The sequence below is a fragment of the Hippopotamus amphibius genome, chromosome 14 (assembly GCF_030028045.1).
Source record: "Hippopotamus amphibius kiboko isolate mHipAmp2 chromosome 14, mHipAmp2.hap2, whole genome shotgun sequence".
Taxonomy (NCBI): domain Eukaryota; kingdom Metazoa; phylum Chordata; class Mammalia; order Artiodactyla; family Hippopotamidae; genus Hippopotamus; species Hippopotamus amphibius.
The window spans coordinates 7,965,321-8,037,409 of NC_080199.1; positions in this window are offsets into that span (position 1 = coordinate 7,965,321).

A 72,089-nucleotide genomic window follows, 5' to 3' on the forward strand; every position below is an offset into this window, starting at 1 on the left:
AATTTTCTTAAAACTTTAAAATATTCTCAAAATTTTAATTTGTAAATAAAATAATGCAAAATCATGTCTAAATTTAAATGCTTTTTTTTTTTTTTATTTATGTCTACAGATCTGGAGGGAGGACAACAATTATAACAGTTCTCCTTTAACTCAGCATTATTGTGGACATCCAAGAGCTAAGTTTCAGAAGAAAAGGGTGATGTGTTTTACCCTGGGGATTTTGGTGCTCCACAATATAGTGAAAGAATATGCCTCTGTGTTAATTATGACTTTGACATTGTTCCAGATGTACATAATACATGATGTGTAAGCCAGATGCCCTGTGTGCTCGGGCCTCCACCTGGACATCGCTGCTCGAGGAAATCAGAACTCCTACGGCTGCAGGTGGGACATGGCAGCCATCCAAGATCTATCTCAGGATACTTTTGCTGCCCTCTGGGGAGGTGTGCAAGATCGCTCTACAGAAACATTTATGATTTCATTAAAGACTGAATCACCGAGAGTCAATAGGGGCCTGCTAATTGGCATTTAGAGATGTAAATTTATTTTAACTGTAGATGAAGTTTTCTCTATATCCTTCTTCCCTAACCATTTCCGAAGTTATATATCCTAACATAATTTCCTTATTATGCTTGCCACTTTTAAAGCTTCCCAATAGCTTTTCAACTTCAGAAGGATATATATTTCTACTACGGAATTTTTGAAAACATTTTAAGAAGTGTACATATCCCTCTCAATCTTTAATTTTATACAACTTTAACTCAAACTTCACCCAATGGCTCAGTAAATTTTCCATGGTTATCCCATCCTTCAAGAACTCCAGAATCCTGACATTTTGCAGTTTGCTCTATACTATGTTGATTACAGCAATGCACATGCCTTTAATCCAAATGTATTTTCCTAGCTTTTATATAAAGGAAAAATAAGCTTTTGCCTTAAAGTTTATTATTTATGGTAATTATTTCTATAGCTATTTCTGAAATAGCTATAACCACTTTATAAATAATTATCTGTAAAATGTTTGAAATTATCTTCCTAAATATGGTTTTAGTTTGGGCAGGATGGATATTTGTCTGCCATCCTCTAGAAATTAATTCTCTGTTTAGAGAAAACTGAGGAAAGTATATTGCTTCAACTAATCTTCACCATGTCGCTTTATAAAACTCTATAGCTTAAAACATATAACCTTTTTTTGGCTAGTTAAGATTCTATAATTCTGGTGATTTTTTTCATTCCAACAGAAAATATGATGAGTAAGCCAGTCTGCAAGTCCTGCCGTGATATGTCTTCTTGAAAAACAAACCTATGCTGGAAAAGACTATTTTTTCATAAGAGAGAAATACTAGGAAATTTTCCATTTTCTCTTTATTAACACATCTCTTTGTATTGGAATTAATAAAATCAAAAAATCTTACTAATACATATTTGATATAGTATTATTGTTGTACTTATTTAATTGTATTTAGCAAACACTAAGAAACCCAAAATTTTATACTATCAACGACTCCAATTATTCTCTGCCTTATTGGGGCAAAATGAGCTTTTCTGTTCTATAAAATTGATGCATCACCTTTCTTATTTTTAGCTTGTGAAGAACTTTTAATTTCCTGTTATTAAAATTACAATCTCTGTTTGCACACCACCATAAATGTATATGCTTGGAAAATTAACCAAAAAAAATTTTAAGCAAAAATAAGTGTAGATACAATTTTCAAAGAAAAGAGCTATTTTATATCAGATATACTTTGGGAAATAAGCTTCTCTTTTTCTATCACTGCAAAAATATAAACACTAGCACAGTTATGAAGTTATAGAATGAACTTCAGCTAGACTCTTATTAGTAACTTAGTTTCTTTATAAAATTTGCTTTTAAAATGTAGATTCTCAACTGTTAGGTTACAATTCATTATTCTTAGTATCTTTCTGAAAGGTCTGACTCCACTTTACTGTGAGCAATGAATTTTTTTTATCATTTCTCTCTCATGATTCTTCTGAAAGAAACTTTAAATCACAGGCATATAAAGTCCAATATTTAGAATTATTTTTTCCCCACCATGCTATACATTATACTCCAAAGATCTATTTATCGTATAAGTTAAAGTTTTTTTTTAAGATTTTATTTTTTTAATTAATTTATTTATTTATTTTATTGGTTGTATTGTCTTCTTTGCTGTGTGCGGGCTTTCTTTTTAGTTGCGGTGAGTGGAGGCTACTCTTCACTGTGGTGCGCAGGCTCCTCATTGCTGTGGCTTCTCTTGTTGCAGAACACAGGCTTTAGGTGCGTGGGCTTCAGTAGTTGCAGCACATGGGCTCAATAGTTGTGGCTCACGGGCTCTAAAGCACAGCTTCAATAATTGTGGCACATGGACTTAGTTGCTCTGCAGCATATGGGATCTTCCTGGAGCAGGGATCAAACCCATGTCCCCTGAATTGGCAGGCAGATTCTCAACCACTGCACCACCTAGGAAGCCCTAAGTTAAAGTTTGTATGTTTTGACTACCTTCACCCATTTTGCCCACTTCATTATTTTTATTTATTCTGGGAATCGAATATACAGTTTATATGAAAATTAACAGATAAGACAAGCATAGAATATCGGAGAATTAGAAAACTATTAAATCATAGGATTACAATACAATTAACACAAAAACTCACATAATTCAAAATGGATTTTGGGATTCTAAAGTTTTACAAAGACACCAGCAAGAACACCACTTACAGTTCTTTAATTATAGATGTTATAATGCTTTGGACTAAATTTATACTGGCTGTGTGTGTGTCTTATTTTGAACAATTTTTAAGACTTTTTTATATCTATACATTGGGGTTTTTAATTTTTCAAAAATTACAGTTCAGAAAAAAGTCAATATTTTTGTGTTTCAATTAGTATGCATGAGTTCACCAAAAAATCTTCCTTTTACTTGTCTCTTTTCATAAATTGGTTATACCTTTTTGAGAAGAGGAGATTGTTTTTTGCTTCTTTTGTTTTTAAAACAGCAGATGGGACAAAGCAGCATGCCCCTTCTACTCCCCAAGACTGGGAACAAGAAAGTACAGTACTTATTTGGAGGCTGAGGTAACTTAACAGGACAGGTCCTTCCCCAGACCTACTCCCTTACCTTTTCCACTAGGATTAAAAGAAGCAACTGAGAAAAGGAGATTGTTAACATATTCTCTAATGAAGAGTTTATATAACAAAAGTGCCTTTATTTAAGAGAGCCCAATGTCCATTCACTGTGCCTATTATAGGGGCAATAAATAAATTATAGCGACCTTTATCACATCATATAATAATTCATGCTGACATTCCTTAATTTGATAATTTTCTTAGTCTCTGGAAAAAAACTATCCTTAAATAGCAAATTCAATTTATACATTTCAAAAGCACGATTGTTACAACTTGCTTAACAGTACTCCCATATATTTAAAGGGTCCCCTTTGGAAATCTGTGATCAAAGTGAAATGATATTGCTTCATTCAAATCTCATTTCCACAAACTATTTTAGAGAACTGAGTTTTGTAAAAATAGGGCGATTTTCTATAGGCCTGAAAATAACCAAGGTACGTTGTATGGCTATTTCTATGTTTATGCTTCTGAATTCCTTTCCTAACATTTCCACAGGAAGCCTAAAATCATCTTTTTCTCTTTGAATCTGTTACTGACCTTTTCAAATCGGGCCCCAACAAGGGTCCTCCTTTGAGCCAACAGAATGGGCCCGAGCAGGGCTCAGAAGCAAGGGAAAGTTTTGTTGTTTGATCAGAGAATGGAGAGGCCCGGGCTCTCGCGCTCACTCTAGAGCGCACGCCCCCTGCAGGCCGTGGGTGGAGCTGCTTTACGGGGGTCACGAATGCTGGGGGCGGGGGAGAGGTGGAGTTCTAGGGGGCAGGCGCAAGTGTTGCTCACGGATTGGGATCCAGGGCCCCGGCAGCATCTCGGCAAACGGGCCGCTACCGCTATCTTGGATGGAGTGTCGTGCGCAGCTTCTGTACACGGCCCACCAAGCTGCGGTCCAGCACAGCCATTTTGCACCAGGAACTCTGGCCGAAGTGCCCAGCAAGGCCTCTGCATGCGGCCCCCTGTGAGCGATGAAACTAGACTAAGCGCAAGGAAAAGAAAAAGGTTAGACTTTTATTTTATTACCCAGATTCTATTTTTATTTCCCAAGAACTGTTAATGGGCTTTGCCAGGGACAAATCTTTAATTATTAGAGTTTCAAAGTGTTATAAATTTTACAAATACTTCATCTCCAAAGGAAGTTTTATTGTGTGTTTCAAAGTGTTTGAAATTCTTTCAGCACTCACATCAGCTCTAAACAGTTCTAATAAGGACATTTTAAATTATCAATGATACTGAATATATCAGGACTTAAATAATGTACAAAATTAGCTTTTGCTAGAAGAATTCCATGTGTATAAACTTTTTTCTTTGTAAGTGTAGCTGGTTTTTAAACCCTGTACTTCGTTGACTTATGTGTGTACGTGATGTTTCTTGACCATCTGTTATGTGCTTTACATGATGCTATACTCTGGTATAAATGACAATATGTGTAAGAACCTGACCTTGAGAATTTCCCCCAATCTGCTAAGGAATTCAGAAATGAATATATAAATGCAATGAAATGAGCAAAAAAAGAGAGTATTTGACTCATCACAGTGGACCTGTAGATGGCTTCAATGAAAAAGCATCCTTTGATGTCAGTTTTCAAGACTGAGTTGGAGTTTGGCTTGTAAAGAAGATGCTGGATAAAGTCCTAGCAGATAAAAAACAATTGTAAACAGACAGAAATATGAAGACCTTGGCCCATTATATGAACAGCAAGAGATGTGACTTGCAAGAAGATAGTTGGTCAAACGTTGTGGTAGGAAGAATCATGTAGTTTTATGTCAGATGTCACCTTAAGGAGTTTGCATTGGATTATATAGGAAACGTGGTAAAACTGAACAGATTGGATGTCAAGACGAGAAATTACCAGATTTTTGTTCTGAGAAAATCAGTCTGGATAGGAGAGTCAGATGGCTTAGAAGGAGTGAAAGAAACTAAAAGTGAGTTACACAGATAATTACAGGAATCTAGGTGGAAGAGAGAATGGTTTGGAATAAGAGGTACTAATAGTAGAAGGCCTTAGTAGAGGCTTCTAATAGATCTGGGGAGATATTTTAGAAATAGTAGCTGTTCATAAGAAGGTTTGTTGTTCTTATGTTATTAAATAAACTGGAAGTTAAATTTAATTCTTGATCCAACTAACGCAGACACATGTGTTGGCAAATATTTTATGAGTGTTAAAATACCTTCCCAAGTTTCTTCTATAAACATCAGTTATATTATACAAGGGTAAATAAAGGATATAGAGAAAGGTAGAGAATCTCATCTAGTGAGACAATTTTCTACTGTAACTTTGTTTCATATTTTTATATTAGTATTAGCTCTTGCAGATTTAAGATCTTCAATATCCATCCATATTGGACATCTTTTCATGTCGTGCCAAACTGCAAACAGCTGAACTTACGTTTGCTCTAAAGTTTTTTTCACAAAGGGCACCAAATCAAATATTGGCCCAACAGGTACGTTAAATCATGTAGCCTGGAAGTTTAGAAACAGTAGTTAGCCATTCAAGGTGACCTATGATAAGTCACCTGGGATTCAGTCACCTGTCCTAAGTGTCCTCAAATCAAAGAAGGTAAAATTTTCCCCAGTCTTCTACCTTCTGATAGTACTATCATGAAACAAGAGAAGCACCAAAATAGTTTGTCCGTCAGCTATAGACTGTCTCAAGGTGGTGGGGAGATGCTAGAAGCTGAAATTTTGTTTGTTGAGCAGCTTATAGTTGAGCACCGTTGACAGTAAGTAGAAGATAATTGTTCTGGGGGCAAGTCAGCCCACTGTAGAGGTATATTTTGAGATTTTGAAAAGCATAAAAGACGTATTTAAGTTCTTTTGTAGGTAATTGTGTAGATAGTTGGATAGATCTTATACCACACATATAGATGTGTATTTTAAGATAGCATTATATTTGTGTCTATGACTAGTCTACAAGGGTGTAATTGACACTATTGTGTAAGTGGCCAAGAGGGATATATAGACTCAAGGAGCAAGAGTGTTGAGGGTGAAACCACATACGAAAAAGACACATTTTTTAGGTAAAGTCAGTTAAAGGAACCAAGAAGAAACTAGTCAGAGATGTAGGAGTAGAAGAAAAAAAAATGCCTTAAAACAAAGAAAAGAAATACTTATAGTAAATGACTGTTGACCTGAGTAATATGGAAAATCAAAGATTCAACATTACTCTTCTAAGGCAATTGTTGACGCTTCTGTGGATAAAAAGTAGGCTTCTATATTCTTTGATCTCATAATGAGCATGCATCCATTTAATGAGATTTATGTGCAAAATTCTTGAATGGTGATAAATTGAAGGCTATATGCATCTATAATACTCTTAATTAATGAAATAATATTTTAACCAACCGATAGCTAACAGCCTGTTTAGGATGAAAAGGTGTGTGACTAAAAATGAGTTTGTTAACTTCACCAGCAATCAGATCTGAAAGATTGTTATGATAATAATTTTTTGTAAATCAAAAAATGAACAGAATAAGCAGGATAACTGGAACCAAGATGAGGATCTCTGTGGCATTTGATTAACTGCCAGGAAATGACTGATTTTCCAGTAATCAAAGTGAAAAAGGCAATCAGGTGGGTTTATAATATATACCACCGCAGGTTCTGTGATATGTGTTATTCATAATTTAACCTTCTTGCGGATAATTAGCATTGTGAATACTCAGCATATATTAATGGTTTACAAGTAAGAATTTACACACATGCTACAGGTTCAAAGCATCTCAAAACAGCTCAAGGGACTCGCATAAAAAGTGGCGATCTTTTAAAATAGCACACCTGTTATAATTAGATGCTGTCAAAAGCAGTGATTAAAACAGAAAGTCTTCAAATCTGTTATGTTTGGGTTTGGAGGACATCGCCATTAGAGGAAGTAAGGAAAAGAACTCTAAGTTTTTCTTCCGGACAGAAAGAAAAATAAATAAATGCATGCTTGGAACAAATAAAAATAGTGAACCAGGCACTCCCCAACCGTACAGAAAGTAGGAGTCCCTTACATGAGCAGACATGGAGGGGCACTGCAGGCAGTTGTCTTTTTATAAGGGTCTGATATCCCAAAATTCGTGATTCGCAACCTAATCAGGATCCATTTACAACATTTGCTACTGCAGACTTTAACTCTTTTAATGAGAAAAGTCTCTTGTTCACATTAAAAGTCTGAGTACCAGTAATTTGAGATATCTTCCACAAGTGTACCTTGAGTATGAACACATCATTTAGTTATTTCTTAAGAGGTAGTTTTCCCCTTGTTTTTCAATTAACTAGACAAAATAGAATTTTTTTAGTATTTTAATGCCACTAGAATTATTTCTATCTAAAAAAATCAATAGAACTATGACTTGATTTTAAAATCTACATTTTTGTTATACTTTTAATGGAAAACCTCTACATTACTGGTTAGAATGGAAAAGATAGGGGAGACACAGCTTCAACTTGGTTCAGCTTGTTGTCCTTAGAGACAGAATAATAACCACCCAGCTTGCTGCCTGAAACAATGATTTCCAGAGTTACTGGCAAGTCGTTCCTTTGCAACCCATCATATAATTTTTTGAACTTTCTTGTCAGTATACTGTAGTTCCTTATCCCCCTCATCAAGGGTAATATTATACTTAAAACAACTAATTCTGAAAAAGCTCCCCTACGCATCGTTTTTTTTCCTCTCTCCATCTCACTGGCTGGATTGCCAGGAGGCCACCATGGGTTCGGCTCAGTCACTGGGACACTCATATGGAGGTTTTCTCATGTTGGCTCATGAATAAGCAGAGTGTGCCCTCTGACCCACAGCTCAGGAGTCTGCTTTGGCACCATCACAACTGGCACTTGGAGTTTTTAGGGTGACAGAAGCTGTACCAGCAGGACCACCTGCATAAGAGCTTGATAAGCTGCCCCTTCGGGTCTGGAGCCAGCTAGCCGGCCCCTTTCTGTCTGAGCGAGAGCTTACGCAAGAAGAGGCTGTCGCCACATGAGGGCTTCACAAGTTAGAATGGAACCCAGGCATCATTTGGTGCAAAAGCAGTGCCTAGATCAATAGCTTTGTTTGCTTTTACATGTTGCTTAGAAGATGAACACGATGACTAGGGTTTGTCGCTTTCTAATATGTGTGTATATACATGTGTGTGTGTGTGTGTCTGCGTTTATGTGTATGTGTGTATGTGTATATGTGTGTGCATGTGTTGGTACCTGTATATATGAGTATACACTCACTCATAGACACACACACACATTCCAGACAGACCCTAAGCTGCAGTTGTTTTATTATCCCATATTTTGTGATTGATTTATGGCAAATAGTTTATCCATCTGGCCATCAGAACAACATTTGACCGTACTGTTACACGTCTTACCTTTATGTTCAAAAACTGCCCCCCCAAACCCTCTTTCCTTAATATTTCATGTTGTCTTTTTTAAAAAGAGATTCTATAATTATCTTCTTCATGCCCCAAAGACCCACGACTAAAGTTTCCAAATGAGTATAGATTTTCGAAGCAATTTTTAAATTTTAAATAAAGAGTATATTTTAACTTCAACATAGAATTTGGGTTTAACTTTCAGTATAAAACAGCTATGTTCAACTCTTTGAAAATAGCTTATAATCCTGGGTCACCCTTCATCACTTCTGTGGCTTGATTCAGTGAGCTGTGACCAGACTCCACAGGCATGGGGAAGTGTTGGAGAGAGTTCAACAAATAGTGATGGAATCAGAGTTTTAGAGCTTGAAGGGACTTGTGGGAGCTATGCAGTCCCCTAAGTGTGCAGAGGAGAAATTGATGGAAGGTTGGAAAAAGATAATGTTTTTTTTAAAAAGAATTATTTAATGTGTTGAAAAGGAAGGCAAAAAAAGTACCTTGTAATGCCAAATATATAAATATAAAAATAGAATATAGGTATGCCTCTGCCACACACCACACCCACAATGCACGCCACACACATGCACCCACACACAACCACACAAAAGGGCAACATATACCCCTTCCTGTCCAATCAAAACAAATAGTGGAAGTATACTATGCTGTCAACTGAGATATATGCAAATAGGTAAGTAAATACCCAATGACATGGGCTGTTGGTCAATCTATCTAAAGAATTTTTTAGTGATGAAATCTTTCTATTTCAGTGGCAAAAAAATATTAGTTAATATTTGTATAGCAGTTTTTGGATTTCAAAGCACTTTTTATACCTATGTCATTAAATTGACACAGTAATCCTGTGAGATACGTATTAATATCCACATTTGCCATATGTGGAAAATAAAGATCAGAGAAAATACAGTTTAACGAAAATCCACAGTTAGTAAAAACACTTACTGATAGCAAGGCGAGTGTAATACCCTAAGAGATGCGCGTAACAATAACCCCCTTTCAGATAAGCTGGGTTTTAGGAGGATTTTCCTACAAATTAATCATTAAAACTTTAGGTTTTCAAACAGTAAGCTTCAGTGGTTTAGGGAATACACTCAGGCATACACAGATAACCCACAGTAAACTAGTGCTGTCTGATGCGGGGAGCATGGGTTTGGGCACAGTCAGGCTCATAATCAAATTCAAGCTTAACATTTTATTCCTGGGTCTCACTGTATTTATTTCCCATCATCGAACTTCAGTTATGCTGTCCATAAATAGTGGGAAATGCCTGTTTCAAAGGGTTAGCATGAGGCTCAAATGAGATTATATGCGTAAAATGCCTTCTGCCAGCCTTTCCACGAATGCCATTCTGCTGTTGTGTGTATTTATAAACAAAGCTGCCTTCCCAGATAGACAGGGCTAGGATTTGATTTAGTGTTAGAAACAGTTAGGCTTAATACATTATTATAGTTGAAGATTAGGAAACCTTTATTTTCTCTTCATGGTTAAGATATGCAAATACCGTCTTTTATGAGTGACACATAAAACACATAAAACAGTCTCAAACAGTGACACATCGAAGTTGTTCAAAAAACATTGTTTTCAATAGTGCCAAGTTTGCTACTGTACAGATATGGTCTAGTGCCAAAAACTACAGTGTCGTGGCTTTTTCCCAGAACTCACTCACTAAAAGGTCAGCTACAAAATGTTGCTTCTGGACTATTATTCTAGGAGGAACTATGTGTGTTGGATGAGGATTTCTTTTAAATTATGCATAAATGAGTGAGGAGTGATCCTCCCACATCCAAAAAAACCTACAGAAAACATTCTCGCTCTACAGTTGCTGTGCTATCATTCTATAGGAAATCATGTTCTATAAATAACGGATTAATAGGAATTTGATGAGGAAATGGATGCACCTTAAATATAGCCTAGATATAGATTATTTAAAATTTACTTCTATTATTTTAAAACTATACATTGTCAAATACCTCACAGTCATGCCATCGAGGAGGGCAGGAATTAATATTTACTGAGTGTCTACTATGAATTAAACATTATGTATGTATTAGCAGTGAGTGCTCGCTTTATCAGGTCTCGGTGCGCTACATCATAAATAGACTTAATAATTGAACAGCTACAGCATGCGGCATGCTTACTTATGCTCATATAAGAACCCTGGATAGGTGTTCACGGGAGAGTAGCTCTTCTCCTCCAGCCTGTGGTTCAGGAAGAGCTTCCACTTTGTGGCTGCTCCACCCACCACTGTCTCATCCTTATTTGAATCCAGTTAGAAGAGAGTATCTCATATTGAGAGCATCTCATATTTTATGGCCAGACCTGGAAGTGACCCATGTCACTTGCACTCACACTCTTCTGGAAAGAACTCAGTCACGTGATCATCCCTAGTGCACAGGATGCTGGGAAACGCTTTCTACCTGTGTGTTCAAAGAGGGAGTACTTTGGGGTCTTAGTCACATGACCCTACCCAGTGCAAAGGGTGCTATGTGTTCAAAAAAGGAATATCTCGGGCTCTGAGTGTTAAATAATTGCAGTAATGACCAGGTTTTAGACACAGGTGTATCTGACTCCAAAAGTTCACAGAGTTTCCGCTTCTCAGGTTTGCAAAGATTTGTGTTTTCACTACTCTTCAGCTCAAAAGTGTTTGCATTTCTTTTCTCCTTTTCTATTCTGAGTGACTGAAGAAGGCAGAATGAAAAACTCTCCTGAATTCAGTATCTGTAGCCATCAAAGTTTCTCCTGTAAGCCTCTACTTTGGATCTGGTCTTCCAAGAAAGTGTGCGTGAGTGCAACAGGGACATTTATGCCAACTTCTATGTTAAACATGAACGTGGGGATTGCCTGAGACCTGTAAGGCTTTGGAGCAACTTTCTTGACTCAGGAGAATTCCAACATGCCCTGAGAGCAGAAATGCAAATATTTTATATATATAAAAAAAGAATCCAGTAGTTAATTGGACGTACAGATTGTGGAAGCCACACAAACGCACTTCTCAGCTCTACTTCAGGCGAGATCTGTGTGGGTGGGTAGGTAACTGGCACCTGCAGCCCCCTTTCTGGATCAACCACCACGTGCTGCAGCAGCGCTCGGGCATCTCCAGTCAGGGCTGAGCACAGATAGGGCAATAGTGAAGGTTCACTGGAAACGCTGGCTCAGGAACTCCCCATAATGATAACCAAACTCTCTTAGAACTGTTCCAGCATCCGAGACTCCTCCCATCAAATCTCCCTTCCTTCCCTTTCTTGTTTCACAACTGCCAGGCCTGCGTTACAGGGTGACGCCTTTGCTACCTAGCCCTGCTCTGTGCCTTTTATTCTTCTCTGTGTTTCCCACAGTAAGTCTTGTGCTTATTTAACCCTTTTTGAGCATATACATCTCAGAGGACTCAAACTGGCACAAGTATAAATTGAACTACACATATGCTGAAAAAGCACTTACATATACATTATATATACTCATATATGCTTATGTAGGTATGCAAATACACCCCCCACATACATATATACATGAAGACATGATAGATAGATAGATAGATAAGATAGATGATAGATAGATAGATAGATAGATAGATAGATAGATAAGATAGATGATAGATAAGATAGATGATAGATAGATAGATAGATAGACTCAAAAGTCAGCAAAATACTTGAATCAGAAAACATTGAAATAATCCCACTAAAGTCTGGAGCAAAACAACTGCTATCTTTTAACACTGTAAATGAGCAGCAAGGCAAAAATAAAATGAAAGAATTACAGTTATAAAATTCCAAAGGAAAGCAGTAAAACAATCAATTTTCGCTGATATAATGTAGGCCTGAGAAATCGAAAACATAATAAAATATTACTTCAGACAAAAAGAACATTCAGAAAGATGACATAAAACAAAATTTATATGAAGAAATCAGTTGCTTGTATACATACAAATGATAACTAGTTAGAAGATATAACTGAAGGCAAGATCCTATATAAAAAACAATGGAATGATAAAACACCTATAAATTTAATAAGATCTGTGCAAGATTTATACACAAGACAACTTTGAAACAGCACTGAAAAACAAAGAACAAAAATGGAACCAAAGGGAAGACGCACCATGTTCTTGGAGAGGAAGACTCAATGTTGCAAACGTTCATTCTCTGTAAGCCTATTTGCATGTTTGACACATACCTAGTAAGGTGCCAAAATTTTGCTTTTTAGAACTAGATTACTTGGTTATAAAGCTAATATAGAGAAATAAACATAGAGATACAATAAAAATTACTGGTCCTACTGGATATTTAAATATGTCATCAATAATAAAAACAATGTGGTATTAGTACATAAATAGACCATCATCAGAATTCAGAATCTACATCTTTTTTCAATCTTAATAAAGAAAGAAATTTAGTACAATGAAAAGATTGCTCCTAACTTACAAAATCATTGATGAAAAAAAGACTGTTCAACAAGTGGTCATAATAGATAAACATTTAGAAAAAATATACAGTTGGATCCACACACCACAAGATACACTACGATAAATTTCTGATGATCGAAGATTTATATGTGAAATAAGTAAGCCGTGAACTAGCAGAGGAAAATGTTACTAAATCCCCTTACAATACTGAAGTAGGAAAAGTCTTTCTCACTGACTCGAAACCCAAAAGCCATAAATGAAGATTTTGATAAAGTTAACTATATAAAACTCAAAACTTGCTTAATGTGTAAAGTTCATCCAAAACAAAGTGAAGGGGTGGTGGAAGGGAGCAGTGCATTCACTTCATTGTACAGCAGAAACTAACACGGCATTGTAAAGCAATTGTACTCCAAAATGATGTATAAAAAAATACAAATGATTCTTAAGCACATGAAAAGATGTTCAGTCACATATATAAGGTGTGAAATGCTTACTAAAGTTTTATTGAAATAAAAACTCTCTCCAGGCATTTAAGGAAATGTTTATATTTTGATAACTCTTCCATAGTGATGAGGCTATAAGGACACAGGCACTTTCCTATTTGCTGCGGAAAGTTAGCACCATCCTTCCAGAGGGCAGTCTCACAATGTCATCACCATCAAATTGGACCTAGAACCTAGCAATTACATTCTGGGAATTTACCTACACAAATGTGAAATACAGTTATTCACTGAAGCATCCTTTGTATGAACATAAGATTGGAAATAACTCAAGTGCTCATCAATGGGAAACAACCCAAACAATTAACTTCTTATAATGCAATGTGATACATATTAAATTTCAAATGTGGAAATATTTCCAAGATACTTCAAGTAAAGAGCAAGATCAAAAGTAGTGTGTGCAGGAGGAAAAAAAGATGGCAGCGAAGTAGAGGGACGTGGAATGCATCCCTCTCCACAGATGCATTGGGAATGCACCAAAAGACGCAATAATTCCCACAGAGAACCAACTGAACACCAGCAGACGACCTCGGACACCAGAAAGGAAGGCAAGGATCCCGACGTAACCGGTAGGGAGGCACCTACAATGGCTTAAAGAGGGTGAAGCGGCGGAGCTGTGGCAGACGGGAGGGAGTGAGAAACACGGAGGGTCCGCACCGCAGCTCAGCCTTTCTGAATGGAGAGGTCGATTCACAGCTGAACAGGGGGTCCGGGAGCGGGAGCATGGGAACTGAAGAGCTGGTTCAGGGTGAGAAACATTGTTGCCAGTAAGGTGACGGACCGAGAGGACAGGAGGGAAGAGGTCCATGGCGAGGAGTGCCCGCCCCTGAGAGCTGCCCGGCCACGATGGCGGCTGGAGGCTGCAAGCTCGCGGGCTGCGGGGAGGAGCCGCGGCCATAGCCTCTCTCTCTTTCAGCACCTCTGCAACAGGCAGTGGAGACATGCCCTGTGGGCCACCTAAGGCGCTCAGGGATAACAAGGACCCTCAGGCACTTGGGCGGGGCTAGATTAAAACCCCTTGGAATGCCGGCAGCAGGGAGGCTGCCAAGAAGAAGAAAAAAAAAAAACCCAAGAGAGGCCCAACTCTGAGACTTTCTGTGTACACCTGAGCCACCGGTCCCTCTGCAACAGGCACCTCCAAGCCCGACTGAAACAACAGTGCGCCACTGCTCACTCACTCCCAGGGAAAGGAGCCGCTATTGTACCCTCTCCCTCCCCACACACCGAGCTTACAGACGAACAATAAAGGAAGCTCTGCTGGTCACGGAATAATGCAAAAAAACCCAAGGCAAGTAGAAGGACACTTACACCGGAGACTCTAAGGAAACAGAAATATTAGTATCAATCCTATTGAACTGGTCCATTCTGGGATCAGTTCTGGATTTTTTCTTTCTTTCTTTCTTTCTTTTTTTCCTTTATTAATTATGATCTTAGTCCTAAGGGATCTACAAGTTTTATAACCTAATTTTTAATGCTATTTTTTATTCTATTTTTATTTTTTTGCCTTTTTATATACTTCTATTTCTAGCTAAGTTTTTGGTAGTATGGACAATATATCTCTCATACTTTCCTTTCATCCCTATCTTTTATACATTTCTATTCCTTTCTTTTTATTTGCATATTTCCAATCACACTACGCTCTTCTGTTCCCCTTTCTTTCATCCATTTTTAGTTTATTTTATCTTAACATACTTATAAGCAGCACTATCAATCTGCTCAGACTCCTTGCTCTTTTCTCCAGATAATGCACCACCTTGGTATTTAATATTAGGTTTTTGTCTTTATCTTAGTTCTTAGTATAATAGTCTAATTTCATTCTGAGAATCTCCATTCTGTCTGGTGGTACTCTAGCTCTTTTCTATATTTGATACTAGCTTACAAAATCTCCCTGGATTAGTGTTTGTATGTGTAAGGTGTTATTTGTTGGTTAGTTTGCTTTTGCTTTTCTCTCTGGTTTATTCTGTTTCAGTTGTCCATTTCTGTTGGGTTTCTCTTTGAATATCTGATAGCATACTGGGGTTCTGTCAGATCTTTCCAGAGCCTTATGTCCTAGTGGATTCAGTAATTGTGTGTCTTATACATGTATGTGTTTCCTAGACTTAATATTCATTTAACCCAACACTTGGACATTAGTCTGAGGCTTGGACAGTCTTCTATAAACACCTCTATCACCAGGACAAGCAACCCCAAAAGTTTGGACAACCATGAGGAAACAAAGAAACACCATGCAGGCAAAGGAGCAGGAAAAAAACCCACAAGACCAAATAAAGGAAGAGGAAATAGGAAAAATGCCTGAAAAAGAATTCAGAGTAGTGGTAGTAAAAATGATACAAAATCTCGATAACAAAATAGAGAAAGTACAAGAAACAGTTCATGAGAACTCAGAAAAACAAACAGCAATGGATAACAAAATAACTGAAATTAAAAATACTCTAGATGCTATAACCAGCAGAATAACTGAGGCAGAAGAACGAATAAGTGAGTTGGAAGATAGAATGGGGGAAATAAATGCCACAGAGCAGGAAAAAGAAAAAAGAATAAAAAGAATAGAAGACAGTCTCAGAGACCTCAGTGATAACATTAAGCATACCAACATTCGAATTATAGGCATCCCAGAAGAAAAAGAAAAAAAGAAAGGGTTTGAGAAAATATTTGAAGAGGTTATAGTGGAAAACTTCCCCAACGTGGGAAAGGAAATAACTAACCAAGTCCAAGAAGCAAAGAGAGTCCCATACAGAATAAACCCAAAGAGAAATACACCAAGGCACATATTAATCAAACTAATGTCAATTAAACACAAAGAAAAAATATTAAAAGCAGCAAGAGAAAAGCAACAAAATAACATATAAGGGAAAACCCATTAGGATAACAGCTGACCTTTCTACAGAAACTCTGCAGGCCAGAAGGGAATGGCAGGATATCCTGAAAGTCCTGAAAGAGAGAAACCTACAGCCAAGAATACTCTACCCAGAAAGAATCTCATTCAGATTTGAGGGAGAAATCAAAAGCTTTCCAGACAAGCAAAAGTTAAGAGAATTCAGCACCACCAAACCAGCCTTACAACAAGTGCTAAAGGAACTTCTCTAAGTAGGAAACACAAGAAAAGGAAAACACCTACAAATACAAACGCAAAACAATTAAGAAAATGGTAATTGGAACACACATGTCAATAATCACCTTAAATATAAATGCATTAAATGCTCCAACCAAAAGACACAGACTGGCTGAATGGATACAAAAACAAGACCCTTTCATATGCTGCCTACAAGAAATCCACTTCAGACCAAGGGATACATATAGACTGAAAGTAAAGGGATGGAAAAAGATATTCCATGGAAATGGAAGTCAAAAGAAAGCTGGAGTAGCAATACTCTTATCAGACAAATTAGACCTTAAAGACTATTAAAAGAGACAAGGAAGGACACTACATAATGATCAAGGGATCCATTCAAGAAGAACATATCACAATAGTAAATATCTATGCCCCCAACATAGGAGCACCTCAGTACATAAGGCAAATGCTAACAGCTATAAAAGGGGACATCAACAGGAACATAATAATAGTAGGAGACTTGAACACTCCACTTACACCAATGGACAGATCATCCAAACAGAAAATAAATAAAGACACACAAGCTTTAAAGGACACATTAGACCATCTCGACTTGATATTTATAGGACATTCCACCCAAAAACGACTGAATACACTTTCTTCTCAAGTGCACACGGAATATTTTCCAGGATAGATCACATCTTGGGTCACAAATCAAACCTCGGCAAATTCAAGAAAATTGAATTCATATCAAGTATCTTCTCAGACCACAACGCCATGAGACTAGATATCAATTACAGGAAAAAATGCAAAAAATACAAACACATGGAGGCTAAACAATTCACTCTTAAACAACCAAGAAATCACTAAAGAAATCAAAGAGGAAATCAAAAAATATCTAGAAACAAATGACAATGAAAACACAACAACCCAAAACCTATGGGATGCAGCAAAAGCAGTTCTAAGAGGGAAGTTTATAGCAATACAGTCCTACCTTAAGAAACAAGAAAATTATCAAATAAACAACCTAAACTTACACCTCAAACAATTAGAAAAAGAAGAACAAAGAAACCCCAAAGTGAGCAGAAGGAAAGAAATCATAAAGATCAGAGCAGAAATAAATGAAAAAGAAAGGAAGGAAGCAATAGCAAAAATTAATAAAAGTAAAAGCTGGTTCTTTGAGAAGATTAACAAAATTGATAAACAATTAGCCAGACTCATCAAGAAAAAAAGGGAGAAGATGCAAATCAACAGAATTAGAAATGAAAAAAGAGAAGAAACAGCGGACACCTCAGAAATACAAAAGATCATGAGAGATTACTACAAGCAACTATATGCCAATAAATTGGATAACCTGGAAGAAATGGATACATTCTTAGAACAATACAATCTTCCAAGACTGAACCAGGAAGAAACAGAAACTATGAACAGACCAATCACAAGTACGGAAATTGAGGCAGTGATTAAAAATCTCCCAACACACAAAAGCCCAGGACCAGATGGATTCACAGGCGAATTCTATCAAACATTTAGAGAAGAGCTAACACCTATCCTTCTCAAACTCTTCCAAAATATAGCAGAAGGAGAACACTCCCAAACTCATTCTATGAGGCCACCATCACCCTGATACCAAAACCAGGCAAAGATGTCACAAAAAAAGAAAATTACAGACCAATATCACTGATGAATATAGATGCAAAAATCCTCAACAAAATACTAGCTAACAGACTCAAACAGCACATTAAAAGAATCATACACCATGATCAAGTGGGGTTTATCCCTGGGATGCAAGGATTCTTCAATATATGCAAATCAATCAATGTGATACATCATATGAACAAATTGAAAGATAAAAACCATATGATCATCTCAATAGATGCAGAAAAAGCTTTTGACAAAGTTCAACATCCATTTATGATAAAAGCTCTCCAGAAAATGGGCATAGAAGGAAATTACCTCAACATAATAAAAGCCATATATGAGAAACCAAAAGCCAACATTGTTCTCAATGGGGAAAAACTGGAAGAGTTCCCTCTAAGAACAGGAACAAGACAAGGGTGTCCACTCTCACCATTATTATTCGACATAGTTTTGGAAGTTTTAGCCACAGCAATCAGAGAAGAAAAAGAAATCAAAGGAATACAAATTGGAAAAGAAGAAGTAAAATTGTCACTCTTTGCAGATGACATGATATTAAATATAGAAAACCCGAAAGACTCTACCAGAAAACTGCTAGCACTAATTAATGAGTTTAGTAAAGTAGCAGGATACAAAATTCATGCACAGAAATCTCTTGCATTCCTATACACTAACAACGGAAGAGCAGAAAGAGAAATTAAGGAAACTCTCAAATTTACCATTGCAACAAAAAGAATAAAATACCTAGGAATAAACCTGCCTAAGTAGGCAAAAGTTCTGTATGCAGAAAACTTTAAGACATTGCTGAAAGAAATCAAAGACGACACAAACAGATGGAGGACATACCATGTTCCTGGATTGGAAGAATCAACATCGTGAAAATGACTGTACTACCCAAAGCAATTTACAGATTCAATGCAATCCCGATCAAATTACCAATGGCATTTTTCACAGAACTAGAGCAAGAAATCTTACGATTTGTATGGAAATGCAAAAGATCCTAAATAGCTAAAGCAATCTTGAGAAGGAAAAATGGAGTTGGTGGAATCAGGCTTCCTGACTTCAAACTATACTACAAGGACACAGTGATCAAGACAGTATGGTACTGGCACAAAAATAGAAAGGAAGATCAATGGAACAGAATAGAGAACTCAGGAGTAAGCCCAAACACATATGGGCACCTTATCTTTGACAAAGGTGGCAAGAATATGCAATGGAAAAAAGACAGCCTCTTCAATAAGTGGTGCTGGGAAAATTGGACAGCTACATGGAAAAGAATGAAATTAGAACCCTTCCTAACACCATACACAAAAATAAACTCCAAATGGATGAAAGACCTACATGTAAGGCCAGACACTATAAAACTCCTAGAGGAAAACAGAGGCAGAACACTCTATGACATCCATCAAAGCAAGATCCTTTTTGACCCACCTCCTAGAATCAGGGAAATAAAATCAAGAATAAACGAATGGGACCTCATGAAACTTAAAAGCTTTTGCACAGCGAAAGAAACCATAAACAAGACTAGAAGGCAACCCTCAGAATGGGAAAAAATAGTTGCCTATGAAACAATGGACAAAGGATTAACCTCCAAAATATGCAAATAGCTCATGCAGCTTAATACCAAAAAAGCAAATAACCCAATCCACAAATGGGCAGAAGACCTAAATAGACATTTCTCTAAAGAAGACATACAGATGGCCAACAAACACATGAAAAGGTGCTCAACATCACTAATCATCAGAGAAATGCAAGTCAAAGCCACAATGAGGTATCACCTCACACCAGTCAGAATGGCCATCATCACAAAATCTGGAAACAACAAATGTTGGAGAGGGTGTGGAGAAAAGGGAACTCTCTTGCACTGTTGGTGGGATTGTAGGTTGGTACAGCCACTATGGAAAACAATTTGGAGGTTCCTTAAAAAACTACAAATAGAACTACCATATGATCCAGTAATCCCACTACTGGGCATATACCCAAAGAAAACCATAATCCCCAAAGAAACATGTACCATAATGTTTATTGCAGCACTATTTACAATAGCCAGGACATGGAAGCAACCTAAATACCCATCAACAAATGAATGGATACAGAAGATGTGGCATATATATACAATGGAATATTACTCAGCTATAAAAAGGGATGAGATGGAGCTATATGTTATGAGGTGGATAGACCTAGAGTCTGTCATACAGAGTGAAGTAAGTCAGAAAGAGAAGGACAAATATTGTATGCTAACTCACATATACAGAATCTAAAAATTGTACTGATGAACTCAGTGACAAGATTAAGGACGCAGATGCAGAGAATGGACTGGAGAACTAGAGGTTTGGGAGGGGGCAGGGGGTGAAGGGGAAGCTGAGATGAAACGAGAGAGTAGCACAGACATATATATACTACCAACTGTAAAATAGATAGCCAGTGGGAAGTTGTTGTATAACAAAGGGAGTTCAACTCGAGGATGGAAGATGCCTTAGAGGACTGGGAGGGGGAGGATGGGGGGGACTCGAGGGAGGGTGGGGGGGGAGTCGAGGAAGGGAGGGAATATGGGGATATGTGTATAAAAACAGATGATTGAACTTGGTGTACTCCTCCCAAAAAAATAATAAATAAATAAATAAAATTAAAAAAAAAAAAAGAGTATTGTGTGCGGTGTGTGTAACACACACAAAAAATAATGTATACAAAAAAAAAAAGAATATGCCTGTGTACATGTTGGTATGTGCAAAGTGAAATTCTGGAAGGAACCACAAGAAACTGTGATTGTGGATGTGTGTTGGGGACAGCTGTGCAGGTGGGGGGTGAGATTGAAAGAGAGACTTTTCCTTCCATAGGTTTTATAACTTTTGATTTTGCATTCAAATTCTTTGATTATCTATTCAGTTTCTTTAATCATAAGAAGAGTATCAGTGCAAGCAAAGGTTAAAACATATATATTCATTTATTCCAAAAATGTTTATTCAACAACTACAGTGTGGCAAGCACTGCAGCAGACAATGGAGAATAAAAGGATGACAATTCCGGTACTTAGGGAGCATACAGCCAAGTGAAAGACCCTGACAAGCAATCATGACCTAGATTTAAACTTGAGTGGTTGAGGAAAGGAAGCTGCACCAGTAGAAACAAAAGTCAGAAGGGGAAGCCACTTTAAGAGATAATATAGTTGATGGGAGATGCTCTGTGATTTGATGAAGTGAAGGGTTTATGCAAATTGAAAATTCCATCAGGGAGTACATGAAAGACTGGCATTTAGAGAAGATTCCAAAACTGGATTTTGAGCATCCTTTTGAGGTGGAAAGTCTAAGAAAGTAAAAAAGAGACGGGAACCCAGAAGGAATCCTGGACAATGTCCACATTTATTGGGTTTCAGACATCTTTTCCTTTTATCAAAAGTTTCCATGTAAGATTCTGTTTTTGAAAAGTAGTATCAAAAAAGGTAAGATTGAAGCCTTTTTCAAATGTAGCTTCAAAAGGGCTTAAAACACTGTAACAGTCTCTGGCAAAAATTCTAGGTTTTTATGATAATAATAATTAAAAAGAAAGCTCCATAGTCAGATATGTCCAGACCACGACATGATATTCCTGAAGTTGTATATCTGACATCTGGTGAGATGTCTAGTGCCATTGTATGATTTATGATGCAGGAAATTTGAAGGTTCTTTGGATACAACATAACTCGGGTAACGAAGACACTTTGATTCAAATCCATCTTCTTTTATTTTTGATCATTCAGAGAAATCATTCCATGTTGCATATTAATTCTTCCTAGAGCCAGCTGGTAGAACACAAGGCTAATGAGGCCAAAGTTGCTGGTTCAATCCTTGTACTGCCGACAGGCCCCACACAGGGAAAGCTTTTTTGTATGCACCTCTAATCAAGTCCAGCTGTCTTCCCAGTTTGGCACTGGGCACAAAGGGACCCAGGTGAGAGAAGGTGAATTCCTGATGAGGAATCGTTATCCACAGAAAGTAGCAGAAGTTTCTAACCTAGTTAATCTTGCATCTCACAGCACGGCAGACTGTGGGCTCCACTCACCTACATTTGTCCTTGAGGTTTTCTTTCTTTCTTTTTTTCTTTTTTACATGTAAGACAAGATTATTCAAATAAGTATATCACAAATGATTCACTCAACCATGACAAAGAGAAAATCCAAGGTGATGTCTAAGTGCAATTGAATTCTTCCCATGTCTCCTAGGCTGTTAGTGTCAACAAGACCATTTGCATTGCTCCTGTTTTAAATCTGAACATGACTCTGCCATGCAGGAAAAGAAACCGACAAACAAAAAATGCATTTTCAGACTCCATCACAAGTTCTGCCAAGCAGAGAGTTTACAAGTGTAACAATGGCAGCTGTTCCAACTAGTTAGAACAGCTGGGAAAAACAGCACCAGAGTCGTTATCTCTCAGATTATGATCTGTTGGAACAATGCCCAAGATATCAACACTGACACTGAATGACAGCATTTAGCCTCTGATAACCCCTTTTAAGTTTGTGTTTCATTTCGCCAAAAGAAATTAACAATATCACATATTCATAAACAAACAAAACATCTCAGAAGTATTTTAATAATTGAGGCATAAACCTGCTTTCTTTCAGATATTCTGAGCTGCTTGTATTCAAGTTCAAAATAAATATTAGTCACCCTATTCTACTGAAAAATTAATATCTAGAACAGATACACTTTTTAGGTGAGAAGTAATAGAATTGATATCCTGTTCAAGTTATCCATGAAATATAGTCCAGTTGTGATAGTTAGATACTTTCACAGTGAAAAATAGGTACCGCCAATGTCCAAATGACTGAGAATGGAGAAACATCTTGTCAACCTTACATTCTGTGGACATGAATTAGGATTAGAAATTCATAAAGTGAGGTAGATTTAAGGGAAATCTTGAGGAAAACTTAGAAAAGGGAACAATAAATTGGATAAAGGAAAGATATAACTCAGAGTTGAGAAGAAAAAAAAGAGTCATAAATTCAATTAGAGTGAAAGCTGGAGCATATACTATTGTTGTTGTGATCTTGGCTGCCAAAATTAAATGAATAAAAGTTTACTTTTCTCTTGCTCTTATGAACATCATAGAACAAAAACCAACCCAAACATCAGGTAGCTACAGAGATTATTTTAATGCCTGGACAACCGGTATAAAAGACTCTAGATTCTGTAAGAATCTGATATTGAGAGAAATAAAGTCTATCTGGAAAACAGAGTCAGGAGAAAAACAGGCGCTGTCTGTAATCCTTATGTACCCCTCTATGCCCTTAGAATTGTGTGTTTAACAAAAACACTTTCAATCAAATCTCTAGATGACTGATGAGGTTATAGTAACAGAGATGACATCATGACAATAAAAAAACAAGCATGAGTTTTAGAATTAGGTAGAACCCAGATTTAGCTAATAAATCATGATTACAAAAACTTACCAATTGAGTCCTTTGTGCTCAGGAATCTTCTGCAGGCTGTACATGGATTATTTTCTCATCAACTTCTCCCAACCACCCCATAATTTTATATTATTATTTATTCCCATTTTATAGAAGAGGGAAATCAGCCACAGAGAAGTTGAGTAATTTGGTCAAGGTAATAGAGACAATAAATGTCAGGGCTAATCTGTAAAATATTTCGTTTCCTCATATCACTGTCAGGATGATGCTAAGAAAGTCACTATACTTCTTGTCATCTCACTTTGCTTTTTTATACAATGTGACTAAGACCTACTTATGTGTTGGCAGGTACTAGCATCAAAACCATGAATTTCTGCAAAGTAGTGGCTCAAGGCTGAGTGACATTATTATGACCACCATTCAAGATTTTCTGTGGAGGACTTAAGAAAGAAGAAAGGACAAACACCCTTCCCAAATATCTAAAATGTGGAAACTTCCTTGATAGCTCTGAGGGACTCTTGTAAAGTAACCTGTTTACCATAGTTTTGAAGAATAGCTACTTGCTTTGAACTTCCAGATGTAAGCCTCACGCTGTGACTCTTCCCTCCCTCCACATTAATAAAATCAACTGAGAAGTTCCACACATCAGAGGTGCTAATGAAAGGAGGCAAAAGTCAGAGATGGGGAAGAGGTTGGATGGCTGCATTTTTAATATTGCTGTCTGCATAGACCTTAGCGCCTTAATTTTCCGCACTAAATTTAGAAAGGTTTCTTTCAGACTTTGGGCCTCTGACCTCCCTTTTCTTAGAGCATTTACTTTAGAGAACTTGCCATTGCAAATTCTTTCTCTGTCCTTTGGAATGGAAATGTTCTCCTGGCCTCTTGCCAATTTTATAGCCCAAGAATGTCTTTCTCAAGGACTTGGAAGCCATCCCTTTGAAATGTAATTAAGAAAGATCACACCTCTGTCTTCAAGTCTCCATGGGATGTAGGAGTACCAGTTAGGAAACACAGATGCCTAATCACATTGACCAAACTCCTCCCTTCTGTCCTCAGCACATTCACACTCCTCATGCCAGCACATTAAAACTTTTCCATTTTGTATTTCAATGGACTTGAGTTCAATCTCTCCCTCCTATTGCAGTAGACGTGACCTCTATTGCAATAGTATTGAATAAAGTCTTCCTTTCCTGATGCAATTTTCATCAACAGCAGTGGGCTTAACAATCACTGAGAAGGGCAGACACTAGACAGGAAAAGGGAAGAAGAGTGTGTAAGTGGATTTTTCTGATGAGGAACAAGAACCAAGGACGGTGCCAACATGCCTCCCTGTGAGCTCTTTATGTAAAAGCATCAGTACCTCCATTCCGTCGTGACTGGGTCATGAAAGAAGGCATTCCTAAGAATGCAGAAATCTTGGGAAGGACTGAAAAAGAAAGGGAGAAAGTATGAAAAATAAATGACAGCTTTAAAAAAAGAACAATTATAAAATGTATACTCAAAAGGCATAATAATAGACTTTTATGCAAATTAAAATGCATTTAAATGCAAATTCAAGGCATATTTTTATGCAAATTCAAGTGTGGTCCTCCTGCCTATTTCACATATTTGGCTGTGACCTTGTAAAGACCTTAGCAACAATTCCTATCTAATGTCTTACAGCAGTTAGGTGCAGGAGAGGTCTATTGCAAGCTAATCTCCAAGTGACTGGGTGAGGTTTCAGGAGGAAGAAAGGTAACTTCCTAATGATCTGAAATACTTGGCAGAGGGCAAAGTAAGAGAACTCTCCACGGGCAGCTCCCAGGTTTGAGGGGCTAAGATGGATTTCAGAGCTCTTGGTAACCATTAAAACCGTGTCTACCCAGCAGCATTAATGAGCCCTGGGGTTCAGACCCAACCTTGCTTGGGGCTGGGGAATCTTTGGAAGCCCCTACTTTACCTTGGGAGAATGGGCAATTGTCAAGACTGTTGCTTCAGACATAAGAGCTTCAGGTTAGCACTCAGATAAATTTATGTTAAAAGTTTAGCTGTGAGATCTTGGGTGAATAAAAGATTTAATTTCTCTGAGCCTCAGGTCCTCAACGATGACAGAAATAAAAATCTTTAATATAAAGAGTGTGGTGATGCTTCACACTATATCTAGCACAGAGAAGTCACTAAATATAGACGGTCACTATTATTGTTCTCACTATAATTATTGCAATTTTCACACTTTTTATTCTCAACTACTAGTTTTAAAAGCCATCCCTCTCTTGACTATAGGTTCCTCTGTGTGTGTGTGTGTGTGTGTGTGTGTGTGTGTGTATTCTTCAGGTACCTAACATGTAATTATACATGTCACATATTAATTTCAAGTAGCTAAGGCCTGGATAAATTAATGTCCACTGTGCATCTTTTACTAAAATGAAGTGTACACAATATTTCATCAATAATTACTTTCAACTCACTTTTCAACTCTTGGGTTGTATTAGTTTGCTAGGGTTGCTTTGACAAAGTACTACAGACTGGGTGGCTTAAACCACAGAATTTCTTTTCTTATAGTTCTAGAGGCTGGAAATTCAAGATCAAGTAGTTGGCAGGATTGGTTTCTCCTGAGGCTTCTCTCCTCAACTCGTACTTGGCTGTCTTCTCCCTGTGTCTTCACAACATCTTGTGTGTCAGTGTCCATTCCTCTTCCAATAAGTCATATTAGATTGGGGCCCACCCTAATGACCTCACTTTAACTTAATTACTTCTGTAAAAGATCCTATCTCCATATACTTTCACATTCTGTTGTGACTATATATACATAGAGGAACAGGGGATTAGGACTTCAATATATGAATTTTGCAATGAATACAATCTAACCCATGACTGCCTTGCCTTCGTAGACATCAATTTTATATAATTTTCCCACCTCATCCATTATATTTTTCCATTATTTATAATTTTTTATCTGTATTTAATTATTCAGAAACCTTTTAAACACAATCTGATATAGAAAGAATATAGTCCAGGTGCTTGATTAAGAGTCCCTCAATCTCTTAGGATATAAGAGCCTGGGATCTTGTATAAGAATACATCATAGAGAAAATAAGTTTGTAAATTCCTGGAGCGTGTGGTCCAAGTATCATATTTCTTTGTAAATCCCACAGTGCTCATGGCAGTACATCAAACTCAGAGTAAATGCCTGTTGGAAGAATAAGTCAATCAATGAGTGAATAGGCCGGAGTCGGGTAGCAATACCTGATATAATCCTGCTTCTTCTCAAAGCACACAAAGTAACCCTGTTGTCTTACTGGAGGCTCTTTAGAGCTGCCTACCTGGGAAAATCTTCAATATGAGAAATGGCCTCGGGACCTCTATGCATCTACAGGGTAGCCTGAACTACATCTTGAGATTTTCCAATGTTTCCAGAATTCTTTGAGTATTCCTCCAGAGGTGGGAAGATTATTTCAGAGAAGTAATTTGCCAAGGTCTCGAGCAGACTCTGGGGAGAAGAAAGACAAGAATACCACACAGTTGATATGATTGAAAGCAAGAAATTTAATAATAAAAATTGGCAGGTCATTGCATTTCTCCTTTACAAAGACCAAATAGCAGGCTTAATCCACAGTCAGGCAATCTATTTAACCCCAAAATGATTGCATCTTCAAGCAGTGAAATAAAATAGCCTCTCTGATACAGGTAATCTACCAACACACTGACCACTGGGCTCCAGCTACAGAGAATTTTGTATAAATAGGTAATTGCCCATTTCAAAGAGAAAGCTGTCATCTTTTTTTTTTTTTAATCTGTAGCTCTCCTAACTCCGCAATTTACACGACTTATAATTTTCAAATCCCTGTTCATTCATTTTCCACATTTTTCCATTTTAAAACTGAGTGATTCAAAAAAATTCGATGAGATAATAATAGATAAATAAAATTAGATATAGATATAGACAGATAAAATCACTGAAACCCTAATCTCTCTCTAAAAGGATTATTGTTACCCACACACATCTTAGTTCACTGTTTGTTGTTTTTGTTTTGTTTTTGTTTTTAACAAAGACAAAAAAGGAAGGAAGAGGAGACAGTCATACATTTCTAAGTGTTTTATCAGAGCATGAGTTTGGAGGACATGTTACAGTCCCCAGCGGAAATTTATTTTCATCACAAGCCACCTCACAGTATGATATAATTTATCACAGTTGTCATTCTAGGCTCAAGAGAGAGCAGAAATAGAATCCTTGAGGCTCCTTGTGGAGAACCTACGTACCCAATTGCATGGTTAAACCTCAGAGAATCGTCACCATCATTGGATGCTAGCTGCTGGTTACTTATTCTCACAAATTGTCAAATGGCCCTAATTTCCCAGTCTTAACTCTTAACTGGAATGTACATTCAATCAATAAATATTTAGGAAAAAATTATTCAAGGGCATAAGTATGCGTCCCTAAACTGAACAACCACATACTATGCGCACTAATTCTTTATATAGACAAGGCATTTTACAGTTACTTTTTCTTTCTTTCCTCTCTTTTAACCTGCATTTTATTGTTCCATGAGCATTTAAACTTCTGTCAGAAATGTCGACTTGAACCAAGATTTTATCTTTAATGTGAGGAAGGGGAAGGATGTAATGTCTTGAAGAAGGAAGTGAAGGTTCTGCAATTAGCAATATTAAAGTCAGTTAGAATGACTTCTGGAAATCTCCAGTAGATTGGGGGTAAGTTAGAATGACAGCAAGCAGAAGATGAAAACAGTGCTTGACAATTTGGGAATCCTTTTCATGTGACACACTATCCAATAGGCAACAATTTTGCCTTTCTTTAAACTCAGACAACTTGCTTTTGTTTTGTCTGATTTTAATCACTAGCACAGTCACACACAATTGTCAGTTAAATTAACTTCAGACTTAATGCATGTCTGCATTCCCACCTCATTCTACTTAAGTACTTTCAGAAAGCCCCTCTCTTCTTAGAGAAACACTGAAATGAGAAGAATTAGAAAGAAAGATTCCCAAACTTCTAAACCTCTCCTCCTCTCTCATCTCTGCTATTACACACCATGCAGTTAAAGTGAAATCATTTGGCCACATCATTACTTACGTTTGGACCTCAAGTCTATCTCTCCAACCCATCTTTTCCTGTAGATCAGAGTCTGATATTCAAATATCTACTGGACAGTCCGTCTGGTAAAACATAGGTGCATATTCACATTTCTAAATAGAAAGACAAAGGTCTTTCCTAAAAATGTGTATTTTTTTCTTTTAAAAAAAAAGTCATATCATTATCTACACAGTTGTTCAGTTCACATACCTGGGCGCTAACTTTTTCTTCCTTTTCTTTTTCAACTGCAGCACTTAACCAGTCACCAAGTTTTCTGAGTTCTCCCTCCATGACATCTCTCAAATCTGGTCGTTTTCTCCTCCCCACTACCTCTCAATGCAGACCTCAATCATCTCTCACCTAGATTATTGCAACAGCTGCAAACCTCACCTCTCTAGACCACTCATGCATATTAATCCCACGATGCAGCTAGTTATATTTCCAAAGTGCAAATCTCTTTATTTCACTTCTTTGGTTAAAACCCTGTGCTGACGCCACGTCTTCCAAGAATGAAGTCCAAATGACATGAGATGGTAAACAAGGCCTTCACGACTTGTTCCTGGTGAACCTCTCCAGCCTCATTTCCTCTTAGAAAGCACTTATTGCAGTCAGGGCTTACTTTTAAATCCCATCTTCCTCTATCCTAACAGCTCCTTAAGAGCAGGTATTCTGTCTTTTCAATCATTGTTTATCACTGAATCCTGTGTGTATAACGCAACACCAGGATCATCAAAAGTTAGTGCTTTGTAAACTGCTGAGAATGAATGAAGAGATGGCAGAGGAAGATGGCTTAAGAGTCAATATCACAGACCAGCTGTATGTTCAAAGCTGCACTGCTGTTGCTGCAGGGAGGTCCTGGGGAAATCACGAGCCCTGATTGCATCACTTTAGCACCTTCACCTTTTGTAGTGAATAACTGATGAGGAAAACCCCACTGTCTAACTGAATGATGCTGAGGTGGTAACAAGAATTCTATCCAAATTTTCATTTTCCATTATTTAGATGTTAGATAAATTCAGTCATTGTCCAACCATAAATATATAGGAATGCAATTGTTACAGGAAAAAAGTTATCATAGGAAAGGACAAAATTGTAGCAGTCCTTGGAATTCTTCCTTCTCATTTCTAAGTTCTTGTGATGGAAGATGAATTAATGAGTAGATACGAGAAATTTAGAAATCATTCTACTTGGACTTTAGAAAACATTCTTTTCCAGATCTGTAAGGAAAAGAACTCCTACACATCCTAAGCTGTACCTACACTCTCGCTTAGTCAAATATATTTTTAAAAATACAGAAGCATGGCTATGAGGCATGTGCTAAATTAGATCTCTGCTAATCAATGTTTCGTTATAATTCATGATTTCATCATTGTTTTTCTTATAACTTAATTGATAAAAGCTATTTTCATGTTCAAATAGTCTTTGACTGTGAAAGTCTAAGGAGGCCAAGATCAGACTTGTTTTCCCATCCAAAAAAAAATCTCCTAGCAACAAAAATTACTTTATTAATCCATTGTTTTGGAAGCTGTCATGTTTCTTAAGCTGAAAATGTTGTGTTAAGGAACTGAAAAAATATAATTTTCTTTCTTTTTTTTAAAATTATTTATTTATTTATTTATTTATTTATTTATTTATTTATTTATTTGGCTGCATTGGGTCTTTGTTGCTGCACACAGGCTTTCTCTTGTTGCAACAAGCGGGGGCTACTCTTCGTTTCGGTGCAAAGGACTCTCATTGCGGTGGCTTCCCTTGTCGTGGAGCCCGGGCTCTAGAGCGCAGGCTCAGTAGTTGTGGCGCACGGCCTTAGTTGCTCCGTGGCATGTGGGATCTTCCGGGACCAGCGATCGAACCCATGTCTCCTGCATTGGCAGGCGGATTCTTAACCACTGCGCCACCACGGAAGTTCAAAAAATATAATTTTCTAGAGTAAGATTTCTCTAGCCCACCACTGTTGACAACTGAGACCAGATAATTCTTTGTGGTGGGCTGTCCTGTGCAGTGTAAGTTATTTAGTAGCATCTCTGCCTTCCACCCATTAAATGCAAGTAGCACCCCCTCCTCTCCCAGCTTTGGCAACTGAAAATGTTTCCAGACAGTTGCCAAACGCCCCGTGGTGGGCAGAATAGTCCCCAGTGGAGACCTCTGTTCCAATCTTCCAGCTTTCTAAGTGGAGAATAAGCCAATTCGTAATTGTTTGAGGCGCTCAATGATATTCCAGAACTTAGGAAAGAAAGTGAAAGGAATGTATATAATGTCATGCCTGATGGTCCAACAAAAGTATTTCTAGGGAGGTGAATTTTTAACCAATCAAGAGTATAGCCCCAAACTGTGCAGAGACTCAGGCTTGGGTTAATCCTAGCAGTTCCGTCTGTAAGTTCTTAGGCCAGATCTTTAACACGTTTTATCCCTCATTTCCTTCCATAAAGTATGAATAATAACAATTCTCTCTTAAAGTTGACATGCAGATCAAGGGAGCTAACACATAAAAAGGGCCAGTGAAGAAACTAGCACATAGAGAGCGTTAAAGAAATGGTGGTTGGTATTACGCATCAAACAAAACATTTTTCCAAAAATAGTTCAAAATAGTAATTCATTTTGCTATGTTGTTTACAGAGTAAATCTTCTCAGGAATTAAACGCCGCTAAATAAAGGCAGTCAAAGTCCCCCATGTCCATGCTGCAAAACAGCCCTCACAATTTCACGTATTTAGAATAAGCACAGTGATCTTCTTAGCCTCAGTTTTCAAGAGATGGTGTAAGCTAATAGTTAAGAACAGGAATTTTAGAATCAGACATCAAGAAAAGTAAACTTTTCGTCCTGTGGGATTTCCTATGTGTCACGTGTGAATTAAACTAAGCAAATTGCAGAGTTGTAATCTTACTTTTGAATTTACTTTCTCCTGATAAGGATTTGGAGGCAGCTCCATGACTAGAGAGAAAGAAACTGATGTGTAAGAAATATTTAATTAATGAGATTTCCTGGGACTTCAGAAACAGTAGAAAAGAAAAATAAGAGGGTGTGATAGTTAATTTTTATGTCAACTTGACTGGCCATCGGGGTGCCCAGATTAAATCTCATTTCTGGGTGTGTCCGTGAGGGTGTTTATGGATGAGATTAACATTAACCTTTGCATCTGTAGCTTGAGTAAAGCCGATTGCCAGCCCCACTGCAGGTGGGCTTCATCCAGTCCTGGGAGGGCTTGAATAGAACAAGAGGAAGGAGGACTTTGACCCCTTTATCTGTCTCACCCTTGCGTTAAGACATCTCATCTCATCTTCTCCTGCCCTTGGACTAGGATTTATTACCCTCAGACTCAAACTGAATTATATCACAGGCTTTGCTGGGTCTCCAGCTGGCAGGTAGTAGATTGTGGGATCTCTCAGCCTTTGTAATTGTGGGAGCCAATTCCTTATAACAAATACATATAATATTACACACACACTTACACACACGCATGTGCACGCGCACGCACACACACACACCCCCGAGAGTTCTGTTTCTCTGGAGAACCTCGACTAATACAGAGAAAAATGTATTATTTTAGGAAAGTAAAGAGGGGGTGGGGGTTAATGTCCACTTACCCAGTACCAGGTGCTATGTCAGCTACTTCTGCAAGGACTCTCTCACTTAACCCTCACCATCACATGTTGTTGGCTTCATTTTACAGAAGCGCATCAGTGGGGGGCTGTAACCTGCTTGACAGCAGGTAGTCAGTGAGTAAATAATGGACTATGGATTAACGGAGACGTCAGTCTGACTCCAGAACCTCTGTCTTTATCCACCACGTGGGGCAGCTTAGGTACATTCTGGTCCTCAGAGCTGCAGAGCTGTTCTGTATGTCCAGCTACTGCTGACTACACCAACAGGATACTGGATTTTATCAACTAAGATTATTGTAAGAAAAAGCAATAGACTCGGGTTCTGCTCACAAAGATCATCTAAGGCAAGTAGCCATATAGTGATTTGTTCCATCCCTTGACTTGGGATACTAGCCTGTATACGAAAACTGTACATATTATTCTATAAGAAACATCAAGAACAAGGATGGGTATTATGGTCAAAAATCTCTTTAAAAGAGTAAAAATTTCTAATACCTAAAACGTTTCTAGAAACCAAAGGAAGAGCTATCTCTACAGAGACTCAGAGTGTCAAAGTAACAAAGTGATGAATTTCTTGTGTATTGGGGGAGGGTTGACTTATGAATCTTAATAGGTTTTGTTAGATTGTGGAAAAACTTATGACACCATTATCTTATACAAAAGACCCACCCATTCTGTAAGATACTCTATTAAACAAAAAATTACCTGAATTTACAATCCAGGCAAAATGTGCTAATGCAGTTGAAAAATCGTTGAAAATGCCATTTGTAATCCCCAGTCTTGTCCTCTGAGCCTTATATTTCACAGGTGCTCAGCATACTTTTGAAATGAGCCATGCTTTCCAAAAAAATGACATTTGCTTTGTTATATTAAAACAATTCAAGAAGCATATAGCGGCTCCTGAGACAAATTTCTTGAGAAACAATAGAGTGAGTTTTAACATTCGTGCACACATATATTTGCACTTTATGATATTTATTACCTAGACTTAACTAATAAAAAAGTCAAAAAATTTAGAACCAACTGAGGCTTTGTAATTTGACTAAAAGCATGTCATTATGTGTGGTTTGTAGAATGAACTGCTTTCAGGCTGATACCCTTTAATGTTCACATTTGTTTGATAAATTTGCCAACAGAATCCCTTAGTGAAATCTCCCTAAAGTACATTAAATAAATAAAAGCGATTCAAGGTGCAAGTAACTAATAGAATCTTCTGCTCATTAGTTTAAGAAGATGTAACTAACTGACCCAGGAATACATCACTTCATCAGCTCTGAAATTTTTAACAGACTAATAAAATAAATCATAACTAACTGCAAGTAGTGGAGGTATGGCTTTTTAAAAGTGCATCCAATGAATTTTATTTTTATTTCTTCAAATGTGCTTTAGCACTTAATGGAAGTAAAGATTGTTTTCTGAGGTGCAGATAAATTTCAGTAACAGCATCTATGCGCCTGCCATTTTCACGGCAGTACCCTATCCTGACTCTGGCCTTATTTTTACATGCCAAAAATCATGTTTGGGGTGAAAAGTTTTATAAAACACACTCAGGGTTTGTTTCATGTGAATGCATGCGGGAACTTTATAAACAAGGATTCTGTTTCATACGGAATTTTAAAGATATGGTCCTGAGTGTACTTGATGGTCTTCCCAGCTAGAAGCGGGTAGATGTTCCCTCCTCTTGAACCTGGGTTTGGGGACGGCGTGAACCCTGGAAGGCAGCAGAAGGGATGCTGTGCTGACTTCTGTGCCCAGGTCTCAAGACATTGGAGGTTCCTGAGCACAGCATGTGGTTACTACATGTGAGAAGCAGCTCCAGGGAGGCCCTACCTGGAGGGGGCCTGAGAGCAGCCCTAACTCGCTGACCACATGAAGGAGCCTCTCGGACGCCGACCTCCCTCCCGCTGGGCTGCTGCCCAGGCTGACGAGTGTGGAACCCAGGTGAGCTGTCCCCACCTTGCCCTCGCAAAGATGCACATTTGATAGCATGCTAAATTAATGGTGCTGCTTTAAAGATGAGTTTTGGAATAATTTGTTACCCAGCAATAGATAATCAGAACACTTATAAAGACCAACAGGTGCTCCATGCAATTATTTTCAAGAGAAGGACAATAAACTCAGAATGTCCAGCCAAAGCCGAGAGAATTTCTTATTTTTGTCACAAATTCTGCCCTTATAAGTATCCATAGTCCCGGGGCGGGGGGGGGGGGGGACAAGAAACCCGTGACCCTGAACCACAGCACTTGATGGTACATTTGGGATGTGTATACTAATGGATATGCAAGTATATGACTTGGAAGGGCCAGATAGTAAGTTCCAGAAAAATTACAACATTTCCTTTTCTACTTGAAAAGTAAGTATAGACCATTTGTGACAGATTAGGTGATCTAGCCAGGTGACAGAATCTGAGTCACACCTTGAAAACAGCAACAAGTCACCTACCTACGGAGAAGAATGTGGTAGATCTACACCAACCTCCTAGAGCTATGTCCTGATAAATTGACTGTCTGAGCCATTGAGCATAAACTGGAAGAATGAAGGAAGAATGAATGGACTTCCCAAAATATAGTTCTCAACACCAGCTGCTCATGAGAAATAAGAGAAAAAAAAAATTTGTGGCTCTACCCCAGAACAATTAAATTAACATATCTGGGGTGTGGCCAGATATCAGTACTAAACCACAGCTAATCAAACCCAAAAGGCCTAGACAATTCTAACACGTATCCAAAGCTAATGATCACTAGCCCAGCGTCTCCACAAGTTCTTTCTTCTGTTTCCCAAACATGCCTTGACGTGAAGGGAAGTGGCAGTAGGGCTGGAGGATGCACTGAATTTCTTCTTTCTCCCTAACTTTTTCCTAAGCCTGAAGGACCCTCTATCTTAGAGAAGACAGTAGGACAAATGGAAGGAAAACAGGGAAAAAAGGGAAATGAAGAAAAAATGGTAAATGATAAAGAAAAGTGCACCTACTAATAGGTATACAGAAAAGAAGCCCCGTAAACTGATCTCATGTCAAAGATTTGAAAAACAGACAAGCCAAAACTAACCAGAAGTTGTCCCTTTCTACATATCAGATTGGGATTTTTTTTTTAATGGATTTGATTTAGTATTGGTGAGGAAATGGGGAAATAACCTCAAACACTGTTAGTGGGAACGTAAACTGGTAAAAACTTTGTGGAGATGAAATCCAGCAGTCCTGCTCCAGAAGAGTCTGTCCTACAGAAACACAGGCACACGTGCACAGGTACATGTACATAGAATACTCACTTTCAAGGTTTATCTAAATGTTAAAAGCTGAAAGTAACTCACGTATATATCAACATAGGAATAATCAAATAAACTGTCATTCTTTACTTCTAGGGAATATTATGTAACCATCATAGAGGATGAGATTTATAGGTAATGGCAAACACAGATCTCCAAAACACAGAATTAGAGAAGATAATAAATCACAAATTATTACATACAGTATGTGGTCCTTACCTAATTATAAAACCAAAAAAAAAGGTTATCACGTGTGTTTGTGTGTGTACACATGTATTTATGTGTATTTTATATGTAACTGTGGAAAACTGATTGGAAGACAATCTAAATAACAAAAGTGGCTACCTCTGGATATGGGAGAGGATTTGGAAAAAGGTAAGGAAAGATCATTCTCGTGCTGCCTGAGTAATTGTTTAAATATTTTTTTCAATGAAAAGCTAAAGCCTTCAGAACTGAACTGTGACTGCATCTGTTTCTACCCGTCTTTGCTGGGGTTAAGAATTGTGTATCTGACCTGCCCGGTTTTCACATCTCACAATGTCTCGCCCAGCCCACCTCACTCGAGGTGTCATCAGTTAGCAGGGCTTGTACACAGTCTCTGTGCACCAGTTGCCTCCTTCATTGCTAGCAGTTTGCAAATTTGACATAATTGTGACCCATTTTCTACTATTTTCTGAGAAAAATCACGTCTTGTTTCATCATGTCCTCCTTTTCACTATGTGCTTGTGAAAGTAATTCGGTTATGGCTGCCTGCACAGAGAAAGCTGTCAAATAAGTCTCTGGGAAGCGTTTGCAATGTCAGGCTTTTTGCACCGTTGTTTCTGCCTACCGGTCGTGCATATGGTCACGGTGACATTCCCATTTTTATAATTGCTAGTTGGTAAAAGAAACAGAGAGATGTTACGTTATCCAAGATTATTGTACCATGTGTGTGTCTATTTCATTTGTATTCAATGCTCTGAAAAGGGTGTATTTATAGACAAACTCCACAGTGAAACGAGCTTTGTGAAGATATTTGTGAATGTTCATCATCTGGGAAGCATTTATTGAGCGCCTTCTGTATGTATAAATAACTTCTAATTGTTCCGTAAACGTCATGAGCAAAGAAGCACAACCCCTGAACCTCAGGCAAGTTTGCACTCACGGAAAGACTTAAGATTCCTGATATCTGAGACGCAACTCTTTACTGAGATTAACTTGTTGTTTATTTAAATAGTATTTACTGAACTCTTATTATGGTCTGGGAATGAGTCTAGGCTCTTGGAATACATCAGAGAATAAAACAGAAAAATTGAAAGACTCTCTTCCTTCTCACAGTTCATATTGTCCTGGGGGAAACAGACAATGAGAAACAAGAAACTGTAATACCATGTAGACTATACAATGTATTAGGAGTTATTCGTGCAACAGAAATGGGTGGAAAGAGGAGTTGAGCACTGGGCATTCGGGCAGGTGGGGACACTGTGGTGTGGAGGGGCGTGAGTATAGTTTTAAATAGAGCCGTGAGAGAAACACTCAGCCTGAAGGTGCATCTGAGAAGCACCTGCAGGCGCTGAGGAAGTCAGCTATGCGATTCCAGGCTGAAGGAACACATGCGGTGATGTCCAGGGGCAATTATATTTCTAGCGTGTCTGATGAGTAGCGAGAAGGCCAGTGCTCTGAAGTCAGTGGTGGTCACGGAAAACCAAGGGGGTGTGAAACAGATGAGTCCAGATGATATAGGGTCTTGTAAGCCATTGCAAGGATTTATATATTTAAAATGAGGGGGGAAAACAAACAAAACTTGATTGGGCAGAGAAGGGACATTATATGAAGAGAAGCTCAGAGGAATCACTGTGAATGCTCTTGGTGACAGACCGTCAGGGAACAAGAGAAAAATCATGGAGTCCAGTTATGAGGTTGTTAGAATAATCCAGAAGAAATGTGATGCTCTTTAGGTGTTAGCAGTGGACGTGGTGAGAAAAGATTCAAATTCTAGGCATTTTGGTTTATTTAAATAGTATTTACTGAACTCTTATTATAGGCTGGGAATGAGTCTGTCCTGTATATTGTTGGATAAGTTTAACAAGATTCCCTGGGAAGCTCATCACTGAGTGTGTAATGTCTACTAGACATTCAAGTGTGGATAGAACAGAGAGCACATGATATACACATCTAGAATTCTGCACCAAGGTCTGGGCTCTAGATATACACTGGGGTATCTCAGCATATGGATGCTACTGCAAGCCTTATAACTGGCTACAATCATCAAGGAAGTAAGTCCAGCTCTAGAAGAGAAGATGACCGAGCATAAGCCCTGGGCACTCTGATATTAAAAGGGTAAGGAGAAGAGAAGAAACAAGCACGAGACAGAGAAGGAACAACAAAATAAACAGGGGGAAAATCAAGAGTAGGGTGTCCAGAAGCCAAGTGAAGAAGGTATTTCAACAAGGAGGAAGTGATGAACTGCTTCCATTCTGTCAGTCTGCTGAGCAACAAAAGACTCAAGAATCACCATCGCCCACAGCCAAGTGGTATCTTTGACAAGAGCCATCCAGGTGGTGCGATGAAGGTACATGCCTGGTAGTGATTGTCAGGGAGGATTAAGGAGGACTATTTCAAGATGGCTTGCTAAGTAGAGGGCAGAGAGTTGAGAAGGAAATTGAAAGGGAAAAGGCAAGAGACAGATATTTTAAAGATATATTTCTGTGTGGATGGGGATGATCCCATCAAGAGGGAAAGAATGATGTCCAGGAGAGAAGGAAGATGTCCTGGAGCAGTGCCCTTGAATAGATAAGAAGAGGTAACCTCAAATACACAAGTGAAGGGAATGACTCTGTGTAGGAGGCAAGGGTAGCTCATCTAGTACCAAGAGGGCAAGAGTGCAGGGGTACAGCGGCCGGTAGGTGGGCTCAAGTGGTGATCCAGTCTGTGGAAGTTCTCTTCTGATTACTTCATTTTTCTCAGTGTGGTAGAAGTCAGTGTCATCAGTTGAGAGGGAAATTGTGGAAGGAGATGATAGAGCTTTAAAAGAGAAAAAGAAGACAAGAAGGAATAGTCTAGATCCGTAGAAAGATGGGCTCATGAACTAGGAAAGCAGAGTCAGATTGTCAGGCAGCATTAAGGCTAACTTGGGGTTCATGGTTACAGATTTACAATGAGGCTGGTCATAAATGGATAATTACCCACATTCAGAGTGATTCTTATCTTAACAATATTTTCAATCCCACGAGTTTGTAAGTCTCCACAACTTATGAAACCTCTCCCTTGCAGTTGTTCTCAGAGTCTGCAACACAATCATTCTAGCATAGGCAAAGTTGACAAATCTTCAACTTTTGAAAACTGATTTTGTTTCGGAAACAGGGAAAGTCTTTTGGAGCCAAATCTAGTGAGTTAAGTGAATGATCAGACTATGTAATTCTATTTGGGGTCCCAAACGAGGTGTGATTACAAAGTAATGAGACATTTCCGCGAATGACTCATACTTAATCAGGAAAGGGCTTCTGGAGAGTGAGTTTTAAATTGGGCTACAGAGGGCATGGAAAGGCAGTGGATTGGCAGACAGGAAGAATGACCTTAACAGGTAGTACTTACATTTCTACAGATATTTTAACTTTAAAGTTTTGATATTATTTGCATGTACCACCATTCATCCTTAAAATAAATGTGTAAAGTAGGTAGCATAGAATCTCTGCATTGTAAAGAAATAGGATTCTTTATTCCCTGACTACTCCTTGCATAAATGACGAAACCAGAGTTTTCAGAATGTAAGAAACTTGTCCAAAATTACAGAAATGGTGAGTTAAAAAAAAAAAAAAAACTGCTGAAACTGATGCCTTCCGGTCATAACTCAGAGCGCTCTCTCCTCAATTGTATGGTCCTCAAACTTTGATACAGAAGGAGCATCAGAAATCCTGCTCCTTGATTTCTCACTGCCCATTGTTGTAATATATGTGCAGAGAAAGTAAAGTAAAATATTTTCCTCAATAAAGGCTCTAGATTAGTGGTTCTTAACTGGGGTGATCTTGTCCCCACCCCACCCCCAGGGGGCATTAAGAGACAGGACTCCAGGGGTAGGCAGGAAGCAGGGTTGCTCCTGGCATCTTGTTTGCAGAGGACAGGGATAAAGTCCTAGAATGATAAAGATCCTTCAATGCACAGGACAGGCCCACAGCAGAGAATTATCTGGTCCCAAATCTCAACAGTGCTGAGGTTAAGAAATGCTGCTCTAGATTTAGATCTAGATCTAGAAGTAATGGGTATAGTGTTTGGGAACATGAAGAAGTCTTATTAATAGTTTCTATGTATATAATTCTTAGGTAGAACGTGTTGAAACTAGGAAGCATTAGTAGGAACTGGTCCCTAGGGTTCTGGGTGGTGAAGAGGTATTTGAACATTAGTACGTTTGTAAATTTATCACTGAATAAATAATCCATTGCATGCAGTTATTTTTCGAAGAACAAATTTTGAATTTTGCAATTAGACTCCCTGCATATAATGACATTCTTGTTTAGACTCCAAGACAACTGAGCCAAGGTATAAAAAATGTTGAAGGAAGACGGTATTGGTAGAATCATCTACAGCAACTGAAGAAAGAAAGGATAAAGACAGACAGGTCAATTAGGAGAAAAACACCAGTCTTCACTAAAAGTCTAAAGATGTTTATACAGAAGAAAATGTCACTTGAAAAAGTCAGAGACCCATGACTGTGTCAAGTATCTATTTGAGAATCTGAAAAATACATATATATATAAATACAAACAAAATCCCAGACTTGGGAACATAAGATTATAAAAATTATTGGAAGCTTCCTAAACTGAAATTGGGCATATTTCTTACCAAATTGTTCTTTTATGTATGTTAAGAAAGATTTTCCACAGAAACTTACAAACAGGATAAAAACGTAAATGACTTTTGTAAAAATAATAATGGATAATGACATTTACTATTTTGAGATACTATTTTCTATTAATTAAGAAAAAAGGTTTTGTCCCTTTCTAGATATATTGGAGTTAATTTTCAGCTTATGAATCCTTATTACTATTGATGTCTTTGGCCCTATATTTTATAAATGAGATATATTTATTCACAAAAGTAGCAGCAAGAGAATTTGTTTCCCAAAGCTGTATTTCAGAACTCACAGATTGTGTGACTGTTGAGAATCGATTTTCCCTCACTTTGTGGTCTGTACATGCAGTTTTTATTTTCCAAGGGGAAACACCTGCAATCAATTGATGAACTGCTGTTTGTGGATCCAACTGTCACTGGGGCCACGCAGTGGCAAAAGCCTCATTACCAGGACAGGAAAGTGCCTGCAAATGTATCATTGAGATGCAAACTGTGAGCACGTATATTACTGTCTTTGCAGGTTCTTCTTCAAAACCAAGTCCAATATTTAGAATTAGTTATCCTGAGACCCAGCCAATGAATGCTACCATTTGGTAGTACGTTAATGGCTAAGACACACTCATACTTCTCCTCTGTCAGATCACAGTAATTTTCCAATTTCTCCTCCCCAAAATAACAGCAAAAAACTTCACTCAATTTCCCAAATGGTGTTGAGTCTGAGCATCTGTTCAATTTAGGTATTGCTTTCAATAATACTCTGCATTGTCACAGCTGGTATGTGCCCTCTAAGGCAATTTCTTTTAAAAAAAAAAATAAGACAGAGAGAAAAGACTTCATCTAGCAGAGTTAGGACAAATTCTATAATTCTGTACATTGGCTGTTTGTACAAAGTTGGTTGGTGCCATTTTATATTAAAATATTCCCATTTCTTATATCACAGCACAGTATTAGTACACATAAAAGAATATAATCTTAGCACTGTAAGTGAACTAAGACAACGTCCTGTGTAATTCACTTGTTTTCAGAAAAGAACATGAGGCCCAGGCATTACCCACATTGCTAAAGCTCACTTAGCCAATTAGTGATAATCGTAACTTGAATCTGGGTCTTTTTTATATTCCATAGACCCCAGGATAGTTTGTTCTACTCAATGGCAAAGCTGAAGAGTTGATCAGATGTCAAGAATTTCCTAATCTGGTCAGTTTTAGAAATGATATAACTGCATATACCAGCTCCATATGCACTAACGACCCAATAACCTCTGAATGAACTCAAGTGTTTGCGTGATCTTCAAAGGACTGTTTTCAATGGATAAATTTTATTGAGCACTGCCGCGTCTCTGGTGTCTCACTCAACACTAAGCATACCGTGGGGAATAAAGGAGAGCCCCACCCTCAAGGAATTTGAAGATTAGAGTGAGAAACATGAAAATATGTGTAGACATACCTCATTTTGTTGCCCTTTGCTTTGCTGTCCTTCACAGATATTGCAGTTTTTACAAATTGGAGGTTTGTGGCAACCCTGCGTAGAGAAAGTCTATTGACACCATTTATCCAACAGCAGTTGTTCACTTCCTGTCTCTGTGTCACCTTTTCGTAATTTTCACATTTCAAACTTCTTCATTACTGTTGCATTTGTTTGGGGGATCTGTGATCAGCGATCTTTGATGTGACTACTGCAACTCGCTGAAGACTCTGAGGATGCTTCACATTTTTTAGCAATAAAGTATTTTCTAATTAAAGTGTATACTTTTTTTAGACATAATACTATCGCACACTTAATAGGCTACAGTATAATGTAAACATAACTTTTATATACACTGGGAAACAAAATTTATGTTACTCACTCTATTGCAATATTTGTTTTGTAGCCGTGGTCTGGATCTAAATCCACAATATCCCCCAAGCATGTCTGTAGTTGCAAAATAGCATGATAAGATGTTAAAATAGAGCAGCTATGAGAGGTACAGTGGACACAGACAGGAAAAGATGTTCAGTTTCAACTATGGGTCAGAGATATCTTCACATCGATGATGTCATGTATTTGAATTGCCTAAGAGATGTGTTTTGTTTTATTGTTTTTGCTTTTCTCTAATTTACCATTCTGTGTCCAGGTATAGTACGTAGACTCTTTTAACGTTAGGTTATCTCTAAAAAAATAATGTGAATAATATTTTAATGGGGCAATGAGGCACTATTATTTTTTATTTATCAGGCAAATAAGAAAGTAATAAAAGAAATACAATTATAAATGCTCCCTCCCACTTCCCATTTTCCAAATTCCTGGTAGTACTTGCTGAAAAAGACTTCCCTGTTATGCAGGAAAAACTAACCCTTACTGACTTTGTTGAAGATACGGATCACCAAGACCTATTATGAAAGAACATACAGAGAAGAAGGAAGTAAAAAGAAGGAAGTGCCCCTGCGGGGAGGAACGGTGATGAGAGCCTGTAAGAATTTCGGAGAATGTGGAGCAGACACTGGGAGAGAAATCAGAAGACTTTGCTTTAAATGGAAGAGAATCACTGCAAGACCCAAGAAAGGAAGACCACTGTGAGACCCAGGAAAAGAAGACCACTTCTCGTGCCCAGAAGCCCCCTGGGAACGAGTCACCTCCTTCATCCTATGAGCCTTCCTGCTGCAGCGCTGAGGGTCCAGGGAACTCTGATTGTCCCTTTGTTTGTAACTGATGAGAGATTTTCCTTCGTCAGCTTTGGACACCTCCCTTGTAATTACCCACTAAAGTGATGCTGATCCACACACCACGACTTTGCTCTGAGACAATGTGACTTCCTGATGTGGGCGGCCCGTTCCCCAGCTTGAGCACCACGCTTCACATACCCCCAGGACACTATATTCCTGGGGGCAATGGACTACATAGTGTCCCTCCTAAGTTCATATGTTGAAGCCATAACCCACAATGTTGTGATATTGGAGGATGATGCCTTTGGGAACTAGTGTTCAATGAAGTTATGAGGGTGGGGCCCTCATAGTGGGATGAGTGGCTTAATAAGAAGATAAAGAGCTTGAGATCACTCTCTCATTGTGAGGACACAGCAAGACGGCAACCCTCTGCAAGCCAGAAAGAGAGCCCTCACCAGGGAACCGAATCAGCCAGCACCTTGATCTTGGACTTCTCAGCCTGCATAATGTGAGAAAATAAATTTCTGTTGTATAAGCCACCCAGTCTGTGATATTTATGGCAGCTTGAGCTGACTATAAAACCAAGTAAGTGGGGTGCCTGGTAGGGTGATGACTGCTTACCCACATTTACCCTTGGACTGAAGCAGAGAGGGTCAGAAGCCGGGTTGAGCCAATTTGAGGATCCCTAAGAGGAGCTGGTGGTCTACAAGTTATGGAAAAACCTGTGCTCTCTGTAAGCCGGGAAAATGGAAAGCACTTTGAAATCTTACTGTGCCCCCTTGCCTTCTCGCTCAAGTGAGCGGATTCTCAAATCTCAGACCTGAGAGTGCATACATTTAATATGTAAAACCCAGAAAATGTCCCACAGGATTAGGCTGAAACTCCTCTCGGTTTCTATTATCGTCCATGAAAATATTTTTTCAAGGTGTCAGATTCACAGCCACGGAGAAATTCATGGCGTAATACAGGATCTGCCGTCTTGAAACTCTAAAATGTGATTTCTGAATTGTCGAAAGTTGATTGTCTAAGACCCAAATGCTCTTAAAGGGAATTATTAACATGGAAACATTTGTTACCTAGGCGGTCACTGCTTGGCACAGCTGAGGAGTTCTTCATTGAGAGATTAGCTCTTGGGAGAGGAATTAAAGCTTCACTGTGTTACCATAGTGACCTGGAATAGATGAAAGAATCTGAGCACAAGAAGGAAAAAGCAAGTAGCTCCCATAACCAAAGAAACTTTGAAAGAGCAACAGCTGTGCTTCTTTTCTATCTACTCAGTGAAAGCGTTTATGGTAAGGTGATGAGAACTAGGCATTGTGTCTGCCTTCTAAGGACATATTTTCAGAAGTAATGTTGGCTTTGGAGCCAAAACTGTGTGGATTCAGAGTAACTTTGGCTAGCTTTTTAGAATTTCTAAATTTTAATCTAATTTGCTGTACCCTGGCAATATGAATATCTCAGGACAGTAGTGAGGGAAAATGAAAAACGCATTTACATATATGCATAAAAATGAAAAATGTATTTACATATATCATATATATGTATGTATGTGTGTGTCTGCTATATGTGCATGTATATATATGCAAATGTGTGTATATGTCTATGTGTCTACATATTAGTATACATATGCACACATGTATATATACATGTATATTCATGTATGTATATCAATGTATATATATACATGCAAAAGTAAGATAGATAGGTAGATGATAGATAGATAAATAGATGGATAATAGATATAGCTTGCCCAGTATTCAGTAAGTGCCACTTTTCTCCCCTCTTAATGAATTTGCTAGTATCTCCAGAGATCGCCAAGCCCTTCAGAGGTGTTACCTCCCAATGCTAACAAATGCAAGATCTGGGACTAGAACGCAGTTCTCCATCACCGGTTCGACTCCCTGCAGGCATGCATCCCATTGGACCGTTTATCTGCCATCCCCTAGGCTGGGGGGGGGGGGGGGCTGCTGGTAGGTGAGGGTGGTGTGTATCTTGTTTCTCCCATGACTCCCACAGTGACCAGCACTAGTAGGCACTAGGTAAGGCTTGCTTGCTAAAGTCAACAACCATATAACCGAGTGAGTCGAGGAATGGATGAGTCAGTCAATCAACAGGCATACATTCCATAGACTTGGTTTATAACCATGGCAATGAGGTGTTCAAGGACAACCAACATGCAGACTGGTGAGGAGCCTGCGTGTCTCTAGCTGGGAAAGCCAGGTCAGCTCTTGGAACGGCGAGTCCTTGGGAGTTCAAACCTCCAAGGCCTGCAGGGCTTAAGGCGCTAATAAAAATAACAAAGGAGGGAGTGCTGGAGATTGGAGCAAAGGACGGAACACACACACATTCTAGCACATTCTAAAGACACTCTTTAATTGCTTTTTAATGTTGTGTATACTTTTTACTTTTCATACATTGGGCAGAACAACCATTACCTCTGCAGGGCCTGACTCCTCCCCTCTCCCCACCCCCACCCCCCCCACAGCCCCTGGAGGAGGTAGCTTGCTAAAGGTCTTCTGCAACCTTAAAATGGAATTTATTTCACTTGCAAGATAGCTAACAAAGCAAGTACTTCCATGAGTAATACTCAAACTCCACTCCTCACTCCAGTGCTCCCCAGTTTATGGTTCATTCTACTGTTAAGATAAAACCAGGCATGGTCATATTCAAAGCTCAGACTGACATCATGAGATGTGATGGCCATTTCGTTGTCCCTACAGGCTCACAGGCAATTCAACTGTGCCCTCTGGCCTCACAAGAGTTGACTTTGTCCACATCCCCTATTGTACTTCTACATGACAGCTCTGTGAAAAATACTAATTGATCTTAAGATAGCCGCAATACAGATGCTAAACAGCTTGTAGTTACTCTGTCACCAGGGACTCCTAGGGGAAGGGAAGAGGTAAGGTGATTAACGACACCAGCAAGAAAGGTTTTATCTCAAATGAGATGCTTATGTAAGACAGTCTGGCTTTTGCAACTTTCCTTTTCTGCCTGTGTTTTATTAGAGGTCAGAAGGAAAATGCATTTGTAGGTGAGGATTCTCCTGGTGCTCTGACTAATTTTATGGCTCTGTTCTCCAGCTAAGTGCCGGAGGCACAGAGGAGGGGAAAGAGCACTAGGTTTGGAGTCAGAAAGTCTGCATTTGGGCCTCAGCCTTGTGAACCTGGGAAAATCACTTGACATCTCAGAGCCTTAGTGTCTCTGTCTGAAAAATGAGATAACGGTCTATGCCTTGCCTTTTCCTGTGCACTATTAGTCCTGCCCAGTCCTATCATTTGTTCTTTTAACACTCCCCTCTATTAGAAGAAAAATAAGCATCTTCTCAAATACATCTATAGACATTTGCATGTCTTGTACATATATAACTTTTAATATGTCATGTATGCTAAACAAAAACAGACATTTTCAGAAGCTGATACAAAAATCAAAGAAGCTATAACAGTTCCTTCTCACTCTCATCTTGTATGTCCCCTGGGACACATGACCACCACTTTGGAGACAGTGCTCTGACATAATATTATAGATTATTTGTATTTTTCTAAACGTGAATTTTTCCCTCCAGAGTCTTGATACGCAAAATGCAGTCCATGGGGTGGTAGCATCAGCATCACCCAGGAAACGTCAGAAATGAAAAATCTCAGGTCCCACCCCAGACCTGCTGAATCAGATTCTGCATTTTGATAAAATCGCCAGGTGACCGGGTATATACACTGATGTGAAGAGTTTTCTTGGAATAAGCTCCCTTCATTTGAGTGTGTACAGAATGTCTGCTCACCTTTCAGGACTCTGGGAGCACGCAAGCGTTGATCTGTGCTTCCCTGACCACCCTCATCCCCCACAGAGCTCGGTGCATTCACATTTCTGACCCTACATACCTTTACGTGCTCTGGTGTAGTGACAGCTCTTAGATGTTAGAGGCATTAACTTGAATGTATGTGTCAGTCTTCTTGGTGCTCAATAACATTCATTGAAATGAAAATTCAAGGGAGTCTGTTGCCAGATCAAATGAGACAGTGTATATGGAAAGACATCCATTTATTTATTCATTCATTCAAGAAACATGTTTTGAGCAACCACCAGATGCTAGGGAAGTCCCCAGGTGTGCAGTAGAAAGAAGGCAGGCGCATCACCCTACCTTGGGGACCTCAAGGTCTAAAGCATAAAAATGTTGTGATTTTCATCCTCTTTCCTTGGTCATTCCTGTTACTGCTTTGCCCCAGCCATTTCAGAAGGTAATAATATTCTGTGAGAGCTCAGGTGTTCACTCTTGGGACTGCTGTAGGGCCAGAACGTCCAGGTATCTTGTCCAGGAAAACCAACCTCTGGGTTTTCCTAGGACCCCAGGGGAGCTTGCCTTGCCCCAAATAGACCCTGTCCTTCCCTTGAGGTTCAAGCTTTTATTCCTGGCTGAACTATTTTCAGCTGCAAAACAAATGGAAACATATTTACATTTTTAGTGGGGAACACAATAAATAAACCCAAAAGGATGGCTAAATAAGAATTTTAAACAGTGTAGTAGAAAGATAGAGGGCTCTGCAAAGTGTTAGGATTTTTTTTTTCATTTGACCTTTATACCATACATAGTACAGTGAAATTGCCTCCAACTACCAAAAAAATAAAAAGTTTGCAATGAATTCTGTGTACTACTACTACAGTATAAATTGCAGAGCACCTAATACCACGGCCTAAATAAAAACTAGAAGCCCAGAAAGTATGCTCTGAAAAACAAAGCACACCATATTTGGTGGACCATCTGTCATGATAGAAGAATTAATCTCTAAATAAACACATCTAGCTCATTCCAACAGCTCAGAGCAACTGATGCACCTTGCCAGCTGCCCAGCCCCAACTAAAAAGGAGATCTCTACTCCCTGGTTACAAATAGAGGAAGCAAAGCACGGGGGAAACAAGTTCTCCTGTAAACTCTCATTCCCATATGATGCAATGTGAGCTTTCCTTTCGTCACCAACTCTTATACTATCACCTTTAGTAGCTTCTATCCCAGCTGTATCTCTCACACTCAGTAAGTAGCATCTTAGATACATTTTCTTTAAGACTTTGCCTGCGATCTACATTCTTAACACAATATTTCTAAAGCACTTATCAGAAATTAACTTTTAGCCTAACACAGCTGTGGCTTTTTCCCTCTACTACTTAAGTTACTGAACCTAGTTTGGGACACAGAAGTGTTGATGCACAACTCTGTGTGACTGGCATTCCCTGGAATTGTTCAGTGCACACCTTGTACTACATTACATGGCAGCCTGTTTTAACTTTTTCTCAATTTTACCCTCGAGATTACAATTTCAGAGTTATCGACTTATATATTTTTTATCTAATTTAAGTGGGGAGACTGTTTTTATAGGGAAAGTATTCATCTCAGAAGACAGACTGGTTTTCTAATGGAAATGCTTAACCATAGCAGCATAAATGGTATCGCTATAATTACCATTTAAAGAGGCGAGCAGAGACTGAAGCAGAGTGGTGGACTCATTAATTTCCCTGCCTCTAACCACCAGGATTCAGATGCAGTTCGGAGAGTGAGGCCAAAAGCCATATCAATCTGCACTATGAATGTTTAGCGCTGTGAAAAAGAATGTCACAAGGCGAAGGAAGGAACAGGCTTTTCTGCCACCGTGTTGACCTTGAAGCAACAAAATAGAAATGTTAATTACCATTTGGATTATCATTCTGTAATGATGTCTTTATTATGGTAATCATTAAATTTTAAGTAGAATTAAACACATTAAATCAGATCCTTAGCAGATTCTACTGCTTGAGTTTATAAAGATACCTACCTTAAATGTGTCTTTGAGGGTAAAATGTATAGAGTAATTTAGTTTGGATTTGCTTATGAATAGCACTGTGTGTAAAGAAGTCTAGAATACAATACATAGAAGTTATAGTCAGTGCTTTTGTAAAAAACATATTTTAAGTCCCATACCACATAATATAGTTTTAATAAATATAATTTACAGCAATCTTTACATGAAAATAAAAAGAAATAGATATGGAATGTATGGGGAATTACAATATTTTAAATGGGGAAAATAGATTCAATTTATTTATATTTCCACCAAGTGGCATGTTCAAGTTCTTAGGACATAGAAACTAGGATAAAAGATTGAATGAAATATTTCAATCATTTTTGTCAAAGACTGAATAAGGTTATAATAAAGCACATGCCGATATTTTAGCAACAGAATTGGGGCCCAGTTGGCTATTATCCCTGAAATTTCATTGTGTTAACTTCATAGACAAATGAAATAAACAGCAAAATTATATTCTTTGGTTACTGTGTCTATGTATTTACATATTGTGTATTTTTCCTTATTTACATGTATCAGAATTTATACGCACGCATGCACCCACAAATATATGATATGGTTTAAGATTATGAGATTTATAATAAAAATGTTATGATTTGAATATATATCCCGCAAATTCTTAGCTGTATGCTCTTGGGCAAATTTTTAATCTCAGTTTCCTTACTTGTAAAATGTAAATAATGACTCTACCTCCTGAGAGAGGGGTAAATGTATATAAAGCCCTAAGTACCAGCAAATCTCACCTCCGTCTGCTTGTGGTCTTAGCCTCCCCTGGAGGTGGGAGGTCTGGGAAATGAAGGCAAACAAGCTCCTTTACACCGATTTCCCACAGATTTTGCATCTGTGCTTCCCTCTCGCTCTCTTTCTAGATTTTCTTCCTCTGGTGCTGAAGGACATGCACGGCTCAATCCTCCCTTAAAATCACGAACTTGAGTTTTGACTACAAAGAGTGAAATAGGGCAGTCCCCTCAGCTTGCTTTCGTTCAAAGAGCTGTATTAGCAAAAAACAAAAATACTTTTATCCAGATGTTTTTTATATGGATGTTGTGGCCAAAATGTTAGTTTAACAAGGGCCATCTTGCTTATGATTGGCAGGAGCTCTGGGAGGGAGGCTCAGTCACACACAGAATTTAGCTACTACCGGATTCTCTTTACTATTGTATGAACTTCTAATACTATGCCCATTTTAAAGAGTTTTTGTGTACTCTACTGACAGCCCTTTTAAGGCTTTTGATTGTGGCAAACTACATAAAATGTAAAATTTATCATCTTAACCATTTTTAAGCGTACAGTTTAGTATACATTAATTTTAAGTACATTGAAATTGTTGTTCAGCAAATCTCCAAAATTCTTTTCATCTTGCAGCAGGGAAACGCTGTACCCATTCATCAAACAGCAATACTGACATCCTTTTAATTATTCCTGCATATGTGGTACAGAACGGATCTCATTTGACCTACATATGGTGACAAAGAAAACTCAACGTAAATGTATCAGATTCCACATTAACACTCAGTGCCCACTATACACATGTGTATATTGCATTTTTTTAAGGAGGCATAAATAGATTTTTTATGTGTTGATAAATTATGTATTTTCAAGTATTTGGCTTCAATGACATATAAAAGATTGAAATGCTTACTGATCCAGATAATGATGTATGCTATCTTTTAAAAATCATCAACCCATACCCCCCCAAAAAATAAAAATAAAAAATAAAAATAAAAATAAAAGATAATGACAGCTAAAAAAAAATAAAATAAAAAAATAAAAATCATCAACCTTAATATCATTAAAACATCACACATTTAACAAAACAGTTTAATTCATAAGTGTATATTTCATTTAATGCTCAGAATTAACTGACACTAGTATTCAGTAGTAGCATTAACTAATACTTGAATATCATTACCCTACCTTTTACTGAAGAAGAAACGTTACCCTAGAAGTAAACTATATTTCACTAACCACAAAGTTGATAACTTACTGTCAGGATTTTCTCCCAGCTCCAGATATCATGCTGGTCTCTGTCTTTCCATCCCACTGCTTTTCTCATTGCTCACACCTCATCATTTCTTACCTGGATATGAACCAACACTCAAATCCCCTAGTTGCTAGTGTGTTTCAATCCTTCTCTTTGTGTCCAAATAGAGTTACACCAGATGCAAATCTGACCATGCAACTTTCTGCCTATAATCCTACCAGGACCTCCTGTAACCTTAAACACCAAAGTAGAATTTCTTCCTGTTTTTGTTTCCATTCTTAATGAGCTACAACTGACATAAATAAGCAGCACATACACGAGGTATAGGAATGAATGTAAGCATACATGTGTATACACTTTTAAAACTATCAACATAACCAAGATGCTAAACACATTTGTCACTCCCAAAAGTTGTGACCCCCATTTCCAAGCAGCCATCAATAAAGTAACATTGCAGGTAGTTTGTATTTTCTAGAATTTTATTTAAATACAAATCACAAAGTATATATTTTTTTCTGGCATCTTCCAGGAAACATAGTAACTTCAAGTTTCATTCATATGGGTGGGTCTATTAATAGCTGTTTCTTTTTGCTGTTGAATAGGGTCCCACTGAATAGATAAACTCCTATCTGTTTACCCATTCAATTTTTCACACATTTTATTTTTAGTTTGGAGCTATTATTTTAAAAGTGCTGTGAAGATCATGTAAATGCCTTTGTATGAAGGTATGCTTTAATTTCTCTTGAGTAAATACCTAGGAGTAGAATGACTAGTACTTATAATAGATGTATATTTCATTTTTCGGAGAGACTCAAGCTGTTTTCCAACATGTTTTTACCATTTTATACTTCTACCAGCAGCTTCACATCCTCAACAACACTTGGTATAATCAGGTTTTTTTCTTTTTAGCCATTCCAAGGGGAGCATGCAGTGTATCTTAGTATGTTTGTAGTTGGCATTTCTTTAACGACTAATGATGTTGGCATCATTTCATGGGCTATGTGCCACCTGTATATCTTCATCAGCAATGTGTTAACTCAAAATTTTTGCCCATTTTTAAAGTTAGGTTCTTTGTCTCTATAGTTCAATTGTAAGAGTGCTTTGTACAAATCCTTCATTTATCATATTTTTTGTAAATATTTTCTCCTCATCTGTATCTTTTCATTTTTTAAACTGTGTGTTTTGAAGACAAAAGATTTTAATTGTGAAACACTTCAATTATTGAATTTTCTTTCTTATATTTTGTAGGTTTGTCTTCTAAGAAATTTTTTCCCAAACTGTAAGTCACTAAGATTTTGCTCCTGAGTTTTACAGCTTTAGCTCTTAAATTTAAGTATGATCCATTTCAACTGAAGTTTTGAATGTATTGTAAGGTCAAACTCGTTTATTTTTTTGTGTATGGTTATCAAATCAATCTACCACCACTTATTGAAAAGATTATGATTTCCAAGCTGAATTACCTTGGCATGTGTCAAAAATCAGTTGCCCATGTATGTGTCTGTGGGTCTACCCTGGCTCTATTCTATTCCATCTACTCCAACACAACAGTATCTTAGTTACTGTAGCTACGTATAAGCCTTGACATAAGAGGGTATAAGACTTCCAACTATAATTTTCGTATTCAAATATGTTTTGGCTCTTCTAGGTTCGTTGTATTTCTATGTGAATTGCAGAATTAGCTTGATGGTTTCTACAAAAAAGTCTACTGCAATTTTGACTGAGTGTGTGCTGAATCTATCTTGGGAGCACAGGTGTCTTCATAACGTTGTGACCTGTGATGCATGAACAAGATTCTGTAAGACATTCTATGTAGACGATCACGTCGTCTGTGAATAATGACAGTTTGAATTTTTCCTTTACGCTCTCAATGCACTTTATTCCTTCTCCTTGCCTTCCTGCGCTGGTTCTAACCACTGCTGCACTATTGATGGGGCTGGTGGGAATGGGTATCCTTGTCTTACACCATTAAATATGATGGTAGCTGTAGATTTTTCACAGATGACCTATATCACTCTCATCCTGACATCCTGAGAGGTTTTGCTTGGAACGGATATTGGATTTTTTTTTCCAAACATTTTTATTTCTTGTCTTTTGTTGTATATGTTGAGTTGACCACGTTGGCCTCGCTGGACTCCCAGACCCATCTTCTCAGCCTGGCGACTCCTAAGGGTCCCCCCTGCACCCTGTCCTGTGCTGTGACCTGGAGATGCTCCCAGGAGGAAGCCGACCCACGGCAGGTCCCTCCGCCTTGTTTCCCCTCCAGGATGCACCGTCGTGTGCTGCCTACTGTGTATTGTCTAAAAACTGCTCCTTTATGTACTGTTTCCTGTTATTCAGCTGTTTCACAAGGGAGGACAAATCCAGACACTGTTCTTCCATCAAAGACAAATGCTGATGTCATCCCTTCGATATCCAGAGGCTTCTCTCTTGCCAATCTCTAACTTGCGACTTTGTCTTCAGACCTGACAAGCGACTCACGGATCTCCAAATGCTCTGTATCTTTTCATACTGTTTCCTCTGCCAACCGTGCCCTTATCTTCACCTCTATAAACCCCTCATCCTATAAGATAAAGTGTAGCTCCTACATGCTCCCAGAAAACCTCCCTGACCTTCCGTAAAAAACAGGCCCCCCGTGGGACCCCATGGCCCTGTTCTCATCAGTGTCACGTCAGTAGCAACCTGCTCCCCACAGTGCATCATGGCTATTTGCGATCAGGACATCTGTCACCGTCTTCCTTGCTCTCCCAAAATTCAATTCGTAATAGGAACTGACACGTTGAAAGAAGGAAGGAATGTTCACATATAATCCATCTCTCTGTCTGCTTTGGCATAGATGTGTCTGTATTTCACTGAAGTTTCCATGATACGATAGCTTTCACTATTTTAATCATAAATTGAGAAATACTTTAATGAGAAGCTGGGAAACCTGGGTGTCTTTTGCTCCAGAAAATGAATCATTTTTAAATTTAATACTTTTTTTTATTTTAAAGCTATTTTATGTGAAGTAACTGTGGAAAATATTTAATATGAAATTACCCTGGGGTTTATTTGTGCTTATAGGCATTTCAACTTTAATGGATAGAACAAGATATAAATAATAATGGGGGAAAGACAGAAATATTTATACAATGAAAAAGAAAACCAGCATCTTTTAATTGGTCTTGACATTTAAATTTACAAGAGTTTATGTGGTAGCCCTCCATAGAATTGCTTTTGCCTCATTGTATTTTGGTGCCAATGTGGCTTTTGACACTGAAATATTCTTTAGTGTATTCCGTATTAGTCCTTGGCAATAAAACAATTTATATATCAAGCTGAAATGTATGGCCCCAAACAGCACACACATGGTGAATCAAGCTCAAGAATCTTTCTTAACGATCTCGCCTACAGACCTTTTATGGTTCAGTCCTGGTTGGTTTTGTCGTATCTTTCCAAAAGATAAGAAACATACCCCGCACATAGTGTCAGGTCCCTGGGGAACTGAATATGGTCATTTTCTGTGGCTCATTCAGTTCAGAAGTGGAAAACCAAGACAAGCTTACCCTGACCCTCATATTATTTTTAGACATCGAATGGCAATAATCCAACTGTTTCCAATATATCCTTTTACTATCATCCTAACAGATCCACTGAAGTAAGAAGAAATACTGCCCCTCGATTTTCCTGAAGAATCCTGATTTCTAATACGGTCTCCATTGACCCCATCCATTTACGCATACTTGTCAAGTCCGGCATCTCATCCTTTACACGTGTAAAAGGATGCCATTGTCGTCCCTGCTAATCTCTTCCGAAGTTCTACTTTTATTTCACTGTTTGAATTTTTTAAAATCTATTGAAATACCCTCTTTCCCCGCTTCTGCTTAATATCCTTCTTGTTTTCCTCAGGGTGAGCAGAAAGGGAGGAAATGTCATAGCATGAAAGCATTTTCAAAACCACCTTATTTTAAAGAAAGGACAGCAAGACACAGAAAGAATAAATTAGCTGAAGTCTCACAAAGGTGAGAAAAGGAAAGTCGAATAAAACATGCACTTGACTTTTATTGATGATTTTACAGAGGCCTTACTGGAGTTAGGAAATAGCGCCTACTTTCATGTTCTCCTTTCCCACCCTTCACTGAAGGGCAGTCTCGGGCCAGAAGGTGAAAAAGGCAAGGTGTTCACGGAGTCAGCTGAGGCCACGGGTACTTTACCCAAATGATCTCATTTAATCCTCACGACAGCCCCATGGCAGATGTGGAAACTGGACTAAGAAATGAAATAATTCACTCAGCGTTAAGAAATTAATATTATTCAAGAGAGTCAGTATAGGTCCATCGGGCACCGAAATCTTTCCACTGTACGATGATCTTCCATGACGTCCCCTAAAACAACTCGAAATCTTGAATGAGGGAAGGAGAGGGGGCAGAGAAAGACATAGAGACAGACAGGGAAAGAGAAACAGGCGATCTTGATCACAGTGTTTATCCCGTAGTTTCTATACTATTTCTCCGTAGTGTCAGTCTCTCGCAGCCAATTCAGCCTCCCCAGGGGAAATATTTTTTTATGCAACCTCCTGTTTTTGTTGAGCCTCACGAGGCCTGGCACATCCTAATATTCAATATATAATCATGCAATAAATAAAATAAGTGTAGAAATGTGTAGAAATGTGTGACCAGAATTTCCACATATTTTTGACTTGGACTTAAAAATTATATCCCTAAAACAAGGCAATCCCCTTCTACTTTTATAGACACCTGGAAAACTAAGAAGTTTATTTACAGTCATATTCATACATTTCTATCTTCTAGTACAATAATCTGAGATAAATTAGTATTTAGAAAAATCCCGTAACACGTGACCTTTGCACTGGCCGACAGTTCTTCCTCAAAGCAAACCTCCATTCTTGGTTCAGGGTCACAGAGTTCTTCCTTTGGCCCTGATTACGGCTGAAGACACGGGCTAATGCCAACCGCCTACCCCACCACACGTCAAACAGAACATCTCCCCGTTTTTCATGGTCTCACGTTGACTTTCCAGTACCCATTCCTCCACCTCCTATTTATTGTGTAACTAAGATGCATTTTAACTTGCAAACATAATTGTACTTTTATAGCTTGGTGTTCTCATTGCAGAATCCCAGCCCAACTTTTATTTCTTTGTGACTTGTGACTGGTTCAGGAATATGCACACATCTGTGGCGCGTCAGTGACCCATTTGTCCGCTTAACCGTATATTTGGCAGTCACTGCAACTGCAAATGCGGCTCTGCAGGTCACGTGTGAGGGAGGGAAGTGTAGTATTGATACACGACAGTGATGTTCACGCCACAGCGATACCCGTTACTCAAGTCTTTGTGTATCCAGGGCTGCATCACTGACTTGAATGTGCATCGAAGCAATTCAGAAAGAACTTAGAAGTTTTAAATGTTCCTTCTCTTTCCATGAAATTGACTCACACATGATTCTTAAACGGTTTTCATATCCAGTTTGAAACTGAGAGCCTGTTCGGGGTCAAGTTCAGTTTGGTATTTCATGGTCCTGAAAAAGAAAATGAACTTTTGAAAAAAGAATCGGATTCTAGTCTCCGTTAATGGCATGCAAAGCACCGGCGTGCACGGGTTTTACATCAAATCTAAAAGATAAATTTAACTGATGTGTTTTCCAGTTAAACATTAGCTTTCACATGGACTGGGAGACTAATGTTTCACGAGGGCAGGTTTGTAATTGAGACACACACTATTTAAAACAGGTGGAGACCATGCATAGCTTCGCTTGGAAGCTTAATGTCGTAGCAAATAATGAAATAGAATTTATTGGGCAAATAAGAAAAAGCCACTCCACATTAAGTCTTACAATGATTCCTGTATAAGGCACGCATGTAATGCTTCTTGTTTTCCTAATCATTGCTATCGCCGTTACCTGGCGCCACAAATATCTCTTCCTCTGCTATTAATGGTCCCTCTTTATTGAAATATATCCAATATTGGGCAGTAAATCTGGATGTCAACCATACAAGGAATGTGCCTAAGTCTTGCGTTCATCATTTACCCAGGAGACGCTGTAAAACTGGGTTTCAATCCAAAAAGAGTTTCACGTGTGGAGTAAAACTGCTTCCTTCAAAGACCTGTATCCACGACACTGAACACAATGGTTTCTGGTATTTACTTTCTTCAGCAGAGAAACTGACGGAGCACATGCTAGGAATCTTAAAGAGCCTTGGTCATAAGGAACACATGGTAGGAGTCTTAAGGTCACAGAATCAGCAAGTTGTAATACAGTGACCGACATCATGCCTGCAGCACTGGCCTGGCCCCAGATGGCCCTGTTTCCACAAATCTTCGTTTCACAATACTCAGTTTTTACAGGAATTGTGGTCTGTCACTGATGATGTCACAACACAGTCCCCCATGCAAGAAAGTCACAGTTTCAGAGGTCGGGAAGTCAAAATAAAACATTCATTCAACAGAAATATGTTATCTTTCCCCTGTGTGTGTCAGGACATTTGTAACGTTGGGTTAAACTGAAGGGTGAATCAAAGACTGTAGAAATCCTATTAGAAAGTGGAAGATCAGGGTGAGCTTTCTGAAGGCGAGGTGAGGTCAAATGAATGGTGGGCTGTAGTTAAGTAGAGAAAAGGAAAGTGCGGAAAGTAGCTGAGAACCCTCTTTAAAACTCCTGTCAACATCTGCCTGCAGACGCTGTGTTCTTGGTCACAGAGGGTGGCTCTATGATGCAGCTGCCTGGAGCTGTCTGTAAACGACCTGTTTAGAAAGATGTTGCTGAGGAAATATCTTGAGTGTTTATATATAATAAGAATTTCATCCTTTAAAAAAAAAATTTTTAATTAGCATAAAATGAAAAAGCAAATATTACTTGTGAGAAAAGCTTGGGTGGACTTTGTTCCTTAGCCAAATACCCCGCACTCCTCTTCCCACCTCCTCAAGGCTGTCCAGATTATGAGCCTCGTGGACACAGGTGATTAACTGATTCCTGACTTTTTTGACGCAAAAAAAAGCATAAATCTGTGACCGTCTATCTGTGCACCCTCCAATGCACGCTGGTACCTTGGCCACTGCCGCACCTGCCACAGTTGCCCACGTCAGTGGGACCAGGGAGAGGGCATGGAACCCTACAACTGAGCCTCCCTCCCAGGCCAGAGGTTCCCTGGTAGCCAGATGGCAGCCCTTCCAGGAGATGGAAGACTGCATCTGTCCGCTCTCTTCCATTCACCCCGTACAGCTCTCTACACCGCCACGTTTCTCCCCTCCCTCCCCAACTTTCGCACAGCACGCTCTGGAATTTCCACTTGGTGAACAGCCACCCAGCTACATCACCAAGCCCTTTCCACCTATGCCCTCCTTTTTCCTCGTTGTATAGAAAGGTCTTTCCGAAGATAACGGTTCCCGTCAGCATCCTTGAGAGGAAGCCTTTATTCTCTCCCTGAGGTCAGGGCGTAGGAACAGCATTCTCTCCTCCTTAATCTCTTGTGCTTTTTCTCCCACTGCACTCACTCCGCACAGTGTTCTCTTTCTTGGAGCTCACGGCCACCCTGCCCGTTCTGGCTCATTCACGGTCTCCTAGAGCGCAGGCGCCCTGCTATCATCTACAGACCTTGGAGACACGCCCTCTCATCCACTGATGTCCCTTCCACCTGGCTCACACTCGTGCTCTACACACCTTCTGTGGCTGTGATTCAGGGCTGCATTAATATCTGCATGAAGACGCCCCTACAACCCCGGCCTTCAAGTCCACTGACTTCCTAGACTAAAGCATTCTTCTCTTTGTTCTTTGGCAGCCACTCTCCCCCACCTTCACACCTTGAGCCCTTTTCTTGTCTAAATCACAAATCAAAATATTCCACTTTCCAGCCACAACCTCTTACAGTGCTATCCTGCACACCCGAGTAATTCCACAAAGCAGTGCTTCGATCTCACTGAGACCCTCATTTCTGACCCTTCTGCCTTCTCTCCATCCAACAAACACCAGTTGTCATCCTTCCTTTCCACTCAGCCTGTCACTTAAATCATGCGTTTGTAAATGTTCCGAATTCCTTTGCTTCATATTTTCTTTTGCACCCACTTAGGAAGCCCCGAGTTCTTGTGGGAAATCACACACCTGAGCAGGTTGGTGTGACAATAAACTCAGAGTCATCACTGTCAACTGGGCTTTTTTTTTTTTATAGTTCTTTTTCCTATTTATTTATTTTTAATGTTTTTATTGGCTGTATTGGGTCTTCGTTGCTGTGCACAGGCTTTCTCTAGCTGTGGAGAGTGGGGGCTACGCTTCGCTGCAATGCGGCAGGCTTCTCAGTGCGGTGGCTCCTCTTGTCGCGGAGCCCAGGCTCTAGGTGCTTGGGCTTCAGTAGTTGCGGCACATGAGCTCAGTAGTTGTGGCGCACAGGCTTAGTTGCTCCGTGGCATGTGGGATCTTCCTGGGGCAGGGATCGAACCCATGTCCCCTGCATTGGCAGGCAGATTCTTAAGCACTGCGCCACCAGGAAAGTCTCTCACCTGGGCTTTTAATGATGCCCCATAAACAGTTCTCTCTTCCCCTCTCTATAAAAAATTCAACCTATGCAGCGCCAATCTCACCAAACCTCCAGCCTGCCCACCCAGCCCGTGTTCGCGGGACGCTGTTGCATCGAGGGTGTCAAGCCATCTGCTGGGGATGGCCTCAGTGGTCCACCACCCGCCCCATGCATCACCAGGGTCTACACCCAACTTCTCCACTGGGGAAGGTATTCCTCCCATTCGAGCCCATTCTCTCCACGGGGGCGTCCTTCTGGAATCTCAGGCTGTCGTTTATGTGGATTCTCTCCTGCTCTCTTGCATCGTCAACCTTCCTTATGTATAGAATTCAACCCTTCTCATTGACAGTAACATATACCCCGTTTTCCTCATAGAAAACAAAAGTAAAACAACAGAAACAAAACGATCTTCCTACACATCCCAGTCCACTCTGGCTGTTGCCTTCTTTTTCTTTCACAGGCAGGCTGTGAGCAGTGTGCTCTGTACATGCTCTCTGAGCTACTTCACCTCACGTGTGGACCCATTCACGCGAGTGAGACTCCACCACCCTATGCAACACAGTCTCCCTAAAGTCGCCAGCGATCTCTCCGTTGCTACATCCAATGAATGACTTCTGTTCTTCCTTTCACTTGGCTCATTCTCAGCATTGTAGAGAGCTCCCTCTTCCCTATTTGGTGAAATACTCTCTTCTTTTGTCTCTCGTGTATGATCCTGACATTCCTCGCCCCCTCAGACAGCGTCACAGTTTCCTTGGTCAGCTCTTCCCTTCCTCCTCCTCTTCCTTCTCCTAGATCTTAGAAAGTTGCACTTTCTCAGAGTTGTTGCTGGACGACTGTTCTCTCAGCACATCATCTTTGGGGTTGTTTCATACATCCCTTTATGTACCACTTCATGACTTGAGCCCAGACCACTCTTCAGAGCACCATGCTGGTTTACCCAGCTGTTTACACGATATCTCTGCTTGGATCCCTCATCACATCAAACTTATCCAGCTCAAAATTGAAGATCTAATAATTTTCTCCAAGTGCTGATTGTTTCTCAGTGTCTCTCATCAACGCAGTTGCACAAGCCAGAGAAGCTTTGAGGACATTTTCTTGTTCCTTCTCTTTCACTTTATCACCAGATCCTAGAGTTTACCACCTATGTATCTCTAACCTGAGAACGTCTGTCCATCTCTACGATACATCCTCGTCCAGCCTACATTCCCCACTCAGCAAACAGGAAGGGTTTATAGAAACACAATTCCAATAATACCATTCCCTGCCTGAAATATTCATTGGCTCCCATTGCACTTCAGATAAAATTCAAAATTCAAATCTGGCTCCAGTCTACCTTTTTATCAAGAGAAACTAACCCGCCTTTATTTCTGATTCTTGAATCTCCAAATTTCATCTTATTTCAAGGACTTCTCCCATGATAATTCCTCTGCTTGAAAATCTTTCCTGCTTTTCATTGTAACCCCCACCCCTCCTACCTATGTGATTAATATTACTGTTTTTAGTCTTAGCTTAATGTCCCATCTTCCCTCTGTCTATACCCCTAAGTAGGAGCAGAATCAGCATCAACTAAGAAACCAGCAAGCTTGTTCCCCCCCACCCCCACCCCAGGTCCCCAACACTGCCAAGGCTTACAATGCAGTCTGGCCCACCTGCTCTCTAAGTCCTGCCCATGGAGTGAGGAATCCAAATGAGACCCTGCTCAAATGCCGCAGAGCATCCTGCTGCTAGGGCCACCTCCCCCCCCCCCGCCAGGCCACCCTCCATTCTAGAGGTTGAATTTATGTCTCTGCTCTGCACTGCTCTAGGAACAAGGCAGCCAAGAATCAACTGCGTGCAGCACAGGGGAGAAAGGGATGGGATGATGTTGAACTTGTGGGATGTGATATCTACCTACCTCTGCACGAAGCCCTTCACGCACAGTAGGAGGAAGCTGGGCGCGGAAGAAAAGAGTGTTGGGGCAGTCCAAGGGCCTACCTGCGGAATCTCATCACCAGGCTGCGTACTGGAGAGGGAAGATTACTGTAAATGGACCATAAAACGGCTAGATCGAGTGGCGTGGAACATGTTCTCATCTGTAGCATGAAAGTGAAGAAAGGTCCTAGAAATGCGTCTTGCATTCCCTCATACAACACTTTTCAAACAAGGGAAAGACATTGAAAGATCAAACAGAGACTGATAGCCCGGCCTTCAAATCCTCGGGACCAGGATAGAGCAGTGATAACAGAAAGGAGATGGAGTATGCAGATTTTCAGGACAATAAGAATAAAAAAAAATTGGTCTCAGCAAATCCTTCAATGCCGTTAACACCACGTATACCCCCTGCTCAGGGAACTCAAAATGCTGCTTGCTGAGTCAGGAAGTACCATTCCTGTTTTACTGAGGGCTTTCTCATTACATGTTATATTCCTTGAATTAATCGGGTGGCTAGATTCTATATTAACTCGCAGTTCTACAGATGGCTTGGAGGCCTATAAACGATTACGCAAGTTGAGTCCTCTAGCACTGAATATATGGATTAACGTTTCAGCAACCTAATTAAGGTAGAGGAGTTTTGAGCCAAATGTTACCCTAGAGGTTTTTAAAGTAAACGTCAGAAAAACTCATCACGATCTTTGCTTATAAACTCATAGTCAAAAGCAATGTCGGGGTAGAAAACAGATCTAGTTCACATCCCCAAAGTAAATTGATCACTGCTGATAACCAGCATTACTCAGAAGATGGAGACTTTGAGGGCCGGGGCTACTCCGGGACTATCCATTTGCTCTCCTAGGATGACGGGCCACCAAAGCTTTGAGTCACCAAATGGCCAACCGGTTGCCTGGAGGAGGATTGCAATCTCCAACATTACATCCAGAGAAGTGGAAGTTAAAACAAAGAAAAGACCTCGACAGGAATATGAAGCCTGAGATGACCACAGACTTCTCATTATTGGAAACCTCAATCAATTCAGGTTTACGCTGCATAGAAAATTGTATACTCCAAACACATTTCAAGGGGATCCAAGGGTTTTGAAAAAGAAAATCCCAAATTGTAGAAGAAATCACCCTGTCAAAAGCTAAACACAATGACGCTAATGACAATTAGAAGCACTGCTGCTTGAGAAAGGTTGCAAAGGGTTATCCTATAAAAGCAAATGCAAAACATCACTTAGAACCTCCAAGTGACTTGCTGTAATTATGCTCTTGCCTTTGCTGTTGTGTTTAGATAAATACGCCTTATAGAAAATAGCTGCACTGCTATCATACGTGTGCAAGTTTTCCACGGTGTCCTCTTTTTGCAACTAATATGACAGGTTTCACTCTAGTGTTAAATTGGATTTAGGGACATCACTCCCATCTCTTCTGATGGGGTCTCTTGGGGATCCACCTATGCACATTCCAACTGTCACTTTCTCTTGAGCTGGTCTGTCTCCATGCCTTCAGTGACCACTGGCAATGCTTCTGTATCTCTGATAAAGTTTCAGCATCATGGAGACATACTACAACTGACTACTTCAATCAAATTTAGGAGGAAAATATTCCAGAGTAGAGCTATTGTCGTGTGTAGGCAAGCATCATGAATGAGTTTGCAGGGAGCGGTGTGTAATATTTCATCTCACTGAATGAACTCCTTCAGCCTAACTAAATGGTGTCCCATCAGAACCTGTGAACCTTGTCCCTCTGTGGGTGGTGGCCTCCTGTTCTCTTACTAGACTCCAGTGCAGTATAATTCTTGACACCATCTACCCCATGTTCATTGACTGAACTGAAGCAGATGTGGCCCTAATCTCTTCCATGTGGAGGGAAATAGCATTTATACGTGTACTGGGGACTTGCGCATCTCATGCAACAGCAGCTGGAAACTGTCATTTTCTCCATACAAAATACATGCAGTATGGGTGCCAAATTACAGAAGTCTGTATGAAGTCTCCAGTTCTGGCACCTCATTAAACACTTTGCAAAGTATTCTGTACTTGAAAAAAAGCAGACCACATGCATGAACATCAATGCATGTACATGTGATCTTTTTTTTTTTTTTGTACATGTGATCTTGAAATATTCTGGTGGGTAAAATTCATATGCAGTTCCTCCTAATTTTAGTCACTTCAGTTAGAGACTGCATTAGACAAGAGAAAAATGAATTGCGAGGCTAGGATAAAAGATTTTAGAGGATAATAAACATCCCTAATGCCAAGCATTTAAGCAAGAATGATGCCGCTTGTTTGCAATCTTGAATTCCAAAAGTGACTTCTTGTTCTGAAAGAAAGGTCATAATGTCCCTTTAAAAATGCATGTTCTCAACTAGCAGAGGCCAGCTTAATACGTTTTTAACAAAATAGATCAGGGCCAAATATATTGTCAAATAGATGCAGATTTCTTCTTAATGGAGCTTAGACTGAAAACAGCACAATGGTGTTAAAGCAAGTATATGTGTAACCTTGGATGAGTCCGCTCTCGTGCTTGATCAGAGAGCGAGAATGAATGGAAATAATGCTGGTGACTCTTCCCACCCCTCTGCTCCGTAAGTGCCTGTCTGCAGTGAAGGTAGAAGGGAGATCGAAACTGTTGATCCTTCCTCTGCCTCTAAAACTACGATCGGCTTGTTCCCTAAACACAAGTCAATCACTCAACTGAAGAATGGGGATTTGATGTAATTTTGGAGGAAAACCTGTTAAGACATTCTTCTACACGGTACCCTCCTAAGGGATCTTTAAAGGTAATTTTATCTATATGCAATTTTTCCTTGAAGCATTGATTTTAAAGCCCAGTCCTCGTGGACGATGAGACCACTATGTAAAGATCCAGTCCAGCAGTACAGCTGGTTTATTATGCTCCGGGCTGAAAGTGAATTCCTAACACAAGAAAAAGAAACGTTGAACATTCAACTCCTTAAAGCTGCCATGTATTTTCTGAAAGATCTAAATGGACTGATGATATGGTTTTTGCATTTTTGTTAGGTTTTTAAAACACAAAAGTAATACCTGCTCATTTTTGAAAACTTAGAAATCACAAAAAGCTTACACAGACACAGAATCAAAAATTAGCTTTTTTGTAATCTGTTTCCAATATGGTGATGTACGATAAATATTACTTTATATCTTGACATTTTTCAAACAACAATATAACTTGAAATTTTTCTATCAGGAATATTTATACTCAATGTGATTTTAACAACTCTCAATTAGTCTGTCTTAGGGACACAGCAATTTATTTAACCAATCTCCTATTGTACTTCAGTTAATGTTTTTCCATAATTTTATTAAAAATGATGAAATAAAGTCATACATGGACCTATCTTTAAAAAAACAAAGCAAGAAAACAAACAAACAAGCAAAAAAACAACTCTGGGTATTTCTTTAGGAGAAATTCCTAGAAGTGATCTTTCTGGTTCACAGGAAATGGACATCACTTAGTCTGTTGATGCTTGGATGTCAATGCCTTTCAAAAGGATTATACAATTTTCTCACAGCAGCAGTTTATTAGAACATCTCTTTCTACCATCCCCACACACCACGAGCATCCTAACTCTTTTAAATTATTGCCAGTAGGGGGGACTTCCCTGCTGGCACAGTGGTTAAGAATCAGCCTGCCAATACAGGGGACATGGGTTTGATCCCTGGCCTGGGACGATCCCACGTGCCGCAGAGCAACTAAGCCCATGCGCCACAACTACTGAGCCTGCACTCTACAGCCCGTGAGCCACAACTACTGAGCCCATGTGCCACAACTATTGAAGCCCATGTGCCTAGAGCCTGTGCTCCGCAACAAGAGAAGCCACCTCAATAAGTCCACGTACCACAAAGAAGAGTAGCCCCTGCTCGTCACAACTAGAGAAAAGCCCGTGTGCAGCAACGAAGACCCAAAGCAGCAAATAAATAAAGTAAATAAATTTATTTAAAAATATATATACAAATCATTGCCAGTAGGACAGTCTGCCATAACCAGGAGGGTCCTGAACCCCACGACTTCAGAAAGACAATCAAATAATTAATATTCATCAAATAGGTTAACTGCTGAAACAAAGGTACCAAAATCTCAGCGACTTTTCATGAAAAAGGTTTCTCTCTTGATGACACACCAGTTTAGTGCATGCATTGGGTGGGCTGCCAGCCACACAAATTACTCAGGAACTTCAGCTCTGTCCATCTTTCCTTCTGATAATGCCACCCCCCAGGAGGGCCCTCACAGCCTTGGTTGGATCCCCTGCCCGTGGCCAGCACTCAGGCATGGGAAGAGAGAGAATCATACCTGGGGGAGTTTTACAGTCATGGCCAGCAAAGAGCCCAACATACTTGCTCAATATCCCATTGGGCAGAACCTCATCTCGGAAGCACACTCAGCTTCAGAGAAGATTCAGACACAGCCTCGTTGTATGAGGCCGAAAAAAGGCAACAGATTTGGGCAATATCTAACCATCTCCGACACAAATATTAACATTGGCTTTTGTTTTAATCTACGTGGAGAGTTTCTACCTTTTCAAAAGAAGTTAGTCCATTCAATGTGATTTGGACTGATCACTGATGTACACGTGCCTGGACACCAGCCACTCTATGTTTTTGTGCCAGTACCTTCTTGCACACTTTTCCATTTTACTTCTGCTGGTTGGATGAGACTGTTATCTATTCATTTTTTTCCCCTTCATTAATCTGAAACTAGGACTATACTTTTCTATTCCAGAAATGGTTGCTGTAGCATGAATAAGACTCAGTAAGATTCACTGTGAACACATAACCTGTATTTTCCCACAATGGCTTTTGAAACATCCACTTAAGAACTGCTCCTCCCTGATAGCATATCTTATGTGATAAGAGCTTTCAGTTTGCCTTTCTCTGTTCTCTCTACCTTTGGGCTCTTATCTCCTCCTTTTCACTATTTCCTCCTACTCCTAGATTTTGATGAAACCGTCCAGAAATTATCAGCATTTCTATGGAAGAATGGAACTTATTTTTCAAGAGTTACTCTGCTAAATATTATTAGTCTATGCTTAGCTTTTATGTTCTAACTATATCATAAAGTGACAGATGAATAAATGAAGAGGCCATCTTGAGATCTCTGTCTGGACAATTTGTTACACATTGAAGTCTTCTCTCAAATTATAGACTTTATAACACTTCTTGTAGCTTTTAGTCTTACAGGTGAAAAATGCATACTTTTTTCTCCTTTGTGGGAGCCTGTTTATTTTGTCTAGAACAGGGTTTCTCAATCTTTGCATTATTGACCCACTAGCCTGGATAATTCTTTGTTGTGCAGACTGTCCTGTGGTTGTGGGATGTTTAGCAGTATCTCTGCCCTCCACCCAGTAGATGCCAGTACTGTTGCAAGAAAGAAAGTGGGGCCAGAGAGGACACTCACGTCCCAGGTCTCAGGCGAGTCCCTGGGATGGCCGTTGAGTGTGGGTTCTTGGCTTCATGCAGGAAAGAATTCAAGAGCAAGTCACAGTAGAGTGAAAGACAGTTTATTCAGGTAGAAACACACTCCACAGACAGAGTGTGGGCCATCTTGGAAGGTGAGAGAGGCACCAGGGAACAGGGTTGTCAGTTTTTATAGGGTTGGGTTATTTCATAGGCTAATGAGTAGGAGGAGTATTCCTGCTATTTGGGGGAAGGGGTGGGGATTTCCACCTGCTTTTTGACCTTTATGGTCAGCCTTGGAACTGTCATGGTGCCTGTGGGTGTGTCATCTAGCTTGCTGATGTGTTACAATGAGTGTACACTGAGGCTCAAGGTGGAGTGGAAGTCAGTCATCTGCCATCTTAGACCTAGTTGGTTCTAGCCAGTTTGTGTCATGTCTTCAGTCTATGTCATTCTCTAAAGGTTGTACCTTGCCCCCTTCATGTCTCAGTACCATCGTCCACTCCCCCTGAGTTGTGACAACAAAAATGTCTGCAGACATTGTCAAATGTCCCCTGGGGAACAAAGTCACACTCATTTGAGAACAACTGATCTAGAAGTTTGTAAAATTTGTTTTTATCTAAAGTTCAAGACATTTTATTGGGATGAACTTTATGTAGGATCTTTATAAATTTATTTATACATTCTTCAATTTATGTGACCCTTTTACTATGATCTCTGTCTCTGTGGACTGGGATGTAAGGACTCAGACTCTGAGGCTCAGACTAAAGCTCATGAAGGAAGACACACTGCACTGTCGTCTCTCACGCTGTCCCAAACATAAAGACTTGGAAGCCTCAGCCTTCAGGTTCAATCCATCCTGACTTTGTGGGAACATAAAACTCAGAAAATTCACATGAGGTCAAAATTCACATTCATCCAGCCCAGCATAGACCCCTGCCAAGCTGGAAGCAGCTCTGTCTCCTAAGATTTCACCAAAACCAGTCCCCTTGCCACTGCACCCACTTGTCCCAAGAAAAGCAAATCCCTTGAGAATTAGTAGTAGAGGGTAAGGAAGTTTATATTCAGGTGTTCCCAGAGTCACATTTGGGACTTACTTTAAAAGACTTGTTTTTGAAAATATTAAAGCATTTGGGAGAATTTGGAAGAGGCTTGGTAAAGAGTGTACTCCACATAGGAGACGTGCCCTAATTTAAATGACTGCAGTAAAATTAAGCACAAAGAAAAGTGAGATAGAATTAGTTGCCAAATGATGCAAATTATTTTAAAATTTCACAGAAATCAATCAATAGTGATTTTTAAGCCAGTATGAAAACAATACAGATTTTAATATTAGACATAAGCTCTCTCTCTAGTTTTCAACATTCTTCCAAAGGAGTGTGTGTGTGTTTGTGTGTGTGTATGTGTGTATGTATACATATACAGAGAGAGAGAAAGAGAAAGATAGAGAGTCCACTGATATTGTACCCCATGAAAAAAATAGATATAAAACTAAAGATCAAGAGGATATGCCACTACAAAACAGAATAAGAACTTAAATAGAACCCCAAGGAAGGACCAGTGTAAAAAAATTCTGTTCCTAAGGAATGATTGATTCTCTAGGGTAAGTGAAATATATCCAAATAGGCATTAAATGAAAGTAGAAGGGTTTTATAATATACAATACAAGTACAAAGGACAGAATTTCTCATTTATCAGTGACAAAGGCAAATAGAAAATCTGACCTAAGTCTTATCAGATGTGCCCTGAACAGAGTAAACAAGGAACAACTACAAATATCAAAAGCAGGAACAACATCGAGAAAAGGTTGGTGCACTTGTTTGACTGATGATCAGATCAACCTCCCAAGGTTTTTTTTTTTTTTTTAGTGATTTCATTTCAAAGAGATTTCATAAGCAACACTCTTGGACATGTTCTTATCCTCTTAGCGATCGTTGTTGAGAGCTTTCAAATGAGCAAGAAAATATCTGCTTCAAAACTCAGACGAGATTTTTTAAAAAGACTCTTGCAGCCATTGCTATTTCGAAATGACAAAGAAATAAGCTATAGATGTAGAATGTGAACAATGGCAGAAAGGAACAACAGGACATGCAACCATCCCGGGCATATGTCACAGCTTGAAGGGAATGCAATAGTAGACATTTACGTAGAGAAAATACCATCTCCTCATCTCCTCCAGAAATGGAATCTGACTGCAGAACTGTTAGAACCCACACACAAAGTCAAGTTCAGACTTAAAATGCAACAGGTGGAATTTCCTTGCAGTCGCTCTATCAGCTGCTCCCCATAAACAGGTGAGCCTCCCCACTAGCAATTCAGAACCTGAAGTAAGTGATGAGAGAGGAATCCACAAGGAATCTTATTAAAAGGCAGCCCTGGGGCTCCTGGAGGTTTTGCTAGAGTAGGTCTTAGGGAAGGGCCCTAGAATCTGCATTTTGAGACTTATCCTCAGTGATTCTAGGACAAGCAGTCCCTAGATTTATTCCGAAAGCACTGGTAAAATTATAGAGACTCAGAAAACTCGGAGTTGCCTTAACTAGATTGTGGGAATTAGGAGATGAATTCCTTCTCTATTGTGTTTCCTTTGGTCTGCCCCAAATAAATCCCAAGACTACACGCTTCTCTTGGAAATAAATATTGGAATACCACTGATTCCCTGACCTAAGCCACAGGATCAGATGCAAACTTTGACTGCAAGAGTCATCCGTACATCCTGTCCTTGTGGGGGAAAGAAGTGCGAGGAGGGACATAAAATGCAAAATCAAATTGTCTTCAGCAGTGTCAGATGAGATTCAGAATCTGGGGGGGAGCAAATCACCAAGGAAGAATCCAAAAACCTGGCCATGATCTTCCCTCTCTCCAGACAATTATATACTCCCTTGCTCTTTTTAGCCATTTTGCCAAACACTGTAAGCCAAACTCTGTGCCTGGTGCTTCCACAAATGTTATCTCATGAATTACACATATCAGTGCAGGTAGAGAAGCTGTACAACAGTCCTGAGGTCTTGCACACATTATTGAGCCTTAGTTTATCATCTGCAAATGGTATCATTATCCCACAGGTAATTCTGAGGACTAGAGATGATGCAATAAAGTGTCTATCATAGCAGTCAACAGCGTTTACAAATGGTCATTGCTTTTGTTTTCGTGACTATTATTATTATGGTTAATAATAACTTCACAAGATGAATAACAAAACTAAGACACTCAATGATTCCCCTTGACCCATCACCAGTAGATGATAGAGCATTAAGTCAGGCTAAACTTTCTCAACTTCAATGCCTTTAGTAGTCAGTCTACAATCCTATACAGAATGTCAGTGGTAAAATATTGTTTAAACATCTAGGAACTTTAATCAATGTACAGAGGCTAGTGTAGCTCCCATGACATTCAGTTGGAGTATGACACACATTATATGGAGAGTATCTTAGGTCTGGCTGCCATAACAGAATACCATAGACTGAGTGGCTTAAATGACATTTACTCCTCACAGCTCTGGAGGCTGAAAAGTCTAAGATCAAGGCATGGACAGATCCAGTGTCTGGTGAGGGCCCACTTCCTAGTTTGCTGATGGCTGCCCTCTTGTTAACTTCTCACATGGCTGAGGTAGCCAGCTAGCTCTCTGGCCTCTTCGTATAAGGGCACTAATCCCATTCATGAGGGTTCCACCCTAATGACCGAATTACCTTGCAAAGACCCCACCTCCAAATACTGTCCCATTGAGATCAGAGTTTCAATGCATGAATTCTGGAGGGACACAGATGTTCAGTCCATTGTAGAGAGTTAAACAGTAAAAAAATTTGGCCACCTGGGGTATTTTGCGGGGGAGAGTAGGTGTGGAAACACTGAAAACTGCCTTTGTGCTTTGACATAAGAAACAAGTGTGAATCTGAGCTTCACTGGTACACATCAATCATCACCAGTTATTTTGCAGTTTCTTATTTACCTCTGCTGCCTGTATTTGACCTATTTTATTTTAGAGTTTTCCATTGTGTAGGGTAATCCTCTGTGCAGCAGCTAGAATTTCTTGGTAGACAAAAATACAATAATATTACAGTCAGAAAATGCAGGATTTGGTCAGAAAGAAGCAAAAGATAAAGGAGTTAGTTATCGACCCTGCTTCTAACACTCTCCAGCTTCATAAAAGTGCTCTGCAGTGGGGCTCCAAGAAGTCCAATTCCCATTAGTCAATGAAATAAGCTTGCCAGCTGGGCTGACCTTCCTTCAAATATGCACAATAAAGACATTACTGGTGGCACACAAAGAGAAAAACAGGACTTTTCCTCAAAAGCAGATCATTTTCTCTTAAGAATCTTCTCCGGGAAGGCACCTGGGCATTCCCTGCTATTTTTTTTTTTTTTATCATCTGAGGCTTAGCACAAATGAATTAGAACCATCAATTAAAAAGGGATGGGGGGTGGGGGCGGGCTAGGGAAAATCTGTCACACATTCATAGACACACAATTGCAGAATCGATGAAGATGAGCAACCTTAAAAGGTAGTCAGCACTTTTACACAACCCACATGCATTCTTCAAATTATGCAAATGAATTAATTCATTTAAAATGTACATACCTCCACCACCCCATCTCTCCAGGCACATAGATCCCCAAGCCTGCATTTACTCATTTCTCTGTTAATCAGTCAAGGTAACTTTTTAACCTACCAGGGTTTGGAAAACAGAAAGCCCTAAACCAAAGCAAAAGATGTCCTCCACTGAGCTATGTCAGGAAAGCAAAATGAGTAGCACTTCCATTTGAAAGTTAATATTGAAAGAAATAAGTACAGATACCTTCCCTTAATCAAACAGCGATCTGTTCATGAAGATATTCGTGAATAGTTCCAAAGCTTTGCAAAAGGAAACCATCTAATATTTAAGATATTATCAGAGAACCAAAAATGAATAAAAGAAGGAAGGAAGGAAGCAAAGTAGGAAAAAAAATAATATGTATGTGCTCACTAACTTGCACTAAATCACAGAAAACAATTTTAAATTAATATTTTCATAAGTACTTAATAAAGACAGATTTTAATTACTTTCATGTATTACAAGTACTGTGACTTTACAATTCAAATGTAAACTGAAACTTCTTATGTTTTAAAATATATATCTAGTCATTAGCGTGAGCTTACAACAGTGTAATCTACTTCTATAAAACTGCACGGAGAAATAAAACATAGCTCGGTGGCTTTGTTTATATTATCCATTTCTTGGCTATAAATGTCCTTGTTTCACAGAGTGTGGAGGTAAATGTTATCCTGCTCTGCCTAATTACCACAAAACCCCAATTAGAAGAGTTCAAATCCATTGCCTAGTGCTGTATGATGTATTCATAGTATTGTCAATACAGACCGTGAGTTTTGTATGTTCTAGGTATGATTTATAACGGTCGTCAATGAAACGGTGGTTTCATTACAGTGGCCCATAAAATATTAGCTTATAGTCACTGGAATGCACTTTTCGTCATTTTCTTCCTGTGACCGTAGATCAGTTTTGAGAGCACAGCATCATACTGAAGCAAATAAAGTGCAGTTAAGTAAAAATGGCATGGCTAACGCCCTTTGGGAGCTCATATTTAAAATG